Genomic DNA, 71,118 nt, shown 5'->3' with positions numbered 1-71,118 from the left:
AAAAAGCAAACGGGAAGTGGAGAATGTGTGTCGATTTCACAGATCTAAATCAAGCCTGCTCGAAGGACAGTTTTCCCTTGCCTAGAATTGATTAGCTGGTAGATTCTACCGCCGGACATAAACTTCTCACTTTCATGGACGCATTTTCTGGATATAACCAGATACAGATGGCCGAAGAAGATCAAGAAAAAACTGCTTTTGTCACTAGTCAAGGACTCTACTGCTACAAGGTCATGCCCTTTGGATTAAAGAATGCAAGGGCCACGTACCAAAGATTGGTAAACCAGATATTCAAAAAACAGATTGGGAGAAATGTGGAGGTATACGTTGATGATATGCTCGTCAAGAGCAAAAAGGAGGAGGATCACTTGGACGATCTCAAGGAGATGTTCAACACACTCAGGCAGTACAGTATGAAGTTAAACCCGTCCAAATGTGCTTTCGGGGTTTCCTCAGGAAAATTCCTTGGGTTTATGGTGTCACGAAGAGGAATTGAAGCAAATCCCAAAAAAGTGAGGGCTATCCTTGAGATGTCCTCACCAAAGACGATCAAAGAAGTACAATCCCTTACAAGAAGAGTGGCGGATCTCAACATGTTCTTTTTCCAAGGCAACAGACAAACGCCTTCCTTTCTTCAAGACCTTGAAGAAAGTGTTTGCTTGGACGGAGGAATACGAAACAGCGTTTGAATAGTTGAAGCACTACCTGAGCTACCCCCCACTCTTAAGTCCGTCCAAGGAAGGCGAAGACTTATTCTTGTACTTGGCGATATCTGTCACAGCAGTCAGTGCAGCTTTGATCAGAAAAGAAAACAAGGTACAACTCCTTGTGTACTATGTCAGCCAAGCTTTCCAGGGTGCTGAAGCGCGATATCCGCGCATAGAGAAGATCATCTTCACCCTAATAGTGGCTTCAAGAAAACTTCGTCCGTACTTCCAAGGTAACCCTATCATAGTAATGACGGACCAGCCCATCAAAAAAGTGATGAATAAACCTGAGGCCACAAGATGAATGGTATAATGGGCCATCGAGCTCAGCTAGTTTGATATATAATATCGTCCATGGACGGCCATAAAAGCTCAAGCATTGGCTGATTTCATAGCAGAATTCACCATCCCCGAGAAGGCAGGCGACCAAGAAGACCTTTGGTCGATAAACACTGATGAGTCATCCACTCAGAAAGGAGGCGAAGCAGATGTTGTTATCACCTCTCCTGAAGAGGATGTTCTCAAGTATGGGATCCAGCTTAAATTCCCTATAACTAATAACGAAGCGGAGTATAAGGCCTTGTTGACAGGGCTAAGAATAGCTCGGGCACTTGGAGTTAAAAATATCGTGCTTAAGAGCGACTTACAGCTTGTCATAGGGCAAGTCAGAGGAGATTTTGAAGCAAAATAGACAAGAATGCAGAAATACCTCAAATTGACGAATCAGTTGGTGAGTACCTTTCATCATGCAGAGTTTGTTCAGATCCCACGGGATCAAAATGCAGAAGCTGATAAGGTAACACGGAGTGCCTCAGCAGATGACAAAGACAAGATAAATGATCGGAGGTTGGAAGAATAAAACTCCCCTAGCATCAAAGAGCTTCAAACTTTCCCTGTGCACACCCGCGCAGGATGGATGAGTCTAATTTTTTCATTCCTTCGAGATGGACGATTACCACCAAACCCTGAAGAAGCCAAGAAGATCCAAAAGCGGGCTGCCCGGTTTACAGTACTAAATGACGAGCTTTACAAAAGAGGTTTCTCCTAGCCTTACTTGAGATGTATAGAAGAAGAAGAGGCCAGATATGTCCTGGAGAAAGTACACCCGGGGGGGGGGGGGTTTGCGGAGATCACATGGGGTCAAAATCCCTTATCAGGAAGATCATGAGGGCAGTTTACTTCTGGCCCACGATGCAACATGACGCAGCAGATTTCGTGAAGAGGTGTGACAATTGCCAAAGGTATGGGAATGTTCAACAAGTCGTAGGGGAAAAAATGTCGACCATTTCCTCGCCCTGGCCGTTCGCGCAGTGGGGGATCAACATTATGGGCCCCCTACCATAGGGAAAGAGAAAATGAAGTTCCTACTCGTCACAATCGACTATTTCACGAAGTGGGTTGAAGTGGAAGCTCTTACAACGATCACAGAGGCAAAGGTACAAAATTTTGTATGGAAAAATATTGTTTGCAGGTTCAGGATACTAAGGACGATCATTTCAGACAATGGTCGTCAGTTTGACAGTCATAGGTTCAGATCATTTTGCTCGAGCCTAGGCATCAAAAACAAGTACTCATCACCAGGACATCCTCAGGCTAATGGACAGATAGAAGTAACCCACCGAACCTTGCTCAGGATTATTAAGTCCCGGTTAGTGGGGATAAAAGGAGCATGGCCCGAGGAATTACCAAGTGTCCTGTGGGCTTACAGGATGACGGCACGAACACCAACATTAGAAACACCATACAACCTAACGTATGACACAGAAGCAGTCATCCTGGTCAAAGTGGGGCTCATTAGCATTAGGAGGGAGTTCTTTAACGAACAAAGCAATGACGATCAATTGAAGCAGAACCTGGATTGTCTGGACGAAGTCAGAGACCAAGCCTCCCAAAGAATGGCCAAGTACCAGCAGAAGATAGACGAATACTACAAACGGAGAGTGAAGCTGAAAAGATTCAGCATTGGAGATCTCGTCCTTTGGAAAGTGACTCCTGCAACAAAAGATCCAACACAAGGCAAATTAGGTCCAACTTGGGAAGGGCCCTATAGAGTCGTCCACTATTCATGCCAGGGAAGTTACCATCTAGAAGACTCAGAAGGAAGAAGGCTACCTCGTCCATGGAATATCGAACATTTAAGAGGTATTACAAAAAGGAATCATAGCTTGATTGTAGGCAGTTAACATAATTTGATTTCGTGCTTTTTTATGTACTAAGTGATTATTCAGAATTTCGTAAGTTATTATTCAGCATTTCACAAGTATGATCCAGCAATTCATGCGCTCTATAGACCAAAATGGTTGTCCAAACTAGAAAGACGATAAGATTCATTTAAAGGATGTACATCGTCCCGATCAAAAAGACGATAAAATTCCTTAAAAGGATGTACATTGTCCCGATCAAAAAGACGATAAAATTCCTTAAATGAATGTACATCGTCCAAATCGAAAAGACAATAAAATTCCTTAAATGGAAGTACATCGTCTAAATCGAAAAGACAATAAGATTCCTTAAAAGGATGTACATCATCCAAATGAAAAGACGATAAAATTCCTTGAATGGAGGTACATCGTCTAAGTGAAAGCCGATTAAATTTCTTAGCTACATAAACATTGCCCAAACGAAAGATTTTTTATACGAAGCGTCATCCTCTAACAAACCTTACATTCGGGCAAAAATTAAGCAAAATCTTGTAAGTCCATCAAAGGACGAGGATAAGCAAATATGCCAACAAAATTTTTCTAAGTCCCCAAAGGGAGAAGAAGAACATCCAGGAATAAATTCTAGCAAAATACAAGCAAGAGATATCAACCAACCAAGAAGGTAAAGGTAAATTCATAAACATATTATATAAAATTAAACTGTTCAAAAAGCCCCAAAAACAGGCAGGGCATTCGAATATAAGGTGTCCAGTAGCCCCAAAACATATAGGGCATAAAAAAATAAAAAATAAATAAAAAATGAAAAACTTTTGTAAGGGGCAACAGTTTCAAGTTTAAGGGGCATTGTCATCGTTCTTGTTAGCCTAGGAAGGTTCCACACCAGTAGACGCCGCGGTTTGGGCTGATGCCTAAGCTGCCTCGTCCTTCTCGATCTCTTTATCAACAGCTTCAAAATCCAACTCCTCGAGATTCGTGCCAGGACCATGCTTAATCAGGTATCTCCTCAAAAGTTCGAAGCCTTTGAAATACTACTGAAACAGTATAGTGTTATATTCGTCTGTGGTTTGGAAGGCTGTGACGGCCTTAGCTACAGCAACCTTCATCCTTTGAGCAGCTGATGCAAGGAGTTCATCCTTTTGCTTTACCAATTACTTCTCGGACTCCAGCTACTCAGTCAAAACCTTGATCTATTCCTTAAAAGTGTTGAGAGCATCCATAGCAGTGATCAAGTCTTTCCGCAACCCCGAAGCTTCAGCCTCCAACGCCTCCACCTTCGAATTGGCCACGATGGCCTTCTCCTCGTTTGCCAAATATTGGGTAGTGATATGCATTGTTTCTCCCAACACCTTACAATGAAAAGTTTCATCAAAGTCAGTAAAGGCAGTTAAACGCTTAAGGACGAAGCAAAAAAGGACGAGGATAAAAGGGATTACCTACATGAGCTTATGAACATGACGACTCACCATCTCGTGGGAGGGTACGCTTGAAATCTCTTTTATCTCCCTGGGAGTAAGGAGCTCATTGGCACGGTCCATGGCTGTCTCGGCATTGGACCAAACATTGGAGCCCATCTTTTCTTTTCCTTTGTTCCCTATCTTCTGCTTCTTCAAAGGACGAACAACCTCCTTAACAGAAACGCCAGGAGAAGCTGCCTGACCCTCCTTTAAATCCAGGGCAGGGGTGGACAAACCTCTCTCCACCGTTTTTTTTCTCTTTCTCTTTTTCCTTATCAGTAATCCTTAACCTTCTTTGGCCAATGTTGGAAAGGGGCTCGTTCTTCTTCTCCTTAATCTTCTTGTACATCTCCTTGTTAAAATTGGTCGTCATCTCTACACCAAAGAAGACAGAGAATTAAAACGAAGAAAAAGTGGAAAAGACGATCCCATATGCCAAGGCAACTCACGTTTTCTCTCTTCCCGGTCAAGCATACTGAGGACGTAAAGAGAAGGCTCTGGCCCTAAGCAATGACGAGCTAACGTGCGTGGATCAATTAACTCGTCAAAATCATCAATAGTTCTTGTGTACTTGATTGTTGCTTGAACCCGTTCCTCAAACTTACTTTTGAGCTCAAGATGCTCCTTTACTGCGAAATGCAAAACCAAGAAAAGATTAGAAGTAATGACCAATATGAACAAGAAGTTAAAAAAGGAAAAGCATCTCATGAAGGGCAAACACACCAAGTAGAGGGGTCTCCCATTGGCACAGCAACCTAGGGACGTCCCCCCAAAAATCATCAGGAATAGTCTCCCAACCGTCGCCCGACATGAAGAAATATCTAGATTTCCAGTAACGGAAAGGCGACGGAAGATCAACGATAAGACGCGACTTTCTATCCCAGGGTACAAACTCATAATACCCAAACTCCTTGGATTCTTTCAAACGATAGAGATGGACGAACTCATTCAGCGTGATCATGTCCCTGTTGGCAATGGTCGTCCAAATCACCATACAGCTTAAGACGACTCTCCATGAATTAGGCATAAGCTGCCCTGGTGCAAGGTTTAGGTAGTGAAGAAACTCCATGATAAATGGATGGATGGGGAATCTGAGGCCACACGAAAATGCAGCCTCGTAAAAACAAACTTCCCTGTGAGCAAAGGCACAAGCCTTCTCACCTTTTTTAGAAAGACGAGCCCTAGTCTCCTCGGGAAATTGGAACCTATCCCTGAACTTGCTAAAGACCTCTATTTTCAAAGAACATTTTTCCTTAAGGGCATGGAAAGAACGGGGAATGGCCGGAGCAGAAGGATGGGAAGACGAAGGCGCATGAGAAGGCGCAGAGGTGGCTGTGTCTACCCCAGCCCCTTCCCCGCCAACATTAGAAGACGAATCTCTCTCCAAGTCACCTGACCTCACCTCGAACCCTATATTTTCCCTCCTTAAGACCCCTTGAACAGATTTAAACCAAATCTGAGATTTATGCAATAGAGGGTATAAGTCACCCAACACCAAACCTAGGCCACTACCACCAAAAACAAAACTCCCAATCTGTGGGTATAAATCACTGGATCAAAACGCACCCAATGGGTCATTAGAAGATTCTACTAACGCCCCTAAGAGAGCAAAAAGAAAGGCGACGAAGGGAGAGGTGCGCTTAATTTCAGAGTAACTCACCATTAAAGGAAGCAACATAACTCGAAAAGGGGAAAGGTAAGCATAAAAAGAAAAAAGGAACTCAAAAGAAAGGAATACAAGTAAAATTCAAAAAGGAAAAGAGCGTAAATAAAGGGCGTACCTAGAAATTAGGGAGGAAACTAAGAAGACTAAGAGCAAAATGCACAACTAAGGAAGTCAGAAAAACCAATCGTAGAGAGAAGATGAAGAAGTGAGAAAAGGAAGGCAAAAATCAAAAGGTTTTGCCTTGAAAAGTGAGGGAAACCTGAAAAGGTTTTCATCGGAAACAAGACCCCTCGGCCAATCAAAGTCAGACACATGGCCATGAGGTGTGCCACGCCGCCACAAAACAATCAATGCGAGAGCAGAACCCCAAGCGCCACAACCGCCAAAAAAAAAAAAATCCTTTCGTATTCCTATAACCGTCCAAAGTCTGGACAACCTCAGAATAGAGGGGCAGTTGATAGACCCGATTGTACCACCGTCGTCCATAATCGTAGACAAGGATGAAGAGGATTCCCAAATTCGTCCAGCCAGTAATGGTCACCAAACAAGGACGAACTAATCCATCCTCGCTCATTAATGGACCGTTACAAAGTAATGATTAGCCTTTATACCGTTGGGAGGATATCCCACCATTAGCACCTTGCAGAGGCGTTACCAGGAGAGAATAAAGTCACCATAAAGGCTCCACCAATGGCTAGAAGGAGGCACCTGTGTACATGTATATATAGCCATGAAATCCAAAGGAGAGGTACATACACAAAGAAATACTCTAGCTCTTTCATACTAATTTCTTAACACTCTTTAGTCGATTTTTCTGACTTTGGCATCGGAGGCTTTGTGGCAAGCACCACATCGGTAACCCACATTCCTTCTTTTCACTATTAATCTTTCAGGGTCGGGTTGACTGAGGACGACTCCAATCTGGATGATCACTCTTGACTGACGATTCAGACGTCATCAATTGTGTTCTGCACCAACACTTAATTTCTGTTGTTTGTACAAAGTTAGGTTATCCAACGGCACGATTTGTGTAGTCCCTCATAGTCATTAATAGCCAGCTTATGAATTAAGATTAGGTCTTGCATGTCTGGGGTAATTACCCTAATAATTAGTTCATTCTGTTAACTCAACATGGTTGAACTTGAATACTCTAATGCCATTTTTTTTTCTTTTATATAGAATACAGTAGTGAACAAAATTAAGTCGCCTTAGCTTTTGGAGGAAAAAAAAAATAAAGAAAGAAAAAAAAATTAACATTTATGATCGAACTAAATCATTTGGCTTACAAAGTAAGAGTATTCACGCCACCATGCACTCTTGATGTGATGATCACTTCAAAAGTATAAATGCTTGTAGGGTGTGGGGGGTAGGGGCTGGGGTTCAAGTCTCTAGGAGAGAGTTTCACACACGTATACACTTAGATTAGGCTAGAGCAGAAATCCTATCTTGTATAAAAAGAAGAAGAAAAAGTAAGAGTATTCACATGGGAATTAATAGTGGATATTTTCTCTCTTTTAGAATAAGAACTTGCTTTTTATATTTTAGTCAACCACTTTAAAATGAAGCTCTTGGTATACTTAAATTGAATTAAGTCATGTTATATTAAATTATATATCACATAATAAAATGACTACACTCTTCTTTACCCAAGTGGTTACCTATGTAAATTATATATTTGTTCATTGGTAAAGTAATGATAATTGTCTCTTGGAGGAGGACTTGAGTTCAAGTCCTCTTATTCCCACTTGGTGCTAAAAATACATCAGATTCTCACCGTATGTTTCACCATGCTGATATGTTCACATTTTTATATAAAAGAATATAGCCCCAAAAAATATCATTCCTTTTTGTTGGTTAATGGAGGCTTTCAATATATAAGTTTGTAAAACTTACATTTCTTTTCGCAATTTATTGAGTTGGCAATTAACAAATTATTATAATTATTAATTAATTAATGTCACGTAAACTTATTATTAAAACCATTTTTCTTATCCATCAATCAACGATTCAACAACTCAATTAAAATGTGAAATAGCATTTTTTTAAGGACTAATATTAAAGTTATTATAAATTTTACTACAAAAGTATACAAAATGATAGAACAATGAACATGATTGATGTAATCTCAAAAAATAATAAATAAATATTTAAATTAAATTAATGTGATAAGTGACACATTAGTTTGTAAATCTTTATATAGTAGAAATTGTAATATTTATATCATCACTCAAATTCTAAAGAATAAGTTCGAAGCCATACAAAAAATAAATAAATAAATAACTCATTGCATTTATTTACAAAATTGCCTTTGCATTTGTATTATGTCTAATGTTGCGCGTTCTATTCCGTTTTGGTTAAAAAAAAAAAAAAAAAAAAAACCCATGGTTTCACCTTAGGTTAAATTTTTGTCTTCTATGTCATTCTGGGTCATTTCAGTCAAATTTCGATTTGCTCATTTGTTAAAAAGAAAAGAAAAAAAAAAAAAAAACACACTAAAACCATGTTGTTTTGATTTAATTCTTATTATTTCATTAATGACAAGTGATGATTCCTTGGAAATCAGTAGGCTGAAAGTCTTGGGCGCTGATGATCTTAGGGCTTGATCCTAAAAAAGCAAATACTAAGTTAGAGGAGACCGGCCAAAAGTCCTTCGATGATAAAGTCAGTGGATTTGTGATTCCAAGTAAAAAGGGAGTATTCTGTGAAAAGCATCTGAATAAATCTTTACCTTCTCATCAATGAATGCTTATATAGCATATGTGAAATGGTTATTTGTTTAATAATCGTTCCTATTGTCGAGGAGTTCGGAGGATTCGGAGGTAACTTCCATAACCGCCATGGAAGTTACCTTATTTAGACCTGTGTTCCATAATGGTTAATGGAGAACTTGGCTCATAGCAGTTCAACTCGTCCCTTACGCTCAGTGGAAATCAAAGTTATCCAAAGTCCAACACATTTAGAGTCCAATGAACTCATCCATCCTTTATTAAGGACGGACGAGGTTATTAGGGAGGACTTTTCTTCATGCATTCACTTTTTCCTAATTCTGTGTAGAGCTCGTCCGTCCAAACATTTCTAAGGACGGACAAGCTTCTCAAGGGACCTCGTCCATTTAAAGACGGACGAGGTCATTAAGGACACTTGGGACGATCACTACATGCGCTTGGTTCCCCCTAGTTGGTCTTTCATTGGACGAGCCATATGGACGAGCTCAGGAGTTGCTATTTTTTGTAACACCATCAACAAGTGTATATCAGTGTTACATATGTATTTATGTTTATATATATGGGTCAAGGAGGAAAGAAAAAACATCCCAATTATAATCCATATTGCATGTCAATCCCCTTACAAACATATTCAAATCCACACTCAATTTTTCAATATGCTCAGATATCAATTTGTGATTAATGAATTTACGTGCACCAATAACAAGGTGGATACTTAAACACGTTATGAATTTGGGTGTATCTCATTGCATCTCTTTATCTCTCCAAACTTCAGACACGAAAATCACACTTCTCTCATGTAGAAATGCCCTTCCCTAGCTCACCCAAAATACAAATAAAAAGAGTGAGTAGATTTTGGGACATCAAATTTCACAATATATTGAAACGGTTATCATTCATCATTTTTATTCACTATTCACTATAATCCATCTCAATAAGCTATGAAATTTAATGTAAAAATAATTGCGTCCGTAATATTGTTGGAATTGAGCAAGGGTGGTTGTAAATTTTCTTCATGTCCCTACTTCATAGTCCATATTTCAGGAAGGATATTACAATTGATGCAATAATTATGGACTGAAATTTAAAGTTGTTTCAACCATTAAAATAAAAAAAAATAAAAAAAAAAAAGATGAAAGTTTTTTTTTTGAGGGAAAAAAAAGTGAAAGTTTTTTTTTTGATAGAAAAAAAAAAAAAAAAAAAGTGAAAGTTGAAATATAAAAATAGTAAAAAAAATTTGTGAGGGATATGGGGTAATTCATAATTGCACTTGCACATAGTCCATATATTCCATACTCCATAGACTTACTTAATTGTGACTAGTCTGACAGTGTGAACGTGATGGTTGGTATCCAGAGCCGGTGGGAAAAATATGTGCCCGCAAGTCGTAACGGAACGTACGGTCATAAATCAAACCCTTATTTCTCTTTTTATCTCCGAATTATCCACACTAAACACGCGCTAAAATTCGCTTTATCATACATTACATTACAGTAGAGGACTAATATAGAAAAAGTTAGATTTACCTCTGTGACTCTGTCACCGTCAGCGGATGCAAGCCACTCTTTTTCAAGCTCGTTCTCTCTCTCTCTCTCTCTCTCTCTCTCTCACTGTGTGAATGTGTTCCAATTCCTTAGGAAAATATATACTCTCTCTCTATATATATATATATATATATATAAATAAAATAAAATAAACCTCCAGTCCTGATAACCGAACCGAACGGAACATACAGTAAGAGATACTTCCAAAGTCACCACACATACATAGATACATTCAAAATTCATGCCTTTTTCACTTTTTCTGCCAAAAAAGAGAAGTAGTAGACTAGAGAGAACAAACGCACTCGTCTCTTTCTTTCACTCTCTTTTATAAAAGAGAAACCGCACTCACTGTTTAAACGCACAAGTGAAACAAAACAAAACATGGCCATGAAACCTAAAACCCACAACGGAAATGGCAACTCCAGCGACAACAACAGCGGCGGAGGAAGCAGCAGCTCGCCGAGCCCGCCTCCGTCGCCGTCGCCGCCGCTTCGCTCCAGCGTATCCCAATGCCGGCGACGAGTGCGGTCCAAAGCACAGTCTCAGCTCTTAAAGGACAGCTTCGGCGGTGGCATTCTGTTCCGGCGAAACCTGCGGTACTTGGTGGTGCTTCCTCTGCTCTACTTGTCTGGGTTGCTCATGTGTGTTGGTGGGCCCTTCTCGGCTCTCGTCGGCTGGCCCACCACTCCTGGCGCCGTGTACCGTAGCCACGACATGTTTCGGAAATTCTGGCCTTGTATTCACTCTGATAATTCCTCTGTTCTTGAGGTTCGCTCTTTGTTTTGGGTTTTTCATTTGGTTGCAGAAGAAAATGCAGGAAAAGAAAAAGTAAACAATTGTTTCAATTTGTTTTGTTTTTGTTTTTGTTTTTTTGTGCAAGATATGGTTTTTGATCGCTACATTTGAGGTTCGGAAAGGAATGTTTCTGATCATGGAGTATACTAGAATTTTTCAGTGGGTTTTTTTTTTTTTAGAGTATAAGAATTACTGGTTTCTAAAGATGGGTAAAATATCAAATGGGTTTTACTTAATTAGGATAATTGTAGGGATGTTTAGAAATTTTGGACTTACTATCAGTTTTTTTTTTTTTTTGGTAATAATAATAATAATATTTTTTTCTTGTGGGTTTTCGTTTGCCTCCTCTATTATAGTAATTTAGTGTTGCTTTATGATTGCATTAACCACACAGAAAGTAATAGTAGATGGAAGTAGTATTATGGTGTTTTCTTTTAGTTGATTGATGACTGGAAAAGTTTCTTGAAATTTCAATTGGAAAAATTGTCTTGGAGATTCATATATACTTGTGAAATGGTATTCAAATAATGAATTTACATGGGAAATTTGTTGAAATTATTTTACATGGGAGAGTAGGCTGTTTGGTTTTTTCTTTGTTAACCCAGATAGGTTTGATCAGAACAGAGTAACCAATTAGAGTTGCCAAATAATTAGAGTTTGTGAGTGTTATTTTTTTTGGAAGTACTGCGTGGCCTATAATGTTAGTATTCAGCAAGTTACAAATCAAATAGTGCTACATTACGTAACGTGGTTAGTGCAAATGTGTTGACATTCTCTTAGTTTACTTGTTTTATTGCTATCTGTTATAGTTGTTATCTTGTTTATTTTCAAATTGAAATCTAATATAATATTCCAAAGTGATAATTTTGGTTTGTGGTCTTTAAGTGTGTGCATAACATATGAATTTGTTGTGATTAAATGCAAGGTTGTTCTTGTTGCAGTTGTCCTCTGTTTGGAAAAACAAAAGAAGGGTGAAAGAGCAAAAACCGTGTCCAAATTCAACAGCTAGTCCACGTTTTGGTATGTATGAAGTTAGAATAATGTGTCATTAAGATTGGCTTCTAAGGTTACTTCTTCAATTCTCAAATGTGTCTTGTGGGATTTGAGAATCACACATATAAATCCTCTTATCTTAAGAACACATGTTTATTTTTTTATTTATTCCACTGGTCAATAGTACTAGTTGGACTGTAGACATCAACAACCTTACACTCTCAAAAGGCTCTAGTCCTTTTTCATTGTTTTGCATGTTGATGCTTGACTAGGATGGAATTGAGTTGGTCTCCCTCCCCCCCCCCCCCCCAAAAAGAAACTGACATTTTCCCTTGAATTTCAGAGTCCTCTGGCCCCAGTGGTTACTTGATTGTTGAGGCTAATGGTGGTCTTAACCAACAACGCTCTGCGGTATGTAAAGTTTCAATATTCATGACCAGCTTTCTGCTCTAGTAATTCTATTATGTGATTTTCTTGTCTTTGTAGAAACTAAGAAGGGTGTTGACCAGAAAAAAGAAAAAAATGTGATAAATTGGTAACCTGTTATGTCTCTTTGGCAGATCTGTAATGCAGTGGCTGTAGCTGGGCTTTTGAATGCAATACTAGTTATCCCTCGCTTTGATTTCCATAATGTTTGGAGAGATCCAAGGTGAGAGAGACAAAATTACCTGTATTATAATATCTTACTAGAGAGGTGTGTTGAGTAATTTTTCACCCACATACCTTATCAATATTATCTTGGTTGTCTACTATAGATATATTTGGTGTAAAGACTTTCATTAAAGACTAGATGTTAGCTTATCATTTTTTTATAGGTAAGTTACACATGCACCCCGTGAGTCTTGCACCCACAAGCTCACACTCCATCCAGTTAATATGGGAGGAAGAAGTACCAACTGAGCTATAGCTTATTGGCATTAGCATGTAAAGCTAGGACTCGAAAAGGCTATTGAGGTTGTCCTAGTGGTAGAGTACACATCATGGGTGCTGTATGGATTCTATTCATGAAATTGACCCCAAAAATTAATGTTATGACTTGGACCAAATTATTTCATTCTGTATCTAGCTAATGTGTGTGCTCTTTCTGTTATCTTCAGTTGTCTTTTATAAGAAGTTCCTTCATAGTAATAGAATTTTCCTGTCAAGTTCCTGTATCGTAATAAAAATTTCCTGCCAAACTGTTTTCTCTCTGTGCCTTGCATTGAGGTCTTCTGTGCTCCATATGTTATTAGGCATATAATTCATGCGTTGACCAAATCAATATGGACCAAGCAGGTCCCCTGATCAAGCCTGGAGTGCCAATTCCTCAGGCATTCTGGATGGCTCTAGGTTTGACATGTTTCCCTTTTAATATTGTTGACAAATCTCGCCACTTAAATGTTTGGAAACTTAGAGTATATGTATGACCATACATAAAGTGCTAGCAATATGGTTGGAGCTGAAATTAAAATTTTTTCTGTTAATATATGGCCCAACATTGGCCTTGAATATATCTTAAAATGCTTGTAAGAAACGCACTATGTGAAGGTAGGGCTCACATAGTGCCCTCTTCATGGCCCTATGGTATATAAATTTTATTTTTTAAATGTACTTTTGTATGCATCTGGTGACCAAATTTTGACAATATAAATTTGTTTCGCAGTGAGTTTCGTGACATATATGATGAAGATCATTTCATAGCCACCCTTGAAGGCTATGTGAAAGTGGTTAAAGAGGTACCTGAAGAATTGATGCTAAAATATGAAAACAACATTACTAATGTTCCAAGCTTCCATGTCCAAGCTTGGGCTTCTGTCAGTTATTACTTGGGAGAAGTGTATCCTGTCTTGCAGCAGCAAGGGTACGCATCAAACCATTGTATCTTCTCATTATGTGCTCTACCAAATAAAACTGTAAAAATTCTCATCTTTGAGAGTCAATGGTATCCGCAAACTGAATTAAGGCAGACAAGTTTGTTAAATTTCCCTTGTAAAGACGACTAGAATCTGACCTTTAACCTGTTGAAACTTATCTCTAGGGTGTTTTTGCTTCATTTTTTGTTTGATACAGGATTATCCGCATAGCCCCCTTTGCTAATAGATTGGCGATGAATGTCCCACCTCATATTCAATTTCTAAGATGTCTGACTAATTATGAAGCATTGAGATTCTCTGCTCCCATTTCAACTCTTGCAAAGAAACTAGTAAACAGAATGATTGAGAAGAGTTCTAGGACTGGTAGAAAGTATGTTTCTGTCCATCTTCGTTTTGAGGAGGTACTTATGCTTATTTTCCATCATAATCTGAGCAAGTATTTAGCTCTTTTCTGTTTATATGGTTAAGAAAAATTAAGCTATATGTAATTGAGTGTCTTCTACCTTTAGGACATGGTGGCATTTTCATGCTGTGTGTATGATGGAGGAGAGGCAGAAAAAATTGAAATGGATTCAGTTCGTGAAAAAGGATGGAGAGGAAAGTTCAAACGAAAAGACCGTATCATCTTGCCTGGTCTCAATCGAATCAATGGAAAATGCCCACTATCTCCCTTGGAGGTACACCTCAAATATTAGCCAATGTTGTTGCTTTTTGGACCTTTGGAACTTCAAATTTGAACTATTCTATCTAGGACCAGTTCTATTCAATTTTTTTCCCAAGTGTCTATTTCTGTAGCTTCAACTCCACTTGTTTTGGACCTTCATCTACATTTAATAGTATTTGGTTAAAAGTTGAGCTGCTACAGGAAGGGACTAGTACTAAACTAAACTTGGGTTCAGGTTGCAGGAAGAATGTAATGGGGTAGTTTGAGGCCAAAAAAAAGCCTTTTGTCTAATGTTTAATTTCATATATGTTGTCATAACTCAATAAATTAGCTTGGACATGTCGTCTATGTCAGTTATTTGGTAATAACCTTTTTTTACTTGGATGTTGTTTTTTCTTGTCAGTGTAGGTTGGGATGATGCTGCGTGGTATGGGGTTTGCTAATGACACTTCAATATATCTTGCCTCAGGGAAGATATACCGGGCAGAAAGGCATTTAGTTCCTCTGCTAAAGATGTTTCCTCACCTCCATACGAAGGAATCTCTTGCAACCCCGGATGAGCTTGCTCCTTTTGTGGTAAACTCATGTACTCGCTCTCGTACAATGTTTAAAATAGTCTTTTGTAGTAGTGGTCCTGGTGACATGGAAATCAACTTCAATTTATCCGAACATTATACATCTGCAAAAAAGTCATATGATTGCCTCTGTTCACCAAGAGCCCAAGTATATCAACCAATGTGTGACTTCTTAGAAACTATCTTTGTAGTTCTGTCAGTGACCCTTTTTGGTCTGCCCTTGTTCCCTGTTTGCGATGTCAGTTTGCATTCTTTCTTCACCATCAGTGCCAACAAGATTCTTCACAAATAAAGTCATAAGTCACATAACAAGTTAATCTTAATGCCATGAAATTTGTACAAGAGAATGCATAAAAAATGCATCATCTGGATCAATGGTTGGACCATCAAATCAGGTATTAGATGAAAGTACTATAATCTGTGGCACATAATTGTGGCAATGCCTCACTATTCTTGAAATTCAAGCATATTTCTTCTTCAGTCTAACTAACTTGACTGAGTGAAAAGGTCTGATAGATGACAACAAATTAAATAGAGATCAGGTTCAACCAAATATTTATTGTGATGGTGTTTCCTTAGCTATCTATTGGGTGAGCACATAACCTTCAACAACCTTGCTTTAAAACCTTTTTTCTCTTTTGGTAGGGATACTCTTCAAGATTGGCAGCTTTGGACTACACTGTATGCTTGTTTAGTGAGGCTTTTGTGACAACTCAGGGTGGAAACTTTCCTCATTTTCTGATGGGCCACCGGAGATTCCTCTATGGTGGACATGCTAAGACCATTATTCCAGATAAACGAAGGCTTGTTGTTCTACTGCAGGACATGGGTCTCAGGTATTCTCCATCCCTTAATTTTCAGATTTTATTTTACTCCTTTGATGTATCTGACCACAGTTTTAGGCATGTATAGATGCATTAAAATATTTGTGAGTTTAAGTGATGCAAGGTTTATTAAAACCAAATTCATTTAAGATTTTGTTTCTAGATTTGAAATTATTTTTGAATTTGAATTTTGAATTTAGTTTTTAATGTTTAGGGTTTTAAGGGATTTGACCAGGCATTTTCCATATACATGTACTCCCTAAACCCTATTAAAATAGTGCTCATGTGAGCATGAAAGAGAGTTGAATTTGAATAAGAATTTTATGATAGAGTTCAAAATATGTCTTCTCCTTTGTTCTTTTTGTTTGGCGGTGATGCCAAATGACCCTAGGTGGTGATGCATACAGTTTGCAGCAATATTCTAGGTGGTGAAGCCTAGGGTTTGTACTGTTATTCCATTTGTCTCTGTTTATTTCCTATTTCCTACTATGTTCTCATCATTAAGCCAGCTCAGGTTGTATTTAGCAGATCTATCCTAATTGATAGTACAGGAATAATTAAACATAAAGATGATTGGCTACAATTGATTGATTAGAATTTGGAGTGTTTTCTTCTAGATTACAAGTTTCCAACTCATGTACCCGACCCATCCTACCCATGATTGTCTATAGATGCAAAGCTGAACATTCTAATCTCTTGCATGGGCTGCATCCAAGGTAGTCAACACTTGTCTGAACTTTCATGCGGAAGATTTGGAATTGATGTACAGAATTGATAAAGATCCAGAAGTCCATATATGGACTGGTATCTTTTTGCAAAAGCATTGATGTTCAGTTAATAGTTCAAGCATGTGGAATTGTGAAACAGTTATGTTTTAATGCTTTAGAAATTCAACATTGGAGTTGTATGTAAACCATGTTTTTATACTGGTTTTGCAGTTGGAAAGATTTCAAAGATCAGATGAAAGAAATGTTAAACGAGAGTGACCACAAGGGGATGATGGTACCCAGAGTGAGAAAATTCAACAGAAAAACTTCTGTTTACACACATCCTTTGCCAGAATGCGGATGTATCCAGAGACCCCCCAATACTCTAATCATCCCAAATTCTACATTCCTTAATTACCACCAAAAATCCATGAGATAACAAAGGGACCTTTCTCTTGAGCAGTTCCTCCCAGTTGTGCAGTTGCCAATTGTATGCTTTTTTTTGCAAATTCTTGGGCTTTGGTACCTTTCCTCTGTATTTTCTCTAAAAGTCCATTGCAGTTGTTCAGGCATGGTGCAGGTTTGCTAATTTTGATTGCACAAGGAATTCATCATTCCATGTTATTTCTTTTGCCTTTTACGTGGAAATACTGATCTATTCTGTGGTGTTGGATTTGTATGGAGCTGAAGCATGAGCTGATCAAGGCAAGTTGGGGAACATTGGTCGAGTTCATTGTGCATGATTGAAATATCAAAACTCTTCAGTATTCAGAAAGAAATATTGACTTTCCAGCCTTGATCAAATAGGCTAGGGGAGGACAGATCCTTTTGCAGTTTGATGATGTTCTTTCCATGATTATTAACGTAAAAGAGTACAGACATAAAATGTCAGTAATATTACACTTGTTGCATTACAGGTTTGCTTATTGTCATCTTGCTCACAATTTTGGTGTAAAGGGAGGATTTATAAGACTTAACTTTGATGCAAATATTTCATTTGTCATGGTCTTGTTTTGTTTCTCTCTCTCTTGAATTTCACTACATACTTTATCATACTAGCAAAATTTTACAGACTGAATTAGATGGAGAAATCATCCATTGAATTCAAGATTTGTTTGTTAGGAGATAAATCCTTTCTGGCTAGTTGCCATGACAACTTCTGGTTGTGCTAATAGTTTGTTGGGGTCTTATTTTTTGTGTTGCGTTTTGCATGGCGTTAAGTGTCAGTTGTGTAGCTTTCAATGAGTGAGAGATGTTCAGCAAGAATGATGGCAACAATAATGAAGGGCCTTTGGTAACAATGTCGTGAAGCATTTGGTAGCATTAACATAGATTGTAGAACACCCCGTCGGCAGTAGAGTTGACGAATGCCCAACAATGATATCATTAAGGCCAAAATCCAAAATTGACCCTCTAATTTTCAATTTTTGTTATTTCAATCCTTAAAGTTTTAAATTTTGTCAATTCAATCTTCTGTTACCCTTTAGTTAAGTCTTGCCATTAACTAAATCAAAACGACGTCGTTTTGGTGTTTTTTATTTTATTTATAAATATCTTAATTTTATTGAAATACATTAATTACAAAAAAAATAAAATAAAATAAAATAATAAAAAAACCAACAACAACAACTAGGGGGAACGACGTCGTTCCCTTGCTCCTAAAAATCAAAACTTCACCACAGAAGATTCTTACACTCTGGAGGAGTTCTTGCAGGTTGCGTTTGGGTATGTGGGTTTGAATTGGAAAGATCATGACATCATGTTGTGATTGACAAGAGGTGTTTTAGGCTAACTGAGGTTGATAACTTTAAGGGAGATGCAAGCAAAGCTAAGAAAGTTCTTGGTTGGAAGCCATGATCGGCTTGGGTCTTTCCAATTTTTGCTTCAGATCCGCAACAATGAGGTCTGGAAATGATTCTATTTAAGGGGTTCTTAGAGTTGATATAATTTTCAATTCAGTAATTTATATTGATGGTGTTTTAAGATGTTATTGTTATCATTTTATGTATTGTTTGAATATCTGTAATTCCATTAATCGATTCTAGCAAGCCTCATACCTGTTCTTCTTATTTTGCTTCTTGGAGTCATAATGTGGATGGGATGGACAAGATCATATTTTGTATTGGGAAGTGGTAAGTTTGAGATCTTGCAATTTTGAACACTGGAGTCTTCTTGGGGGTGTTGAATCTGATCACTTTCAATTAGGCTTGTCCACGGGTCGGTCCGGGTCGGGTTTGTGCCCAACCCGGAACCAACCCGATCACTTCGGGTCTCCTAAACCTAGACCCGTCGGAGGCAATGGTTCGGGTGGTTGGACATTGTCGTTTTCCAGTTGGTTTCTGGTCAGGCTCGAACTATGCAAATTGTCATCGGATTTTGCCAAAATCTGCTTATTTTTGCTGGATTGATCGGATTTCGAAGAGATCTTGGCGGATCTCAACGAGATGAGGCCAAATCTTGAAGAGATCTCAACTAGATCAAGCTCGATCTCGAAGAGATCTGGCGAGATCTCGACAAGATCTCGGTGGATCTCAAAGAGATCAAGCAAGATCTCAAAGAGACAGAGGCCAAGAACCTTGAATCAAACCAAAATACCTTCAATCAGACTAGCGACGATTCACAATCTTGTTGATTTTTCCCCTCTTTTGCTAAAGGTTCTTGGCCTCTAAGCGACAGATTAGACAAAATCAAATTGGCGAACTACTTCAATCGACAGAGAAAGCTATTTCCAGTGGGTTTTCCAGTTGGGTCGGTTGAAAATCGGTTTTCCATGCTCTAACTCCGCAACCAACCCGCTGGACTCGGGTTTTAGGAGTGAAGATCCACTGCCGACCTTCGTCAGCATCAGGTCGGTTGGTTCTCTGGCTGGGTCGGTTAGATTAGGTGGGTGGGTTGGTTGACGGGTTTGGTTGGACACCCCTACTTTCAATTTGCAAGAGCGTTTTTTATTTTCAGGGGCAGGGGAACGATGTCGTTCCCCTTTGTTTTTTTTTTTTTTTTTTTTTGTAATTAATGTATTTCAATAAAATTAAGAAATAAAAAATAAAAAATAAAAAACCAAAACCACGTTGTTTTGGTTTAGTTAACGGTAGGACTTAATTGAAAGGTAACGGAGGACTGAATTGACAAAATTTGAAACTTAGAAGACTGAAATGACAAAACTAAAACTTAGGTATGAAATGATAAAAATTGAAACTTAGAGGGTCAGTTTTGGATTTTGGCTAATTATTAATGCCTCTATCCTTGTTCAGCCATTGAATTTATAAAAAATGTCAAAAATTTTGTAATTCAATTGACACTAATAGAAGTTTCTAATATAGAAATTTATGATTTAAATTCTCATTTATAAAATTATCCACAAAAAAAAAAAAAAAAAAATTATAAGAGCTACTATGCTCCTTCAAATCCTACAATATGATTTCTAATAGGGTTGTCAACAGGTCCAGTTCAGGGCAGGTTTTTTTATGCCCAAACCCACCTCGCAAGCCTACCCTCGTTACCCAAACCTGGCCCATTTAATAAACGGGTTTTTTTAACCCCCAAACCTGCTCCATCGGCTCCCCAAGGGGCCCATCCAACCATGTCAGATTTGGACCCAATTTGTGGCCCAAAAAAAAAAAAAAAAATTAGGATTGAATTGAAGCCTATACTGCCCCCACCACCCCCCCCCCCCCCCCCCGCCAACAAAAAAAAAAAAAAATATATATATATATATATATATATATATTTGCCCAAATTCAAGCCCTATATCGTGGTCCAAATGCTAAATCAGTCCAAATCATAAGACCATTACAAACCTATTAATCATAAATTAATAAATCACCTGTTAATTATAAATCATAACTAAGATCATAAATCAATAAATCACCTAGCTTTTTTTTTTGGGGGGGGGGGGGAATAAATCACCTAATTTTTTTTTTTTTTTTTTTTTTTTTTTTTTTTTTTTTTTTTTTTTTTTTTTTTTTAAGGAAGAAACTCGAAACTCAAAACTTTTATTAAATGAGGCCGGTTAAATCAGCCTGAAATACAGAATAAAGACGTGATGGAACATCCTCCCCCTACACTAAAAAGTCTGGAATGTCAATAGCAAATCTTACTAGACCATGAGCAACAGAATTACATTCCCTCTTTGCATGAGAGTAAAGTAAATGAGTAAATCAAAAAGAGCTAAACTTAAGCATCTTCAATCAAGGGGCCAATTGGAGACAGCGGGTTACAGGCTTACAGCCTTTATGGTCACCAACGAGTCACCCTCCAAAATAGCTCTAGTAACGCCAATCTCAGAAGCGAAGGACAATGCTCTGGCAGCTGCCAAAGCCTCAATTTCATTGCTGCTATAAGCATGTTGCTGCACCTGAGAACACGAGGCTATAACAAGATCGTTTTTGTCTCTAATTACGACCCCAATACCTGACTTATTATCACCTGCAAAAATGGTTGTGTCAAAATTGATTTTTGCATAATTTTCTAGTGGAGCTTGCCACTTGCATTGGGGATGGATTTGCTATGAAGCACGGACGCGGCACCTAAGGTGCCGCACCTGCGTTGCCCGCGCGTCCGACCAAGTCCTGCCACGTCGCAGTTTCAAATTTTTAGCTGACTCGAGCCGACTCGCGCTGATGCGGCTCCGACTCGGGCCGATTCGGGCCGTATTGGCCGTATCAGCAGATATCGGCCGAAACGGCCGAAATTAGAAAAAAAAAAAAAAAAGAAAACACATAGAACGCACCATTTAAAGAAAAATACTAAACCCTACTCACTCGTCTCTCACTCTCATTAGCTCTCTGCCCCACTCTCATTAGTTCTCTCATCTCTGCCTCTCTCTCATTATGTCTCACTCTCTCTTGCTCTGATCTCTGCCTCTGTCTGTGCTTGGCTACTTGCTGTTACTCTATTCTTCAGCTCATTCTTTCTTCAACTCTCTCTCACGCATTCTTAACTCAAGTACCTTTCAATCTTAGTTTGATCTTTGATTTCAATGATTTGTGATTTGTGAATTTGTGAGACTGATTTGTGAATCTTAGACTCTTAGTTTTCAATATGAGTTTTATTTAGTTAATACTTAATAGTTAAGTTAGTACTTATTACTCATTGTGAATCTGTTTTGTGAATCTGAGAACTTGGGTTTGATTTATTATTAATTTATTTAGTTAATACTTAATACTTAATAGTTATTATTTGTAGGTTAAATTGAATCTATTGAATTTGCAATGGATGAAGTTACTAGCACAGAAACTTCATCTCAAGAAGTGTCAAATGCCGAATGTCCTCTTTGGCAGTATGTGACTAAGGTAGAAAAACCACCGAGTGCTACCGTTAAAAAAGGGGGAAACACATACTTTAAGTGCAATTATTGTGGTGTGGTTTATTTGGGATCCTATTCTAGGGTTAAGGCTCATTTATTAAAAATTGCTAATAAAGGTATTAAAGCATGTCCTATTGTGACACCGAGCCATAGGTTGGAAATGCAGCGAATGCATGATCAAGTTGAGAAGGATAAGTTAGAGAGTGAACAGAGAAGTCGAATTCCCTTACCCCCACCTATCCCAGGCCGTGGGCCTATACCTATTTCCCCATTTCGGAGACAGGAAGGGAGTGATAGTACAAATCCGGTTGATGGTAAGAGGAGGAAGGTGGCTGGGATTTCTCCTATTGAGAAAGCATTCCAGAATACTACTAGATATGAATTGGATAGTAGAATTGCTAGGATGTTTTACACTGGTGGGCTTCCATTTAACTTTGCAAGGAACCCACATTATCGTAATTCCTATGCATATGCTGCTACTCATAACATCCCAAGTTATGTTCCTCCTGGATACAATGCCTTGAGAACAACACTTTTGCAAAAAGAAAGAGCTCATGTTGAAAGACTCTTGAAACCAATTAAGGATTCTTGGCTTGAAAATGGTGTAAGCATAGTTTCTGATGGATGGTCAGATCCACAAAGAAGGCCTCTTATTAATATTATGGCTGTATCAGATGGGGGTCTGGTGTTTGTAAAGGCAATTGATGGGTCAAGTGAGTTCAAAGACAAACATTATATTGCTAGGGTGTTGAAGGATGCTATAAAAGAGATTGGACATGAAAAAGTTGTCCAAGTCATCACTGATAATGCTAATGTGATGAAATTTGCTAAAGCTCTTATTGAAGGTGAGTATCCTAAAATATTTTGGACACCTTGTGTTGTCCACACTCTCAATCTAGCTTTGAAGAATATTTGTGCAGCAAAAAACATTGAAAAGAATGAAGTTACATATGAGGAATGTAGTTAGATTACACGTATTGCTGATGATGCATCTTTCATACGTGTTTTTATTATAAACCATTCAATGAGGTTGGCAATGTTTAATGAATTTAGTCCATTAAAATTGCTCCAAGTTGCTGATACTAGATTTGCTTCAATTGTTGTAATGTTGAAAAGGTTGAAGTTGATAAAAAGATGCCTTCAAGCCATGGTTATTAGTGAGCAATGGGCTTCTTATAGGGAGGATGATGTTGGAAAAGCTGTAAAGGTAAAAGATATGATTCTAAGTGATCTTTGGTGGGATAAAGTTGACTATATCCTTGAATTCACAGCACCTATTTATGATATGCTACGAGTAGCCGACACAGATAAGCCTTGTCTTCATCTTGTGTATGAGATGTGGGATTCAATGATAGAGAAGGTGAAGACAGCAATATATCGGCACGAAGGCTTGGAAGATGATGAGTATAGCTCATCTTGGAGTGTGGTGTATGATATACTCATTGATCGATGGACTAAAAATTGTACACCACTACATTGCTTGGCTCATTCCTTAAATCCTAAGTAAGTACATTTATTTTCTATTTTCCTTAGTTCCCTCTTCTAGTAAAATATACGTTTCATCTATATTTGTTTTTTACTCTTTAACTAGGTATTACTCCATTGAATGGCTTTTAGAGAATCCAAAACGCATCTCACCACATCGGGATCATGAAATTTCTATGGAAAGGAGCAAGTGTTTGGATCGATACTTTGAAGATGAGAGTGAATTAAAGGCAGTGAAGTGTGAGTTTGCTTCATTTTCAGGAGGGAGGTTTCCTTCACTAGATGCCTTGACAGATAGGTGGGACTTACTACCTTTGGTTTGGTGGCAATACCATGGCTCCGCATTTCCAACTCTTCAATCCCTTGCCTTTAAACTTCTTGGACAACCTTGTTCATCCTCATGTGCTGAGAGGAATTGGAGCACATACAAATTCATTCATTCCTTAAAAAGAAACAAAATGGCTCCTGCACGCGCTGAAGATTTGGTCTATGTGCATTCTAATCTTCGACTCTTGTCAAGGCGCAATGAGGAGTATGTAAATACATCAACAAAGATGTGGGATATTGCAGGAGACTCTTGGAATGAGAGTGACATACATGGAGGAGCTGGCATTCTTGAGAATGCAACCCTTACACTTGATGAGCCAGAGTTGGAGGCTATGGTTATTGGAAATGCTAACACTAGTGTTACTACTAGTGAAAGTGAAGTTCGAAGTGAAGCTATTGATGTTGATGTTGATGATGATGCTAGTATTTGATTGTCTTGTTGATTATCTTTTATTTTGTTTTAGTTTCAAATTTGCAAGTTGTATTTTAATTTCCGAACATCATGAATGTTTTAGTTTCAATCTTGTGGGTTGTGTTTAATTTATGAACATCATGTTTTAGTTATTATCTACTATTGTCTATTGCTCTTAAATTTGGTATATGTTTGTATAATGTAAAAAAGTATGCTTAGCAATATATTAAAAATATAAATAAAAATATTTTTAATAATTTTTTAATTGCCGAGTCCCGCCGCACCCGCACCCACCTTTTTCAAAAATTGCCGAGTCCCGCACCCGCACCCGCACTCGAGTCTCGAAACGCACCCGTGCTACATAGTGGATTTGTCATTCCTGTATCGATGACTGGGCTGTCAAAAACTCGGAATACCTGTCCTTGGCCTGCTGAGAGATCAAATGAAGTGGAATGGCCGATTGCTGGAGAGGGACTTGGTTTCTTTGTGACCAAATCGACCAGGCCGTCCATGCGAAGAGCTCCGGACCTTGCTTTTGCAAAATTATCCAAGACAGTAATTCCTTAAAGTCCAGGAATTGAAGGCGCCGACGAAAACTCCAAGAACCTGAGCACGGCCAGACCGGACCAAGTTCTTTGCACAACCAAAGAGCGTGCAGCGGCGTTTCATGTTCTTGCCGACATCGACTACAGAGAGGATCATCAATGATTGTATGACGAACAAGGAAATCTTTTGTTGGCAATGCATTGCGACATGGGTGCCACAAAAAATTCTTTACTTTGTTTGGCACCCGAAGAGCCCAAATTCCTTTCAATAATTTTGTGTCAGGTTTGGTGTGCAAAGGAGATTGATCCAACTCAGCTTCCTCCTTGAGAAACCTGTAACCCGATTTGCAAATATAGCCCCCATCATGCGAATGGGGCCAAATTAGAACATCCTCTATTGCAATTCAGCCTTGTAAACACCACATTTTGTACTCATTAATAAATTTTGATCTCCAGCCCCAATGATGAGCTTGACATATGTCAATCAAGGGTAATTAAAAAGTTTACAATATTTTGGAAGTAATCATAACTCAAAAGTGCTCAAATCGTTTTAAAATCGATATTGAAAAATGATCTTTACTCACTGTTTTGACCATAACTTTTGATCCACAAAGATTTTTAAGTGGGGTTTATTTCATTGGAAAGTAGACATCCTGGGCTTTAATACAAATTTGCCTAGTTTGGGCTTATATTGAGTGAGTTATAACTGTTTAAAGTTGGGCCAATTGGGCAGTCCGATTTTCTAGGTTTTAAAACTTTATTTTAAGGGCCCAAAACATCATACTTTGATATGGGCTAGCTCTTTGGGCTGACTCATAGACCCTTGAGAACATCCAAAAATCATTAAAAAGTCTGAAAACCCTAATTTTAACTTATAAATACTCATCTTTTACCTCCAAACTAAGACCCTAGCTAGAGAGAGTGATTTTCTAGCCCCCATCTTCTCTAAAACATTTTTTTTCTCTTTTTAAAACTGGAGGGCAGCCCCTTAGCACGTTTTTTAATCATCAAAAAAGCTCTCTTTAGCTAGTTCTAAGGCAATTTTTTTTTTTAAATTTGTTTTCTAAAAATATTTTTAGAACCTTTTGTTCTTGAATTGTGATTACTAACAAATATTATGTTCTTTGATTATATTTGTCTTCTCCATTTAACCTTTGTGATTGTAAGCACTGAGGGGCTGGTTAAATAACATCAAATTTGTGATTATAAAGTAAGGTGATTCTCTTTACCATGATTTACCACCTTGCTTAATATGATTCACATGATTTTCTTGATATAGTTTCTCCATTTTTTATTGATGTGTTTGATGTTTTAATTATGCTTGATATGTTCTAATATGATTTTAGGTTGTTTATAATCTATTCTTGTTGTCCTTGGTTTGTTATTTTGGTACCATGTAAAGTATTACATGTATGTTTATTTTATGTAGTTTAGTTTAATTATTTGTTTTGTTTCATGTTTATTTGTTTATGTTAATGCTTTGTGTTTTTGTTTTATGTTAGTTTAGTTTTAGGGTTTCTAACATGCCCGTTTGATCTCACATATTATATATTTGTTTGATTAAATCTCTAAAAATGTAATTTTTCGAATCTGCATTAAGGGATGCGTGCACATCATCAAGTATGCATGCGCATGGTTCAACCATGTGTGCGCATAGTTGAGTATGCGCACACACCCCAAATCCAAATTAAGGTAAAATCTTGTTTTTATTTGTTTTTATCATTTTTCACATAATCTTTGATTCTGTTTGACTCTGTTTTAGATTAATTATTTAGGTTTAATTATTTTCCATGTTTGTTTTAGCATTTTTGCCATGTTTAGTCTATTTGATATTATTTCCTTGTATGTTTTATTTAATTGTCAACTTGCCATATTTAATTTATTTTGTTTGATTATGTCTTATTTATTTCCTTTTATATTGTAATCTTTAACATGCTATGTGTTATTTTCCTTAAGTGCATGATGTATGTTTAGGTTAAGGATTAGGGCTCTCTTAATAAACTATTTAATTCAATATGGTCTAGCAACGCATAATGGAGGCCGGCCCACAAGCCAGGCAGTCTTAGTTGCCTAACATCTTCCCAAGCCATACCTAAACTTCGGACCCATAATCTAGTACGTGGATTCATTTGTGTAAATGACTAGCCCAAAGGGCCCCATATGGTTCTTAGACCTAATTTAGGTGGCGACTCCATTAGTCCGCAAGCCTAAAGGGATTTTTTTTTTATCTCCACTTTCTCTTGAGCAAAAATTCCATCTATCAACCTCTCATTCCATTGCCTTGTTCCATCATCAATCAAAGTAGCCATTGTTGAATTTTCCATTAATTCTAATGGATGGGATATCACCTGTGGAGAATTTTTCCTTGGAAGCCAAAAATCCCACCAAATTTTTATTGAATTCCCATTCCCAACTCACCATCTAGCACCCCTTTTTGTATGACATCTCTACCTTGAGTATACTCTTCCACACATATGAACCTAACCTTGAATCCTTAGCTTCCATAATAGAGCAATTAGGGAAAAAAGGGGGCTTTGAAAACCTTATAAAATGGAGATGACCTATTGTGTAGTAGTCGCCATGCTTGCTTTGCCAAAAGGGAATCATTGTGAAGAGCCAAATCTCGAAATCCCATTCCACACGCCATCTTCGATTTGTTAGTTCATCCCATCTCACCCAATGGATCTTCCTACGGTCTCCACGTTGGCCACAAAAGAATTTCTTAATCAAAGCCTCAATGTCATGACACAAACCCAAACGAATCTTGAAACACCCCATGGTATAGGTGGGTATAGCCTAGATGATAGCCTTGATCAAAACTTCCCCACTAGCTTGTGAGAGTAGCTTTCCTTCCCAACTTTGGAGTTTTCGCCCCACCCTTTCTTTGATGTAGTTGAAATTTGCTTTCTTCCCATTCCCCACTAGAAATGGAAGACACAAGTACTTCTCATATTGCAAAATTTCCGGAACACCTAGGACAAGTTTGATGTTGGATTTGATGTCCTCAGCAGTGGACTTACTGAAAAATAAGGTTTTTTTACTCCTGTTCACCTTTTGGCCCGAGGCACCTTCATAGGCTTCCAAGATATTCAATACCTTACCACACTCCTCCACCGTTGCCCTGCAAAAGAGAAGACTATCATCTGCAAATAACAGATAAGTTAGTTTTGGTCCACTCCTATAGAGAGAGAAACCATAAATATCACCATTCAAATTTGCATGTTTGATCAAACCATCCAAGCCTTCAGTGCACAACAAGAAAAGAAAGGGAGAAAGGGGGTTCCCTTGTCTAATTCCTCTTAAGGGATGTATGAGATAATTCACCATTAACCAAAATGGAGTAGGTGATAGTTTTCACACAAATCATAGTAAGATTAATCCATCTCTCATTGAAACCCATTTTTCTTATTAAATCTTCTAAGAAGGCCCATTCAACCCTGTCATAGGTCTTGCTCATATCTAGCTTAAGAGCCATAAATCTCAGGGTACCGGAATTATGCTTATGCATACAGTGTAAGGTTTCAAGGGTGACTAAAATATTATCAGAGATCAACTTGTCTTTGGTAAAAGCTAACTGGTGCTCAGTGATAATTGTGGGGAGCAGAGTTTTCAAACAGTTGGCAAGGACTTTAGAGAAAATTTTGTACAACACATTACAAAGACTAATGAGACGATATTGGTGCACATATTTAGGATTATTAGTCTTTGGTATGAGAGTTATAAAGGTATGATTTATAGGGTGAGGTAAGATACCAAAGTTTAGCCAAGACAAGATAGAGGATGTTACATCCTTATCTACAGTACTCCAGAAGTGTTGGAAAAAAAGAGGGGGCATCTCATCTGAGCCTGGAACTTTGAGTGGGGCCATTTGTTGCAATGCAACTACAACCTCACTCTTCATGAATTCACTGGTAAGGGATGCATTCATCTTATCAGTTATAACTTGAGGAACATGGGCTAATACACCATTTGAGGAACTTGATCTAGACGAAGAGAAAAGATTTCGGTAGTACTCTGTCAATACCAATGAAATCTCCTCGGGTTGAACCTTCCAGCCATGTTGTTCATCTCTAATCCCCACAATTTGATTTTTCCTATCCCTCTTTGTAGCACAACTGTGGAAGTATTTTGAATTTTTGTTAGGGGTTTGCCCAAAGAATCCTAGACTTCTGATCCCACATCCAAGCCTCTCTATCCAGGAGCTCATTTATTTCAATTTTTAGCTCTCTAACACTAAAATTGTTACCACTAATGAGTACCTCATATTCAGCCCTTATCAGCATTTTTTTTTCCAAACCAAGTCTTGTCTAACACTACCAAAAATGTTCTTATTCCACCAAAGTAGGTCCTTGCCACACTTGTCCATCTTTGCTAAAATCTCTTTGTTTATCCCCACTCCAATCGAATGATTCCATGCTGCCTGCACGGTTTCCTTACAACTTGATTTTGACAACCACATTTCCTCTACCGAAATAGTTTCTTACGAGGTGGAATATCTAATGGAGCTAAAACAATTAGAATAGGGCAATGGTCTGAAAAATCACATTGTAAGTGATGGACCTTTGAACTAGGAAATTTTAAAAACCAACCATTTGTTGCCATACCCCTATCAAGTCTTTCCCAAATTGAGGTGCCATTCTCGAAGTGTCTACACCATGTGAAATTTGGCCCCACATAACCTAAATCCATGAATCCACATCCATCGATAATGTCATAGAATAATAGCATTTAATTATGAGGCTGGACTGCTCCCCCCACCTTCTCCTCTTGTCTAGTTATTTCATTGAAATCACCCATGCATAACCACAAGACTGTTGAGTTGGAGTTGAGATGTCTGAGTTTGTTCCATGCTTCACATCTTCTAGCTATTTCTGGTTCATTGTAAAAGCTAGTCAATCTTCGTTCATTCTCTGTATTTTTGTCTATGGAGGCATTAATGTAGTACCTATGTGAACCCTCAATATTAAACTAATTGTTGATTTCCAATAAACAACTAACCCCCCTCCTCTTCCTTCTCTTGGTACCACTCATCGATGGTCAAAATCCATGTTGCGTTGAACTAAGTCTAGCCTTACTTCATCTGTCAGAGTTTCAGCTAAAAAAAAGACAGAGGGATCTTTTGCCTATATAATTTCTACAAGCTCTCTCCCTGTACGTAGGTTTCCAAGCCCCTGACAATTCAATGCTAGGCAACTCATTGTTCTTGGTGGGGCTAATGATCAGCCTCCACCAATCCAAAAAATTCTCCATCATCATCGAGAAAAACCTGTTGTCACTTGGATGGTAATTTGGCTTGATCAAGAACTTTAATTGAAACCCATTTTTGACCTGGGACAAATTCGAAACCTTTGGAGTTCACAGGTCTATGTCTGCGGGTCCAAGTTGGTAGAACGCATAGCTATTTGGCAGGGGGAGAAACCCTAGCCGTTTCTTCACGTGATTCACTAAATTGGGCTAGAATTGGAGGTGTTGGGGAAGCACGTGACTCAGGACCAAAGAAAATTAAATGAGAGGGACCCGATGAGTCAAACTTGGATAGCTCATCATTAGTCTCCTTTATTTGCGCATCAAATCCTTTATGTTGCATATCTGAACCCATAGATTGAGTAAAGTCCCTATTAATCTCGTAGTTAAACTTGTTTTGATCAGCAGGTAACGTATCTTTGTTTGAATTAATGCTATTCCTGCCATTACTTTTCGTTGTGCAATGTTCCAACCCTATCGACTCGTCTCCTTCCTTTCCTTTCTGGAGAGCATTCCCCTCCGATTCACTGTGTCTCACCGTAGCCTAAACTAGGTCATCACCATCCATTGAAACCTTTTCACTCATGTTACCAGTTTTTTTCATGGCTTGGTAGAAACTTGGGACCATGATAACATTCTTTCTTGAGGGCACAAACACAGGTGCTCGAATTCTAGGTCCAAATTTTCGTTGATCGGGAGGAAGAGTTCCTTTGCTTTCGATCCATAACTCGCAATCCTTGTCGTTGTGTGTAAGACGACCACACCAATAGCACTAGTTTGGAAGCCTCTCATAGTTGAAGCTTACCCAAATTTGTTTCTTATTCTCTAAAGAAATCAGGCGGCCTCGACATAAAGGAAGAGATAAATCTATGGTGACCTTAACTCGTAGAAAGGTTTCACCATCCGCATACTTAGGCTCTATAGGCCAAGCCACATCTCCAATAATAGAGCTTATTTTTTCAGCCGCTTCTATTGTCATTTAGCGTAGTGGGATTCCCTGTAATTGAACCCAAAATGTGCTTTGTCGAAACAAAGGCTCTGTATAGGGCAATCTCTATCATATCGCTACATCACCACGAGGTGTTTATTGAAGTTCCATGGCTTGCTCAAAAGAATTCTGTCAACATCCTCTTTATTGTCAAAGGTGAAAATGATTTTGTGATCGCCGAGTAAAACCATTGCAAGCCCTCCACATGGTGTAAAGGTTCTTATGATGATGTCGACATTGAGAACTCTCTTGGTAAGGAACTTGGCAGCAATGGAAAATTCTAAGGAACTTTCATGTTTTGTAAGGCAACATTCGGGACCCTCCCTATCAGATAGGGTGAGACGGCTCCAATTTTCTGCTTGATCTTCTATGGAATGATATCCAACAACCAACTCTCCTGTTTCCTAATTCCCCGAAAGGAAACCCAAACTAGCCAAAGAATAACGTTGTTATTCCCTAGAGAATTGACAACACCTTCGAAGTGAAGGGACACACTATTCTACTTTGCAAAGAAAGTCAAAAAACTCAACTTCCAAAGCAACAGAGAAACTCTATTTAATCACCTAGATCACCATTTAATCATAAATCAATAAATCATAGCTAAGATCATTTGTTAAACATACAAATAAAAGTTTCAAAATAAACCCCACAAATCCAAATCTAAAACTATTACGACAAGTTCAAAAAGCTACAAAATAAATCCCACAAGTTTAGAATAATTACAAATCAACAAGTTATTTCAACAAGTTCAAGAAATTGAAAAACTACAAAATAAATCCCACAAGTTTAGGATAATTACAAACCAACAAGTCCAAGAAATTAAAAAGCTACTAAATTATTCCAACAAGTCTAATTCTCCACAACAAGTCTAATCCTCCACAGCTGTGACACAACTTCCATCCTCTTCATTAGGCTCCACATCATCAAGAATTGTTTGAATTGTACAATCTCCTAGCATAGTTGAAGAACCTACAACAACAATGAATTAAAAAATGGAAATAGTGTTCACAACAAACACAAACAAGATCATTCAAACCACATAAACCCTACATAGTGATCACTTCCTCTGAAAATTTGTAAGACAAATCCAAAAAATCAACTACAAACCAACTAGCCTTAAATATTACTCAAACACTGACTTGAAAGTGAGTGAGACATCAACAGCCCTAAACATTACAATGACCTACAAACCAACTACAAACACAAATTAAAAAAACATAAACGGCAAGATTACCCATTAAGACAGAATTTGTGTTTCTCAAAAATTAATTTATATATATATATATATATATATATATGTATGTATGTATGTATGTATGTATATTCAAAATCAAAACTTGTGTTCCAAACTTTCGATCTATTGAATTAAAGCCAACAGAAAATAAAATCCAAAGGCCAATTGATTTAAACCTAACCCATCAACAATGCAAATGCAATTTAAAACAATAAACATGTTCATCCAAAAACAAAACATAAATATTTCATCAATAAGTAACAATTTCATCAAAAAACAATAAACATGTTCAACAATTAACAATTAACGAACCCAAAGTTATTTTAAAAAAAAGTAACAGTGAGTGAGTCGTGAACAACGAACCTGTAACAAATCAGAGAGGTGGTGATAGAGCCAAAGGGCCGACAATGAGAGTGAGTGAGAATGGGTGAGGAGAGTGAGGGGTGATGGGCGGCTGAGTGAACTGAGGATTAGGAAATTAGGGTTAGAATAAGATTATATATATATATATATATATAGGTTTTTTGGTTATTTTGTTTTAAGTGGGTCGGGTCCGGGTCCGGGGTTTGGGGCGGGTATCACTAAATCCCGCACCCGACCCTACTGTTTCACAGGTTGGGTAAAACCCGACCCATTAAGGTTGGGTCGGGTCAAGTAAAAATTGTCATGCCTAATTTCTAAAGAAACAAAAAGATGAAATTATACTATTTGTCCCTGAAGTTTACCTTGTGAGCGCAATTGGTCACTTAAGTTTCAAGTGAGTGTTATTAGTCCATCAAGTTTAAAAAGAGAGCACATTTGGTCCTTCTCTTAACAACGTTAGCCTTAGTGCCTATGTGGCTAACAAAACAATGATGTAGCAAATTTTAGATGACATGGCAACAATTTTAATAATAAAAAAATTAAAACATGTTGCTCTCGTTAAAAATCTAATGACCCATATGAAAATTATTTAACCATTTTATGACCCGTTAACAAACAATTATTCCAAATTAAACTCAAGAATGCTACCCTAAATTTGAAAAAAAAAAAAAAAAAAAAAAAAAAAAAAAAAAAAAAAAAAGCCCAATATTTGATGGACCTCCAAGTCCATCCATATCAGAATCAAGCCAAGAAATCTCTTTTCAAGTCTTCGTTATCTTTTAGAGTTCAAATCGTGGTCAACTACTTCAATTATTACTAGTACCATTTTGCTCAATCGGAATGCAAATTTGAAAAAATCGATTATAGTTGTAGGCCTTAGTGTTAGGGGTTAATGGAAAAATGGAAAGTGGGCTAGCTAGCTATTGAGGGGAAGAACCTGTGGAACCTTTTGTGAATTTGTGTGGACCCAAAAATTCCTGGAGGAGGACAACGCTGATTGGGGATTTCGAGTCTCTCTCTTGTTTCTCATATTAAGGGTAGCATTCTTTTTTTTTTTGATTTGGGAATAGCCTTTTGTTAACTAGTTTCAAGATGGTTGAGTGATTGTTTTGATGGGTCATGGGATTTTTAATGAGAGAAATTGATGTCATGTTACCTAAAATTTGTCACATTATTATTCTATTAGCCACATAGGCATTAAGACTAACACCGTTAACAAAAGGACCAATTGCGCTCACTTTTTATTTAAACTTGAGGGACTAATAACACTCACTTGAAACTTGAAAGACTAATTACACTTACAAGGTAAACTTTAGGGACCAATAGTGTAGTTTCGGCAAACAAAAATACATGGGAATAGAATGAAAACTGAAAAACAATAAAATGAAAAGTCCAATCTATAGGAAAAGATATTAAGATAGGAAATACAACTAGATGGAGAGGCAAAAAATGACACGATCCTCCTCTCACTCAATGCTACAATGGCTTTTCACAAAGAAGGTATACGTTCAACAATAGCCTTATTGGAAAGTGTATGTAAGAGTGTAACAAGGAAAAAAAAAAAAAGACATGATTCTCCCCTTACTCAATGCAACAATGGCTTTTACAAAGGTGTATGTTCAACATTAATAGGTTTATTGGAAAGTGTATGTAAGAATGTAACATATAGTTTTGAGGGAACATTTCATGTACTTCTCCCGTAGGTTTAGCAAATGTAGAAGTTTCTCCTTAACTCCTTATGTACAAAAAAAATTAATCTTATGAAACAATTTTATGGAGCATTCCTCTCATAACATGTGGATCTCACAAGTGTGTTCGGTTCATTAAATGTGGGCCAAAATGGGCAAATGCCCTTTTTTTGGAAATTAAACATCCTTTTGCCCTCTTTCTCAAACTAAATAGAGAACTTCCCCTCTTTTGTAACTCGATAATATGAAAATCAAGTTATTTGAAATACTCGATATTCCTATGATCGAGTTAGCTATAGCTTTTTCCCACGCTGCCTTTCCAACGTGGCATTTTCTTTTTTGAATCTCTACATAACTCGATTTTCTATTAATCGAGTTATGTAACCGACCAATTAGATATCGAGTTATGCTCTTATTAAACCTGATTTCGTACTGTCTTTGTGTCAGGCGTAGTTTTTCAATATAACTCGATTCCTTTAATATCGAGTTATAAAGTATACTCGAACTCCGTAAAGTCGAGTTATTCTCGTATAATTTCTCCACACCTTCTCCCACTCAGAGTGTCTTGCTTTCTGCTGAACTGAGTTGGAACTTCTCCACAGATCAACAACTGCTTTCAAACTCAATTGAAATTTGTATCACCTCAGGTAAAAAACTCACACCACAATTTTAGGGCAATGGTATTTTCATTTGATATTGTACTAAATTTTTATTTTTTAGGTTGAATGAGTGTGAAGTAAGTACATTGGTATGATTTTGGTTATTTGTTGTAGTAAACGTTGGTCACAAGAGAATGAAATAATTTTTTTACTATAGCAACATTTTGTATTGCACATAATCATCATTAGTTATTGAACACAATGTGTAGACATTACCAACAATGTGTATTGTTTATGGTCAAATGTTAGTGTGAGTGTTAGTATTTCATTTTTAGCATGCAATAGTACACAATTTTATGAATGTCTTTGCAGTGTACCATTCTATACAGCATTACATTATTTACCAACAGTTGATGCACACTGTTAACTTGATCATTTAGTGTTATTGTATTCAGCGTCAATGTTTGGTTCTGGCAACCCACAACTCTATAGGCCTCATGATGTGTTCACTGCTATGGGTCATTGTTGGGTATTGGAAGATGAGTTCAGCTATCCAATCAATCCGAATTTGCGAAATAGTGCTTACGTTCACAATACCATGAGACAGGAGTGGGCTTGGTTATTTCATGAACAGCAAATGTTTTATGATGAGTTGGTTGGTTTTAAGTTGTTAGTGCTTCGGCGACTCGCATTGCAGATGCCCAGAGACACCATTGACGAACTTCGTAAAGCATTGAACCGCATATGAGAAGAAAATAATCGAATGAAGATACGTCTAAATCGATATCGGACCCAAGTCGAGATTCGAGAGTCAGTGCAGGAAGGGTGGTACGAGTATGCACAGTTCATGCAATCACTTCTTACTGATCCCATTTATCAGTTGGACATGGAGATGTCAAATGAAGAGTAATCGTGTCGTGTCGTGGTGTAATTAGATTTTGTTGAAGAACTATTTTGCTTAACTATGTGTTATATGTATGGTTGCATTTGTACTATGTAAACCTTATTATTGATTATGAGAAGCATGCACGTTATTCGTAATGTAGATTATTCTCACATAATGCATAAAAGTTAAATATTCTCACACATGATGTTTTTCAATAAGCACCTACGACATAACACAGAAAACATAAAATAACTTACACTAACATTATTAACTTAACCCTAGACATAACACACACACACCACATAGGTATTCATTCTGATAGGTAGTCCTCATAGCTGAGGACATTGTTACGTTCCGCAAGAGTGAGTTGCCTGTTCATTGCAGCGGCTAGCTCCTCCGCCAATTGTAGCATATGATACCTAGACCTACAAAATATCATAAGATTGTTCTATTTTTTTATTTTCGTCACTGCACGCTCATATTGGTGCATGTTTTGCCGTGGCAGTGTGAGCGAGCTACGGTCGACAAGAGGCGCTCCAAGTCGCAGGAGATCATCGTGCAGAGCGTTGGACTCGTTCACGCGAAAGTCCCACTCCCGCTGCAGTCTGGCATAGTATTCCCTCTCGTCAGAATCTCTTTCCCTTCTATAGTTATCTAGAAAACAAGGTAGCATCCAATTGTGCATTGACATTGGAAAATGTGACTTTAGATCGGTATGTGTAGAAGTTTTGCAAGGGTAGATGTAAATGGGACTTTGGTATGTGTAGATGTTTTGCAAGGGTAGATGTAAATGAGACTTTATAAAGGGGTTTTGCAAGGGCAAGTATTCAGGTGGATGTGACTATAAGTATTCACGTGAATAAAGATGATATAACTTGACAGTATATTGTTCAGTGGCGTCTGTTGGTGCATGTGATTCGTTGAGGTAGCTATTTGATATGGCTATAGCTTGTGCTACAACAGCGGGCTGGTGATGTGTACTGCAAAAGAGGTTGCATATTTATTCACGTGAAGACTATTCAACATTGATGTGCTTCATCTGACATGACTTGACGAGACAGTGCTGAGCTATGTTAAATATATCATAAACTTCTCAGGGATGCTTTGCATCCTTTAAAAACGATGCATTGCAAAAGGATGCATAGCTGTGTATTGACGTGCGTGTAGGTGATATGACTGCACAGGGTTCAACAGTGCGAAGCTGTTGAGCAGCACTGCGAACATCAATGTAGCAAGGGCGGACAGTTCACCCCCGAAATTGATGTATAAAATTTTCTGCGATGCTATGTGTATTGACGTGAGTGTGGATGGGTACTTCTGGTCAGGGTTCAATAGTGCTGAGCTATCCACCGTAGCTACAATCATTGCTCCCTATGGTGGCATTTGGCAAGTGGGATTGAAGAAAGCTGATAAGAACAATTGGTTTTGTAATGGTTGGCAGGATTTCGCTGAATACCATTCTATCTGTTATGGTTATTTTTTAGTCTTCAGATATGAAGGAAATTCAAGCTTCCATGTTCTTATATTTGATAAGACTGCCATTGAAATTCAATATCCACCCAGGAAGAATTGTAAATTGGAAAATCATCTGGTAAAAATAATAGACTTAGATGAAGATGATACAAACATTTCTTCCTCAATGTACAAACCCATAAAACATGAAGTTAGAGAAAAGTTTGTTCTAAAAAAATTACCAATTATGTCCAGAGGAAGAGAGAGAGCAATCCAAGCAGCCCAAAAGTTCAAGCCTAAAAATCCTTCTTTCATGGGTATCTCGCGGCCACATAATATGGTGAGCCTTTATACATAATGTGATCATGATGTTCTCTTAAATATGGCTTGGAAACATATATGGGAAGCAAGTATATTATTGGGAAGCAATTTGTCACACTTCAATGTCTTGTGCTATTACCCTCCATCAAAACATATTAAGCAATGAGATTCAGGAAAGGATGGGTTGCATTTTCGAAAGACAATAATTTAGAAGAAGGAGATGTTTGTGTCTTTGAGGTGATCAAAAGGAAGCCTGTTGTGCTTAGTGTCTCAGTATTTCACTTGGTTGACCATCAGAGTTTGGACTAGGATAACCTGTTTAAAATTTAAACTAGTGATGTTTATGCTTATATTTAATTAGGGACTTTGATCACTAGTATGGTTTATATCTGATGGATGTGGTTTTAAGACTTTTCTCTGACCAGTTTGGTATGTCTTGTTGAAGACTATTCAGCATTCCTGTGCTTCATCTGACATGACTTGACGAGACAGTGCTGAGCTATGTTAAATGTATCATAAACTTTTCAGCCATGCTTTGCATCCTTGAAAACGGTGCATTGCAAAAGAAGGCATATCTGTGTATTGACTAGACAGGGTTGAATAGTGCGAAGCTGTTGAGCAGCACATGTAGCACTACGAACATCAATGTTGCAACGATGGACAGCTCACCCCCAAAATTGATGCATAACTAATTCAGGGATGCTCTGCCTCTTCGAAAACGGTGCATTACAAAGAGTTGCACATCTATGTATTCACGTGAGTGGGGATGGGTACATGTGGTCAGGGTTCAATAGTGCCGAGATGTTGAGTATCACATGCAGAACTACATCAATCAAGTGTAGCAATGATGGACAGCTCACCCCCAAAATTTTGCTTACACTTTTGAGGGGTCCTTTGCATCCTTGAAAATAGTGCATTGCAAAATGTTGCATATCTGTTTATTCACGTAAGCATGGATGATATGACTGAACAGGGTTCAATAGTGCCAAGCTGTTGAGCAGCACATGCAGAACTACGAACATGACTTCGCTGAACAGTGCCGAGCTGTGTTAGCCTTCTCCAACCTCACTTGCCAAATGCTAGTATTACGAGCAGTGAGTATAGCAACAGTAGAGAGTTTTATCCCCATATTCCTTTACAAACTTTTCAGGGAGTCTTTGCAAGTACAAAATGTAGTTACATTTTCTCAACATCAATGTAAAATTACATGAAGAAAACTATGCTTCCAAGTTTTACATCAATGGCTTCCAATCATCACAATTGCAATATTAGGGAGCTTTCAAGCAATGCTACAACAAACCAATAACTTGAATGAAACATTTTAGAGGCTGATTAGGCTTTTAGGCCTTTACCCTATTTCTAAGCAAACCAAATATCGTTGTGAGAGTGTGTTGTGTGAGCCATATGGATTTTCAGTGAGTGAGTGGTTAGTTTGGTTTGGACGAGTCTTTATGTAATGTATCTATATAAAGTAGGACACTATTACAACTAAGATACACAGATACATGCATATAATATTGTGACTCAAACAACTCATATAAATGAATTATTCGTATTATTGAATCATATGCGCGGTTGGTCTATGTGGTTTGGATGAGTCTGTATGTATTGAATCTATGAAATTTTCCTACAAGTAATGTGCAATAAATATAATTTGGAGGCATTTCACTTCGTAAGGTTTTCCCTACATTACAAAGTAATGGACATTGTCCAACCAAAGCACATTACTTGAATGTAGCAACAAAGAACACATATGAAAAAAATGAGAAATTGATTTCACATAAACTTAGCCAAAAGTAATAAACAGTTAATCTTTAGAGTTGCAAAAGTTGAACGTACATAATCATCATTTGTCACACATTAACAAAAACATTATGTATTGCACATAATGTGTAGACATTAACAACATCGTCTAATGTTCGTAAGTAGAAATTTTTGGAAATCATCATTGCTTGAATCTGAGAAGTCTGAAATATTTGTTTCATCATCTAACGCAGTAATTTCATTAATAGACTTGATGGCTCGCTCTTGCGCTTTCCCCTTTAGATGCTTCCTAGCTTTTTGGATTGCGTGAAAACGGTCTAGTCGCCTTTGCATTTGATTGTTCTCTTGTTCAAGACGAGCAAGTATGTTGGCAGGTTCATCTTTAGGTAACTCGGCTGAGCGTGCCTTAGGAACTCGTAACCCATGCCATCGACAATACACCTCTAGCTCACACCTCTTCTCGTATAGGGTTGACCATGGTGGTTCTGCTGGTTCTGCTATAGTGAACTCTATTGTGGTGGTATATGTACTTAGTTTTGTAGGTTTGCCAACCATGATGTGTCCAACGCTTCTAGGACTCTCATACGTGTATATTGGCATATTAACGAAATCTCTCTTCTTTCCAACCCATTTTCCTCCATAGTGGTCTGTGTATGTATGTAGTTGTTGATCTATTGGAACTTGTGATGATGCATTTGTTGAAGTAGGTCCAAACTTGTTTCGCATTGTACGATTTGATGTTGAGGCATTGCAACTCATAGCTTAATCAATCTACGAAGTTAGCGGGGTAGAAAGTTAACATTATATCACTGGTGCATTTATAACCTCATTTCACGGTCCAAGCATTACAATTTCAGTTATTAGGGCTTGTCATGTCAAACCCTTTAGGAAAAACACTATATGAACAGGATTTTAAATGTTCCTAATGTCACATCAAAGGTGGGCAGTAGTTGCAACATTAGATGTAAATGAGACATCTGTGCATCCAATTTCACAATTGTGTATTCACGTGAGTGTGGGTGTGAAACAGTGTTGAGCTGTTGAGCAGCACGTGTAGAGCACCGAACATGACTTGGCTAGTAGCGTCTGTTGGCGCATGTGCTATGATTGAAGGAGTTTGATATGACTACAGTTGGTGCTACAGCAGCGGGCTGGTGACGTGTGTTCAGAGTTAGAACTTGGTCACCTTGAAACTTCGCTATATTAATTGTGTTTTGTCTTTCACACGGCAAGTTCACAATATTAATTTATTAATAATGTTTGGTCTTTCACAAAACAAATTTTGAAGATCACAGTGTTTATTATCTTTGGTCATTTTGAATGTCTGTAAACATCATGGTGTGTAAACATGATGATGTTCATTATCTTTGGTCATTAAACATTTAGAGGTTAAAAGCATCACTTTGGTCTCAGAACCATCACTCTTACAAATTACATAGCCCCACAGGCTGAAACACTAAAATTTCTCTTGTAATCGTAGCTAATTAATATGACACTGCATTTTTGGAATACCTACTTACTCGACTATTCGATCAAACATCGTGGTCAAAGACTTGTCGGTTTGAAGTGAGGCCCAATTGGAACTGAATACCACATCTGTTATACCTTAGATGTTGGTGGCTTGAGCTCATTGTTATATCTGTTTAATTATGCTTGTTCCTTTACAAAACCTTAAACATCAGGGTGTTTATTATCGTTGGTCATTTTCAAGGATGCTAGTCAAAACGCTCTTCCCATAATTCATGACTGTTGGTTAGAAGAGATTGCACACGGTAAAACCATGTTCAACCCTGAAACTAAGCTCTCAAACAAACGCGTGCCATAATCATTTACAGGTTGAAAGCACCACTTTGCTCTTAGAACTTTGATGTTGGTGGCTTGAGCTCACTATTATATCTGTTTAATTGTGTTTGGTCATTCGCAAAAACATTAAACATCAGGGTGTTCATTATCGTTGGTCATTTTCAAGGATGCTAGTCAAAACACTCTTCCCATAATCCGTGACTGTTGGTTAGAAGAGATTGCACATGGTAAAACTATCTTGAACACTGAAATTGAGCTCTCAAACAATCACGTCCCATAAACATTTACAGGTTGAAAGCACCACTTTACTCTCAGAACTTTGATGTTGGTGGCTCGAGCTCACTGTTTTATCTGTTTAATTGTGTTTGGTCCTTCACAACAACATTAAACTTCACGGTGTTTATTATCTTCAGCTCATTGTTATCTAATATATTATGTAAGGGGCTTCCCCTGTTTGGATTCCTCATATTTGATTAAAAAAAAAACCGTTAGACCTAATGCGGGAGTGAATGAGGTCATGCCAAGTGTCACTTTTATCTTTTTCGACGAGTCTGCACTGCAAGGTTTCATCAATAAATTTTGTAATGAAAATATGATGCATGAGGTATAGTCCAGGCGAGGACCAAATTCAGAATAATATAATTGCTGATTTAAGAGCGACAAAAATATCCAATTAGTGGAAAATACATGTAAGCTCAGCAAAACCTCCAATAAAAATAGTTGCCTGAAGTCAAGATATAGCTTCAGCCATTGTGCCAAGGAAAATCTCCTAGGTGGTTCATCGTTATTATCAAAACCTGTAAACCAATTGTGCTTTCACAAACCTTCCATTTGTATTAATAATTACTATAATCTAATAACACGTGAGCGTCGTACAGAATTATGAAATAAATGTTATTTACACACAGACTTGGATCTACTTGATATTATATAGAATCACATAATAACATAAAAAATTCTTACACCATTACCTCCATTTCAATAATACTAATGATAGTAACGATGGGCATGAAACTAACCATCATATTAATATATCAAATTACTTTCAACGGATACCATGTTCTTCAAACTGCCACTAAAATAACAAAATATAGAACTGTCATACAATTCTCCAAATATGCTATAGCAACTATGAACTGTAAATCGTCCCCCCCTTGGGTACAATGCCCAATGGCAATCATCAAGAGTCAGATGGTGGAGAAGGTGGAACAAGACGTCTATAGTGAGCTAAGTCTGCTCGCATAGCTCCAACCTCGGCAAGAAGACCATGTAGAAGCTGCCCATGGGCTGCCTGAGTCGTCATAATGGTCTCCATCATAGCATGAAGAGAGGGAGGAAGAGGGCATGTATGCGCTGCATCAACAGTGTCAACATCTACCTCATTATCACCATCCTCGGCAACAACAGATGTGGGATCCCCATGCATGTCCTCATCTGGAACATCTCCAGTAGTAGACCGTACTCATGGTCTGTTGGATGGACCAACACTGAGGTCGACAACCTTGTTTTGGGCAGTTCGCTGTTTCAGAATTTGGCTCCTATGGGGGCTTAGATGTGAACCAACTCTTGGGAAGGAAAGTTCTTTAATCCTAAATATTTGAGGACCCTATGGATGAGAACTGGAAAAAACAAAGCATGCCTCTTATACTTGCTCCTACGCACCTTGACAATGGTTTCGATGAAAAGGGAAGGAAAACAAATGGAACTATTGGTGGCGAGGGTGTAAAGCAAGAAACACCTATCTACAGGGATTGTATGGATATGAGAGATAGGGAAAATGTTGTGACAAGCTATCCTAAAGAAGATATAATTAAGCTCAGTCAACTCACTTGAGCTAATACTTCAGTCAGAATCCCGATTGTTTGATCGTCCACAAAGGACATCCATAACATCATCAATACGAGGAGACATAGAGTTTGGATAAGTAGGAGTACAAATTATAGGTACATCAAGAGCTTTAGATACGCGTTCCCAAGTTATTGTAAACGGTACACCACGTATGGACAATGCCACCTTGTGACCACCCATATCCTCATGCACCGATAGATTCGAATAGAATTCTCAAATCAAGTCAGCTGGAGGGGGTTGTATGTTTGTACACAGGGACAACCAATGCCTAGATTGTAGATTCTCACGAACAAAAGGATGCAGTTCATGTAGATTGATTTGCCTTTCTCCCTAAATACGCCAACGCTTAATCAAGGTTTCAAAGGTTTGCTCATTTTCGGGCGTGAGAAACCTTAATTGATCAAACACCACTTCAGGTTCGGATGCAGCTTTGCATTTTCCCCTCTTAGTCCTCTTCGGAGCCATAACTAATCGATGGTCAGTAGTGGAAACACGATCAGCTCACACAAAAACAGAACCAAAATGAAGTTTGAAGCAAAGAACAAAAATTGGAGACTAACCAGCTACCATGTGTAGAAAATCATCCATACAATATACTGTCTAGAGCAGTTTACAAAATGAAAAAACAATATTCTTATTCACGGGTTGTTTAGTTGGTGAAATAATTGTAATGCATTTTGGTCCGAGTCAATAATTTGAAGTTAGAGACCTAGAGTATATAACAGTAATAATATTATACAGGAAACATACAAGTGAATTTAGGACCTGACACATTTTCGAAATTCCTAGCTACATGTAGTAAGTTTCACCAGCTTGTACAAAAAACAGAAAATAAATTGCACAATGTACAGTTCAGACATACAAACAGCATAAGGACTACCACACACATATGGAGCCACTAGCAAGTTCATTTTGTGGAAGGAAGACAACCTATGAGATAGGCAACCTTACTAACAACAATGCATTTGACTAGCCAAACACCCAATTTCATCACAATCTTCATAGATAATGAAGTTTCAAGCATAAAAAAAATAAAAAAAAATAAATAAAAAAAAATAAAAAAATTTGAGAATAACACACCACCAATGTGTAATTTTAAAGACAGCAACCATTAAAAGAGTCTTACTATGTAAAATCTTCGAAGAATTTGCGTGGGAAATTGTCGATTCTAGCCGGATGAAGCGAGAGCAATCGAAGATGTAATTTCGGACAACTGCAAGTTTTGCAGAACTGGGGGAGAGTTTATAATGCCGGGTCACATTTCGTGATGTCCATATAACTCGATTATACATAAATCGAGTTACATGAAATCCAAATTTTGAGCACAAGGGCTTGCACATAACTCGTTACTCCAGAAAACAAGTTATGTTCAACTTACTCAATTATACATAAATCGAGTTTCGCTCACTGGGCTTCCACATAAACGAGTTAATTTCAAGTAACTCGATTTTATATAAGTAGAGTTATTCGGCTTGGGACTGGTCCAGATGCAGTCCAAGAGGAATCCAAGTGTCCAGGAAGGTCTTCCACATAAATCGATTCTACAGAAATCGAGTTATGTGCAGTGCAAATAACAAGAATCCAATTTATGGTGGAACGGCTTTCACATAACTTGATACTACAGAAAATGAGTTAATTTCAAATAACTCGATTATCTCTAACTCGAGTTATGTTGCTTGGGCCTCCACACCCAGCCCAGATATTTGGACTGGTCCAGATGCAGTCCAAGACGAATCCGAGTGTACAGGTAGGCTTGGCACATAACCCGATTCTATTGAAATCGAGTTATGTGCAGTGGAAAATCACAAGAATTCAATTTGTGTACAACGGCTTGCACATAAATTGATATTTTAGAAAGCGAGTTATGTTTAGTGTTACTCGATTTTAATGAACTCGAGTTAAGTTAACTCGGCTTACTCACCCAGCCCATATATTTGGACTGGTCCAGATGCAGTCCAAGAGGAATCCAAGTGTACAGGTAGGCCTCGCACATAACCCGACTCTGTTAAAATCGAGTTATGCGCAGTGGAAAATTTCAAGAATGCAATTTATGTGTACAACGGCTTGCACATAAATCGATACTTTGGAAAGCGAGTTATGTTCAGTGTTACTTGATTTTATAGAACTCGAGTTATGTTGACTCAGCTTACCCACCCAGCCCATATATTTGGACTGGTCCAGATGCAGTCCAAGAGGAATCCAAGTGTCCAGAATGGTATTCCACATAACTCGGTAAGTGAAAAATCAAGTTATGTTCAGTATAAATTACACATAACTTGGTTATTTGAAAAATGAGTTATTTGTATTTGCTCCAATTCCAAGAGAATTGCCACACGTGTGGCTGAAAATCCATACACTTCAAAAGCAAAATCTTATATAAGTTACTATTTAGTTTCCTTAATTTAATGTTTATTTTCGGACATACTCTTAGGTGTGTTACTATTCTTCTTTATCATATATTTTTATTTAATTGATATTACATATTATTATAATAAATTATTATTAATTTGACAAATGTTATGATTAGTTATTTATTTATATGCATTCTATCATTGTTTTCTGACCAATCTTTAAAGTATTAATAATATTTTTTTGACCTTTTTACAATATAGTTGTATTGTATACTATTTAGAATACTATGTTAGATTATTGTATGTAAAATGACAATTGTATATACAAAATAAAAAAAAAAAATTATCATTTTATTTTTTACTCCCCACAACAAAATCCTAGCTCAAGACACTGTTGACCCCCTTAAAATAAAATCCTGGAGTCGCCATTGAATGTAATATAATTGAATGAAACGCAAAAAGGCCAAAATCCAAACAAAGTTGGAGAAAAAAATACAACATCATTTTCATTTTAGAATACATATGAAAGTTCATCATAGTAATTAAAAAATTTTCCAAGAGTGAAACTCTAAACATCACAAAAGTACCCAATCAATAAAGTTGCAAACTGGGATGAACAAAATAGGGATGAATAGTAAAGTTGCAAAATAAACACTTTAAACATCACATAATACATTATCATCACTTTGCATCCACCCTAACCACTTAATCTTGGCATCTGAAAACGTGGACGTTTAACACAACACCGTCCCTCATAATCAGCTCAAATATGCAAACATCTCCTACTCACAAACTATTTTCCCTCACAAATGCAGACCAACCAGCTGATACGACACATGATGAACCCCCACTTCATTCATAAATGTATAGCTTCACAGGCCATAATCGGTCCACAATCTGGAGCTTGACATTGAGTATACTTGCTTTGGTGTAGTCCTTGGTAAACCCTTCTCTCGGTAAGTAGTTGATAATGTCTTGGGGTAAACTCTGTACAAGAAACAATAACAGATATTTAAAAAATAGTTGAACCTAAGATGATACTATTTGATATCCAAATGATACAGTTAAATATATATACATCTTTTCACCTAAAAACACAAATAAGCAAATCATTACCAACAAAATGTCTAGCAACAAGTATCTAGTGTGACAATCTTTCTAATCGATCTATGAAAAATCAAAGTTAATGGGAGTTGCATTTCTAAATTACAAAAATATGTGAAGCTAAAAGCTTACCGCACAATCCTTGCCATTAACGTAGGATGGACGAATGATAACAGTGAAAAGGGGATTTTTTGATTTAAAAGCATTGGCTATAACAAGATTTTCAGCTACACCACCGTCTTTCTTAAAATGGGCTGATCCTGAAACGACTTAAAAATATGAAGTCATGCACATAAAATTAATAGTAAACATGCTAAAAAAATCAACAAGTTCCTTACAAAAGTGTAACATTCAAACCTGAACCCTCTCCCCTATAAAAGTGTTTGATGATTTCAACAGAGCTGTCATCACTCTCATCGTCTTCCATCCTATGAACTTGGAGTTCGTAGTCTAAAGTATAATCTATTTCTGTTGTAGTGGCATCAAATATGAGTACATCAAAGTGTGAATTTCCTTCATATTTGAAAACTAGCAAGTGCCCCACGGTTAGACCATGACAGCTTGCAAATTCGGACCAACCATTTTGAAACCAAACCCCCCATCATGTTGTGTCAACTTGACTTTCCATTTTGTACCATTTGGAATAGTAAGAAAGGCCATATCTGACAAATCCACTCCATATTTCTGCATGAACTTATCTGGAATCCGCTGTAAAAAGAATCTCCATAACATAAATGCAGGCTTTGGAAATAAACACATGCAATCAATCAAGCTCTATGGAGTTGTGCAGCTACCATTGCAGGAAAAATGGATTTAGTGATTCTTAGGTCATAATACTTTCATAAGTGTTCAAGGAAGATACTTGTTGGATGAACAAAAGTTCAAAAAAGCAGACAAAATCCTTATAGACAATGCTAGAAAATAAAAGTTAAACACATGGCAGAATACTCCTTAGTTACAGCAACCCACCCCCACACAAAAAGAGAAGAAAATGGACTGATCCACAGATTTTTATGACCACATCCACGGATTTTTATCAATGGTCACTGCATTAAGTAAAATAAGGAAGAGGAAAGAGGGAGGAGTAAGAAAGGAGGGAACAAGAACAAATTTATGATCAAGTACAAATCAAACAAAATAAAATAACAGCCCATGCAACATTGAAGTTATATTTAATAGCTATAACCTCAATCTGTCTTATTAAGGGCTCGATATTTGACAGTAACAAATCTTATGAATTTTTATGCTTCTTATACAACCTAATCTTATAACCAAAATAACCATCAAATATATTCAACATCCAATATTTCTCTGTTGTTGTTGAAATGTAAAAATTTTTGGGGAAATGTTGTATTTTGAGTGTTTGTGTAATGTGTTTGTGATTTGGTTTTGGGGTGTTGGGGAAATATTGAAGATGACCCACTTTTTGTTTATGGGCAGGATTTGGATTTAAACGTACAAATTTTTGCCACTTAGCGACTTTATAGTTTGTGAACTCTAAAAAAAAATTATAAAAAGAGTGAAAGATATTGATAAAGGAAATGTTGTTATCATCACTGTGTTTATGTGTTTTTAATGTTTCTGACATGCTTGATGTTCAATATGTGGTTTTGGTGTCTTACAGTCTGAGGAAAACCTTGGAGCCAGGTGTTTTTTAGTGTCCTTGAAAGGTAGGAAGTGAAATTAGAGACCAAAAAAGAAAAAAAGATTTGTGTATCCTAGTTTGATCCCAGGACACAGTTTCACAGTTTAAATTGAGTTATAGATCTGTACTGACCCTATAAGCCCTATCACATTTTCAAAAAAATGCTATCTGCTCTTGCTCTGTATATTTGTTTTTTTTTTCCTCAGTTTCTACCATGCGCTTATCCTTGTTTCATTTTTCGTTCATATCAAGAAATTTGATGTAAAAGTACTCTGTTATGTGACTGTGTTCTTCTTAAAATGTAACCTACGTATTGCAAAATGAAAGTTTTTATGACTACATGTAACAAATGTAATTTTTTTCAAGAATCACAAATAAAGAAGATCAAGTGGGCAATGTGTATTAGCATATGATTTTCAGAGAGGAAAAAGATCATAAATTTAAGTATACTTACAAGCTTTCCTTCTTGAACAGCATTAGGCAGAATAATCTTGAAAAAGTGTGGGGACCGATCAGTAGGACCATCCTCGTTGTCTCACCGCCATTGAGAAGCCATTGTTCTGGTTCTCCAAAGTTCCGTGCTTTTCGCTGAGAAGTTGAACAGTTGATGCTTCATACGTTTGAGCACTAAATAGTGGCCAGAACGGCGTGTGGTCATACACATAACTCGATTATTAGGAAATTGAGTTATGTGCACTGTGACTCAAAGGAGTCCATGCTGTGCGCAGTGTAACTCAGAGGAATCCATGTTGTGTGTGATGGTTTGGACGTAACTCGATACCAACGATATCGAGTTACGAGTAGAAGTACTCGATAATATGTTGATCGAGTTATGTGCACAGCCTAGATATTTGCACTGATCCAGATGTAGTCCGAGAGGTATCCAACTGTCCATGTAACTCGACTTTTTGTAATTCGAGTAATATTTACTATAAATCAACGGAACCTAATGCTGTACTCGATTATATGTAAGCCAAGTTATGTTCTCTGGGCTTCACAACCTAGCCCAGATATTTGGACTGTTCCAGATATAGTCCAAGAGGAATCTAAGTGTGTAGAATGGTCTTCAACGTAACTCGGTACTACAGAAATCGAGTTACGTTGACTAGGCTTCCCCACCTAGCCCAGATATTTGGACTGGTCCAGATGTAGTCCAAGAGGAATCTAAGTGTGCAGAATGCTCTTCAATGTAACTCGGTACTATAGAAATCGAGTTACGTTGACTGGGCTTCCCTACCCAACCCAAATATTTGGACTGGTCCAGATGCAGTCCAAGAGGAATCTAAGTGTCCAGAATGGTCTTCAACGTAACTCGTTAAATGAAAAATCGAGTTATTTTTAGTATAAACTATCTACTTGAAGTTTTCCTTGTGACTTGCACTGTTCACACCCCATTCAGTATTGGCGTGCTTATTCATCGTAAAAGTGGACCTGTTCACAACCATACTGTGAATAACAACTCATCCATCTACTTCCAACCACATCCATTGTTAGGGTTTTTCTAATGAATTAAGCAGAAAATGATGTGGGTCACTTTAAGGGGACCTGACCTCCATGGAAGAGAAGAGAGAAAGAGAGAGAGATAGAGAAAGTAACTGAATGAGTATTATTCATCAATCCTATCTGTTACAAGTTTATGCCCCTTATACCCGTGGACCCTTCTAACTAACCCATGGTCCACTAACTACCTCCTTAACCACTCATCCCTTTATTAACCAATGTAACAATCATTAACCCATAGTAACTAACTATCTGTTACAACCAATACAAGCCCATCACACCCAATGATATAGACTCCTAACATTACCTCTCCCTTTTACAGCACCTTGCCCACAAGGTGAGGGAAAGAAAGTTGCAACTGATGTAGAGACTCCCAAGTTGCATCTTCAGGTGAGGCACCTAACCACTGCACCAACACTTCAGTTATAACTCTGGATCTCAAGGACTTACTCCTGGTCTACAGAATTGCAACAGGTTCCGTATACACTTGCCCTGAATCATCTGCTAGAGGCAAGGTAGGTAAGGGTGTGACATGTTGGCCCAATTTCAACTTCAAACACGACACATGGAACACAGGGTGGAGCTTTGATTCTGGGGGCAGTTCCAACTTGTAAGACACAGTCCCAATTCTCTTCAGCACCTTAAATGGTCCAAAGTATCTTGGAGACAACTTCCACTTTCCTTTGTAAGCCAATGACTGCTGGCTGTAGGGTTGCAACCTGAGGAAAACCCAATCCCCTACTGCAAAGGACCTCTCTTGCCTATGTTTATCTGCTTGTGTCTTCATCCTGCCTTGAGCAACAGCCAAATGATCTCTTAAGATGTGCAGAACATCCTGCCTTTGACTTAGCAAGGAATCTAGAGCAGACACTCTAGTCGTGCTAGGAACATAACTGTGAAGCTTAGGGGGAGGAAAACCATACAAAGCCTCAAAAGGAGTTAGCTTCAAACTGGTGTGGAAGGATGAGTTAAACCAGAATTCTGCCAAGGGTAACCAAGAAGCCCACTGATGAGGTCTATCACTGGTAAAAGCCCTCAAGTATTGTTCCAAGCATTTGTTCACTATCTCCGTCTGCCCATCTGTTTAAGGGTGATAAGCAGTGGACATTGCTAGAACAGTGCCTTGTAGTTTAAATAGCTCTGACCAAAACAAAGAAGTAAAAGTTGCATCTCTATCACTAACAATGGAAGAAGGATTCCATGTAGTTTGAAGACATGTTGCATGTAGAGAGAAGCAATTTTGGCTACACTATAGGGATGTGAGACAGGAACAAAATGTACATACTTAGTTAATCTGTCCACCACCACCAAGATAACTTCAAACCCCATAGAATTAGGAAGGCCCTCCACAAAATCTAGGCTCACATCAGTCCAACAGGTATTAGGAATAGACAATGGTTGAAGCAGACCAGCTGGAGAAGAGGTATCAGATTTGATCCTCTGACAAGTATCACACTCTCTAATAAATTTCTTAAGGTCAGTCTTCATCCCTTTCCAATAAAAATCACTCTTTGCCCTTTGATAAGACTTTAAGAACCCCGAATGACCTGCTAAGGGACTGCTATGGACATGATGCAGAAATTGAACATTAAGGGGGCAAGATGGACCAATGTAAAACCTTCCTTTGTAAAATAACAATCCATTCTAAAAAGTGAAACCCTTAGGTGGAGTCCCTGCCTGGACAGCAGCAATAAGCTGTTGGACAGATTCATCCAAAGAATAACTATCTTGCAACACCTTCAACCAAGTAGGATCAGGGACTGTCAAAAGCATTAGGCAACTTGCTTTGGAATCAGAAATAGAAGCAGAAAGAGAAGTAGACAGATCAGGAGCAGATCCAAAAGTTCGTGATAAGGCATCTGCCACCCTATTATCACACCCTTTTTTATATTCCACCACAAAGGCATATCCCAAGAGTTTGGCAAGCCACTTCTGTTGAGATGGTGTAGCAATCCTCTGTTCCAACAAGAACTTAAGGCTTTGATGATCAGTCTTCACCACAAAAGGCCTACCCAACAAGTAAGACCTCCATTTTTTAACTGCAGAAGCTAGAGCCATTAACTCGGTTTCATAAGTAGATAAATGAAGGTATTTATTTTTCAAGGCTTGACTGTGGAAAGCTATTGGTCTCTGATCCTGCATTAACACAGCTCCCAAACCCTTCCCTAAAGCGTCACACTCAATGATGAATGGCCTAGAAAAATCTGGGAGAGCTAGCACAGGGGGCTGAGTCACAGCCTCCTTTAGCTTTGTAAAAGCTTCCAAGGCCTTATCATTCCAATGGAAGGAATCTTTTTTTAGGAGATCAGTCAAAGGTTTGGCAATGGCCCTATACCCCTTAATGAATTTCCTATAGTATCCAGTCAGCCCTAAAAACCCTCTCAAAGCCTTGACAGAATCAGGTATAGGCCACTGAACCATAGCTGAAATCTTCTTGGAATCTGCCCTGACACCCTCCCCAGAGATGACATTGAAAGTTCAAAAACGTGTACAAAACACCTTTGAACGTTTAGACCCCCAAAATACAACTTAACCAATACAAGCAATATGTCAAACAACTAGTGTGCGGAAACTTAACACATGCTATAATATGAAATTGGTTAAAAACTATCTAAGCCATAATAAAATAAAACCACAGCAGATAATATAAAGGCAAAGATAGAGAGGAAGGAAGATGCAAACACAAAGACAACACGCGATGTGTTATCGAAGAGGAAACCGAAGTCCTCGGCGAAAAACCTCTCCGCCGCCCTCCAAGCGGTAATCAATCCACTAGAAAATACAGTTGGGATACAAGGACAGCAATAGACCCTCCAAGCCTAATCTACCCAGTGCACCTAAGCCCTCCAAGCTTCTTGCTCCAACGAGGTTGCGCCGAACCTTTTTCTTTTCTAGCTTCCCGGATTCCGCTACTAGACCGTAGCATCAACCAATGAAGATTGGTTCCTTCCTAACTGCTTCCCAGAAATCCAAACAACTGTCTCACAGAGATGATAATGGTGAGAACCAGGTTTGGTATAATGCCTCTCAAGGATTTGACAATGGAGAGGAAGAGAGTAGGGGAATTTGAAGAGACTCTAAGGTAGGGATTGTGGGTGAAACAATCTGGTTTTTCTTTAGGGTTTCTCTCTCAAAATTCTCTCTAGAAGCTCTCTTTCAATCGTGGATAAAAGGGGTATTTATACTAGAGTGGGAGAGGAATGTGAAACGTCAGGTTTTACAAAACAGGGGTGGCTCACGGCTTGACCTCGCGGCTTGACCAAGTCGCGAGATCCAGTCGCGAGTTAACCGTATGGCCAGTTGTCCTGTTTTGTCCTGTAGTGCTCCAGCTAGCATGACTGTTCATCTTCCAGCATGCTTGGCATGTGTGCTGCTTCTGGCGGCTTGCAGCCGCGAGTCCACCCGCGAGTCCCAGCCGCGAGTCTCTGTTTTCTTGCACACTCTTGAGCAAACTTCACTCTATCTCACTCACTACCCTTACAACAAACCCACCTAAATACAGGGTTACTAAATGCTGAATTACAAGCAAATTTGGCACGGAATAAAGCCAATTAGATGGTTGAATAAATTCAACCTTACAATCTTCCCCTTTGGCTATTCCGTGACAAAACCCTAAAACAGACTCTAGACTTAACATGTGAGTTGGGAACAGTTGAACAAAACTCACTCACACCTAACTCTAGAAGCTGTGAAGCACTTGAATCATATGAACATAATACTCCTGAAACACAACAATACACCATGATCATTGTAAGCAGAAAATTATAAATGCATATGAAACAGGCAATATGTGATCAAGCAAAGATGGAGTTAATAAACAAACCATGGCTTGATCAACCAAGTGAACACCACAATGTAGTGATCACAGTGCTCATTCACACTTGGAATGAACACAAGGACATACAAGTTAACAAGCACAAGGCAAGACACTTGTATGCTCAACACTCAACCAATGCATAACACACAAGGCATATGCATCTAGGAACAATCCTACAAGGGCACAAGAGTGACAGTACATAAACCAAAATGCTAAACATTTAGATTAAAGTACTGATTTCAACATAGCATAAAGGCTGCACTAAGCAAGGTACATACCATAAAGCCTACAAACTATGCATAAAACAATAACCCTAAAAGCTTACAAAAGCACATGGGTACAAACACAAAAACATCCTGAATAACAGTTTACAAAACACAATATATCAACTTAAAGAAAAAAATTGAAACTGAAGAAGAATGTAAAGACACTCCCCCTTAAGTAATATTCTCCCCCTTTGATCATGCCCATCACTCCCCCTTTTTGTCATGGAATAGGCTAGTCATCCTCTTCCAGCTTTCTCTGAATTTGATCCAATTGAGTTTGAAGAGAAGTAAACTTCATATCCCATCGAGTACTGTGATGGTGTAGAGAAGCTGTGAGTCCAGACATCTTGGTATTCAACTCGTGGACAGAGGATACAATGCGATCAAGTTTCTCATCTAGGGAGAGAGTGCTAAACTGAGAGTCACTGTGAGATGCAGAAGTTTCTGGTTTGGCTCTCTTCCGACTATGTCCAATGCTTGCATTGAATGTGCGCATGTTGATTGGACTTGGTTTGGAGAGAGGAGATTCATCAGCCGTTGGATAAATTCCCTTGAGCTTCAAGATCCGTGAAATGAGACTGTAGAAAGGAACGCATATCCGAGACTCATTTCAAAGAACCGTTTTGCGTAGAACATGAAAGATATGAGCACAGATGTCTATTTCCACATCAGAGATTAGATCATGAAGAAACAAAGCACGTCCGAGGTTCATATACCCAGTGCTTGATAAAGGGTACAAATTGTGAAACATCACAATTGTAAGAACTCTCAGTTTTGGAGAAAGGGAGGAAACACTGATGGATTTGCCATTGGGTGAGAACTCCAAGTCTTGACCAAGACTTTCTTTGAGAAGCTCCTCATCAGGACAGAGATCATCATAAACCGGTGAATGTCGGAAAATGGGTCTGTTGATGTGAAGAATTTCTGCCAGATATGTAGGAGAGACAGAAAAGCTCTTGTTCCGAACCCAGCACTTAAGTTCATCTCCTTCCACAATTGCGTTAGCATAAAATTCTTTTACCAACTCTTCATACACGTCATCCGGATCAGATAGAAGGTAATTCCAATCCTTGTGAGCAAACCATTTCGGAATGTCAGTGTCATGAAGTGAGGACTGATCCAAAGCTCTTTCTAGTAATGGTGTGGCATGTAGAAAGAAATTCTCATAAGACTGATAGGCTGCATATGATCTGAACTTGTTGGGATCGAATCTCCTTGATGAAGAGCGAGTCCCTTTTGGCTGAGGTGGGTAATCATCAACATCAATTACGGGTTCCTTCCCTTTGGAACTACCTCCTTTCACAGCAGCTTTCTTGAATGGTGACATGACCAGTCTGCATTATGAACAAGGGAAATGACAGAACACAATCCAACAGACTAAATTAGCAGTGGGTTAGTGGAATTTTAGGGACAATGAAGAAACCCTAATAGCTGGATGAGAATGGTCATAAAATAGCAATGAGGGACACAAATGGCCCAAATTGAACTACACAGTATAAGGAGACCAAATATAACCACATAATCAGCTGAAAAAGGACCCACATCCAACAACACATCAACATGATACCACACAGGATCATAGGGAAACACGACATCAACAGCAGATCAGACAAAAATAGCTAACCCTAGCTAAGCACATGATGAAGAACACAACCACCAACATAAACTAGCTCAAAAACAGAAACACAAGCATCCAAGCGAAGCATGGACAAAGAATAATAGTTGAGCTAAAAACCCATCACAAAATCACACTCAAATGTGAATAAACCAGAGGGAAAACCATAACAACAAGTAAAAATAGAGTGCAGGACAGAAAACCATACCTGTTAGTCGACGATTTTGAGCTGAAAAGAAGCAAGTATTGGAGATCGAAAATGGAGGCACGGTGACAATGTGTAAGAGCAGATGAGAAAGACAATGAACAGTCACAAAAAGATCGAGGGAAAAATAAAAAGTTTAAAAACTGCCCCTGTTTATCCAAAACACGCAATTTCCGCGACTGAAACGAGTCGCCAAAAAGTCACCAGATCAAGCCGCCAAAACACTCAAGGACAAAAAGTTGAAAAATTTTTCTAAGTGTTTTTCGCGACTGGAAGGTCTACCCGCGAGTGAGTCGCGAGCTGAGCTGCGAAAATCTCTGAGTGAACCTCGCGACTGGACCTTCCACTCGCGAACAAGTCGCCAAAAATGACCAGCGAAGATGCGAATGAGTCTCGCGACTTGACATACTCGCGACTGAGCCGCTAAAACAGGGCAAAACTGGATTTTTGAAATTTTTAGATTTTTAACAAAATACTTTCCAAAAACACCTAAAACACTCAAAAATCTTTTTGTGCTTGAATTAACAAAGATTGAGCATGTGAAAACATATTTCATGAAGTACAATCACACAAATGAATATGGCATTCATTGAACATAAACTTGTGTGTTGTGTGTGGATATCAACAATGAGATAGTCCTTCGTCTAATGTGAAGCTTCAATGATCAATTCAACCAAGGCATACACAATTAGCACTAGATCATGTGACCCATCTCAATTATAGAAATATGTATATATGACCTCCCACACAACTTGATAACATAACTTGAAGCTTATCATTTGACTCCACTTTCAATCATAACAATTGATCTTTTGAGGCAATCATCTCTCATTGTGAGAGTGATATATGACATTTCACTTTAAAGAACAGGCCTTTGGCCTTTTTGAATGAACATTCACTTTAATATAAGGTCGCTTACCCTTTTTCCTAGTCAAATACTAGAATGTGCGACAGGCTTTTGCAGCTCAATATCTCTTTTCATTTGGAGATTTACATTTGGTGAGCTCTTTTTAGCAAAACAAAAATAAAAAGTGGGAAGATATATAGACACAAGTCTATGCATGTCTCAAGATCAACATAACCATTCACTAATCATTCATGACAAGTTTGAAGATCTATTTACAACAATCACATAGATTTCAAGATTTTTCCCACAGTGATATAAGTGCATGAAAGCAAGCAATGCTCGAAAATGCACACAGCCATTAGCACAAAGGTACAAGGCAAAACAAGTTTTGAGACAATACTCAACAAAGTCAATCAAGCTTTTTGATTTTCTAATTTTTTATGTGATTTTTGGATTTTTGACACAAGAAACAAAAATGATTGAACAAACATAAAAAGAAGCAACAGTATTCACAAATGGACAAACAAACAAGACACATGTTGCACAAAAAGCTAATCAAAGAGGTGTGTGCCCCAACACAGACAAACTTATCATATTATAAAGATGTGAAGCACACAACACACAAGAGAGTCAAGGAATTGTACCAACACCAATGGTCTTACGGAGTGATTCAAACCGTGGACCATCGAGAGGCTTGGTGAAGATATCCGCCTTTTGATTGTCGGTGTGTATGAACTCAAGACACACAACTCTTTCCTCTACCAAATCCCGAATGAAATGGTAACGTATCTCTATGTGTTTGGATTTTGAATGCTGGACAGGATTCTTGGAAAGATTGATGGCACTGGTGTTGTCACAGAAGACACACATCGTGTCTTGAGGAATTCCATAGTCATGAAGTAATTTCTTCATCCAAAGAAGCTGAGTGCAGCAACTTCCAGCAGCGATATATTATGCTTCTGCAGTAGATAGAGACACTGAATTCTGCTTCTTGCTCATCCACGAGACAAGATTGTTACCAAGATAAAAACAGCCGCCTGAAGTGCTTTTCCGATCGTCTACACTGCCAGCCCAGTCAGCATCTGAATACCCAGCAAGACAAGCATTTGAGTCTTTTGAATACCACAGACCATAGTTTGCAGTACCATTCACATATCGAATGATACGCTTAGCAGCAGTCAGATGAGATTCCTTCGGATTAGCTTGATACCTGGCACAAACGCCTACACTGAAAGCAATGTCCGGTCTACTGGCTGTAAGGTAGAGCAAACTCCCTATGATGCTCCTATACAATGTAGGACTTACTTCAACTCCCGACGAATCCACATTCAGTTTAGTGGAAGAGCTCATAGGAGTGGAGGCATGTTTTTTGGAGTCTAGTCCAAACTTCTTGACAATGTTTCTGGCATACTTCTCTTGAGATACAAATATACACTCCTTCTGTTGTTTGACTTGAAGACCCAAAAAGAATGTGAGCTCCCCCACCATACTCATCTCAAACTCCTTCATCTCCTTAGAAAGTTCAGTAGCACGATCTTCGATAGTTGCCCCAAACACTATGTCATCAACATAGACTTGTGCCACAAGGAGATAATCTTCATCATTTTTGACAAACAGAGTTCGATCGGCGTACCCTCTCTTGAAACCTTTATCTAGAAGACAATGTGTAAGACGATCGTACCAGGCTCTAGGCGCTTGTTTTAAGCCATAAAGGGCTTTCTTCAATCTTAATACATGATCTGGAAAATGAGGATCCTCAAATCCTTTTGGTTGCTCAACAAATACTTCTTCATTTAGATATCCATTCAGAAATGCGCACTTAACATCCATTTGATAAAGTTTGAAATTCAAAGTGCACGCAATGGACATGAGGATTCGAATGGATTCGAGTCTTGCCACCGGAGCGAATGATTCATCAAAATCCACTCCTTCTACTTGAGTGTATCCTTGAGCTACTAACCGAGACTTGTTTCGAATTATCTCTCCATCTTCATCAGTTTTGTTTTTAAAAATCCACTTTGTGCCTATAACATGAACGTTCTCAGGCCGTGGAGCAAGTTCCCACACATCATTCCTCACAAACTGATTCAGCTCTTCATGCATTGACTCAACCCAATTCTCATCTTGAAGAGCCTCTTCAACCCTTTTTGGTTCAAACTGTGCAAGATAACAGTGATATGTTACATGATTGGCTAGCAGAATATTTCCTTTCCTGAGGCGAAGACCGTCATCAAGTGATCCTATGATATTACTTTCCGGATGATTCTTGATGACTCTTGAAGATGGCCTTTTTGAAGTGGAAACTTCATCACTACGAGAGATAGGAGGATGAACTTCTGGAGGAGTAAGAGGACTTGAAGTTCTAGACATTGATCTCGTTTCCATTCTTGGGTTGATGGGAGTCGATTCTACTTCTGGTATAGGTTCTTCACCTTCTATATCCAAAGCTTCTACCTCAACATCAGGCTCTTCGGTGCTCGGCCCTTCTACATCATCAATCATTTCCACCTTAGGTAAGGCATCATCAATCTTGACATTTATGGATTCCATCACAGCCTTTGTTCTCTTGTTAAACACTCTATACGCTCGACTTGTAGTAGAGTAGCCAAGAAAAATACCCTCATCACTTCTCGCATCAAACTTCCCAAGATTCTCTCTATCATTTAAGATATAGCATTTACTTCCAAATACCCGGAAATACTTCACTTTAGGCTTCTTCCCATTCCATATCTCATATGCAGTCTTCTTGGTACCAACTCGAAAGAAAATCCTGTTGCCAATGTGACACGAGGTGTTGACAGCTTCTCCCCAAAATTTTTGAGGTATTTGCTTGTTTAGCAACATGACTCTTGCCATCTCCTGAATCACACGATTTTTTCTCTCTACCACTCCATTTTGTTGTGGAGTTTTGGGAGCTGAAAACTCTCTTTTAATTCCATTCTTCTCACAGAAGGACTCGAATCTTGCATTCTCAAATTCCCTCCCATGATCACTTCTAACTTTGGCTATCGGAATCCCCTTTTCGTTTTGTAGTTTCTTGCACAGAATCTCCAACCTCTCACAAGCTTCTAATTTTTCTCTAAGGAATTCAACCCAAGTGTATCTTGAGTAGTCGTCCACAATGACCATAATGTATCTCTTCCCCCCTAGGCTTTCAGTTCTGGTGGGCCCCATTAGATCAACATGAAGTAACTCCAAGCACCGAGAGGTGGCTATCACATTTACCTTGTGATGACTTGCCTTAGTTTGCTTCCCCATTTGACATGCACCACAAACGGTCTTCTTCACTTTTCCAAACTTAGGAAGTCCCTCGACTGCTTCAAGTTTGGAGACTTTTGCTACTTGTTTGAAGTTGGCATGTCCAAATCTGTGATGCCACAGCTCCAACATATCCACCCGAGCACTTCTACACGATATTGGTGCCGTGGGAACTATTCCATAACAGTTATCTGTAGTCCGATTTCCTTCCAAAACCTGAATCCCCTCTTCATTGATGATCAAACATCCTTTCTTAGAGAATTGTACCAGGAAATCATCATCACAAATTTGAGTGATGCTCAGCAAATTCGCCTTCAGCCCTTTTATGAACAGCACATCTTTCAACAGAGGCAAACCAGGTATCTCAATGGTTCCTTTGCCTAGGACTTGAGCATGACTTCCATCACCAAAGGTCACATAGTCACCAACCTTTTCTTTGAGTGTCTTAAACAGTGACTTATCCCCTGTCATATGGCGAGAACACCCACTGTCAAGATACCACAAACACGCATTAAACACCTTCAATGAGGTATGCACAAATAGGTTCACATGTGTTAGACATTCTTGACCTTCAAACTCATCATCAGTTTTCATGCTTCTTTCAGATTGATTTTTTATTTTCAGATTCTCAATCATCTCACACAACATTCTATTCTTTCTTTTATATTTCTTAATCAATGATTTAGATTCAGATATGCTACTGTGTAAGACAAGATTCTGATTTTCAAGATATTCCAGCATGTGAACAATAACTCTAGCATGTTTCTTAGTTTTTAACAACTCTACAAGATCATCAGTAAGACACCTTTCAGACATATGCATAGAGTCATTTTCACAAACACTTAAGCTACAATTCAGCATGGTATAATCCAAAACAACAACCACAACTCAGGGGTCTGGGATCACACTTAGGTAATAAAACCACAATAAGTGTACCCGCTCTGATACCAATTGAAAGTTCAAAAACGTGTACAAAACACCTTTGAACGTTTAGACCCCCAAAATACAACTTAACCAATACAAGCAATATGTCAAACAACTAGTGTGCGGAAACTTAACACATGCTATAATATGAAATTGGTTAAAAACTATCTAAGCCATAATAAAATAAAACCACAGCAGATAATATAAAGGCAAAGATAGAGAGGAAGGAAGATGCAAACACAAAGACAACACGCGATGTGTTATCGAAGAGGAAACCGAAGTCCTCGGCGAAAAACGTCTCCGCCGCCCTCCAAGCGGTAATCGATCCACTAGAAAATACAGTTGGGATACAAGGACAGCAATAGACCCTCCAAGCCTAATCTACCCAGTGCACCTAAGCCCTCCAAGCTTCTTGCTCCAACGAGGTTGCGCCGAACCTTTTTCTTTTCTAGCTTCCCGGATTCCGCTACTAGACCGTAGCATCAACCAATGAAGATTGGTTCCTTCCTAACTGCTTCCCAGAAATCCAAACAACTGTCTCACAGAGATGATAATGGTGAGAACCAGGTTTGGTATAATGCCTCTCAAGGATTTGACAATGGAGAGGAAGAGAGTAGGGGAATTTGAAGAGACTCTAAGGTAGAGATTGTGGGTGAAACAATCTGGTTTTTCTTTAGGGTTTCTCTCTCAAAATTCTCTCTGGAAGCTCTCTTTCAATCGTGGGTAAAAGGGGTATTTATACTGGAGTGGGAGAGGAATGTGAAACGTCAGGTTTTACAAAACAGGGGTGGCTCGCGGCTTGACCTCGTGGCTTGACCAAGTCGCGAGATCCAGTCGCGAGTTAACCGTATGGCCAGTTGTCCTGTTTTGTCCTGTAGTGCTCCAGCTAGCATGACTGTTCATCTTCCAGCATGCTTGGCACGTGTACTGCTTCTGGCGGCTTGCAGCCGCGAGTCCACCCGCGAGTCCCAGCCACGAGTCTCTGTTTTCTTGCACACTCTTAAGCAAACTTCACTCTATCTCACTCACTACCCTTACAACAAACCCACCTAAATACAGGGTTACTAAATGCTGAATTACAAGCAAATTTGGCACGGAATAAAGCCAATTAGATGGTTGAATAAATTCAACCTTACAGACATGACCCAAATATTCAACTTCAGTACAGCCAAATACACACTTGGACTGCTTGGCATATAGCTGGTTAGACATCAACACCTCCAAAACAATTCTAAGATGAGACACATGAGCTTCCATGGACTGACTGTAGACTAAAATATCATCAAAAAACACTAGGACAAATTTCCTCAAATAGGATCTAAAGATAGAGTTCATTAAGGCCTGAAAAGTAGATGGTGCATTAGTCAATCCAAATGGCATAACCAAAAACTCATAATGCCCTTCATGAGTTCTAAAGGCAGTTTTAGGAACATCCTCACTCTTCATCCTAATCTGGTGATAACCTGACCGGAGATCTAGCTTAGAAAACACTAAAGCACCTGCCAATTCATCTAATAGCTCATCTACAATGGGAATTGGAAATTTGTCTTTAATAGTAGCCTTATTAAGAGCCCTATAGTCTATACACATACGCCAGCTTCCATCAGCTTTCCTCACAAGCAAAACAGGTGAAGAAAATGGGCTTTGGCTAGGCTGTATTGACCCTACTTCTAGCAACTCATTTACTATCTTTTCAATTTCAGATTTTTGAAAATGAGGATACCTGTATGGCCTTTCACACACAGGCAAGGTTCCTTCCTTGAGGTTGATGCTATGTTCATGACCTCTGATAGGTGGTAAGCCAGTAGGAACAGCAAAAACCTTGGAAAATTCATTCAGCAAATCTGCCAGCACAGGTGGAAAATGGGGTTGGTCAAAGGACACAGGGGGTGCAGTCGTAATTTGCAGCACTAAACCCTTCCTTGTTGACCCACTGAAAAGCTTGCTAGCATCAGAAATGATCGAGGAAGCAGGCTGCAATCCCTTGAGAAACACCCTTTTTCCCAAATGTAGAAACTCCATAGTCAACAACTTAAAGTTCCAACTGATTACCCCCAAAGTACTCAGCCATTGGGTACCCAAAATTACCTCACAACCCCCCAAATGTAAGACATTAAAATCCAACACAAACCTATGTCCTTGCAAAGTGATATTGACTCCATGGCAACTTCCCAAAATCTTAATAACTGTTCCATCAGCTACTTTAACCTCTAATATCTAAGAGGTATCCAAGTGCAATTGCAGCACAGGTAACACAGCAGCATCCAAAAAATTATGGGTGCTCCCAGAGTCAATGAGAGACACCACCTCATGATTCTGGATTCTCCCTTTTATCCTCATGGTATTGGCAGTAGGATTCCCCACCAAGGCATACAAGGTGATCTCAGCAGAATTAACTTCATTCCTTGAACTAACATTTGTATTGTCCATCAGAACTTCCTCCTCAGTAATCTCCACCAGTGGTATCCCAGAAGTTTTAGGTTCTATCTCATTTACCCCCTCCAACAAAAACAATTTAGCCCCTTTACACTTATGCCCAACTTGCCATTTTTCATCACAGTTGTAACATAACCCCTGTTTTCTTCTTTCCTCCATTTTGGCTCCAGTCAACCTTTGTAAAGGAAATTTGGTTCTGGATTCTATTCTTGGTTCTAACTTCGGTGACCCAAAAACTGAAACTTTACCATTCTCAATTGTATTCCTAATTCCCTTCCTACTATGGCTTAAGTATTCCTCTTGAATTTTTGCCAACCCAAAAGCCTCATTAAGAGTTTTAGGAACCAACATCCTAACAGGTAGTGAATTTCATCCTTTAACCCACTTAGAAAACAACTTAATTTGTGTGTCTCAGATAAACCCAAAATTCTATTTGACAAAATTTCGAAGTTACCTTTGTAAGCTATCACCGTGGAAGTCTGTTTGAGTCTAGTAAAAGCCTCCATAGGATCATCATACGCAGTGACACCAAAACGTGTCTACAAGGCTTTAATGAAGACCTCCTAGCTACTAAACCCACCCAATTGCTCTACATCCTGGAACCAAATAAGAGCTTCCTCCTCTAGATGATACGAAGCCATCATCACCTTCTGGTGCCCTGGGGTGTTGTGATATGAGAAAAATTGGTTGGCCTTGTAAACCCAGCAAGTGGGGTCTTCTCCATGGAATCTTGGAAAATCCAATCTTAGGTTCTTGATAGAATTGAGGGTTGAAGACTTTGAATTTCCCCCATTATTGTTGATAAGAAGAGCTCGGGAACCTGAATTTGGGATCTGTTGGCGTTTTTCCTCTGCTTCCGCAACTTTTTGCATGAACCCAGCGATGGTTTGCAATTGCTTCTGGATTTCTTGTAATGCATGTTCATGATTTTCAGAGATCCTTGCTAAAGTCGCCAATTTCTCTGAATTCTGCTTCTCTGAATTTTGTGAATTGGGATTTTGTGAAGTGGAACGTGTTTCTGTCATGGTGGTATGAAAGGATCAAAGGCTCTGATACCAAATGTTAGGGTTTTTCTAATGAATTAAGCAGAAAATGATGTGGGTCACTTCAAGGGGACCTGACCTTAATGGAAGAGAAGAGAGAAAGAGAGAGAGATAGAGAAAGTAACTGAATGAGTATTATTCATCAATCCTATCTGTTACAAGTTTATGCCCCTTATACCCGTGGACCCTTCTAACTAACCCATGGTCCACTAACTACCTCCTTAACCACTCATCCCTTTATTAACCAATGTAACAATCATTAACCCATAGTAACTAACTATTAACCCATAGTAACTAACTATCTGTTACAACCAATACAAGCCCATCACACCCAATGATATAGACTCCTAACATCCATCAATAAATCATTCCCCCATTTCCATCACGCAAATAAAAAAATCATCCATACAAGCTTATTTGTAAGTAAAGAGCCTTTATGCATTTAAATCAGTTGATGTACAAAAATAAAAAGTTCAATTTCTGCATTTTAAACATTCTTCACAATTGTTACTTGAAACTTGGACAGCATCCGCCAACAATGGTTTTAGGCAATCATGGAGTCTGCGCATTTGAGTTACACCTTTCTTTTGTTCTCTTCAGAAGTTGCCTCCTTTCTGAGGAGTAACCAACACAGAAATTAGTATACAACCCACATTAATTAATAAATTGAATTGACAAATACAAAAGAACCTTCAGGCTTGCCTGCTTAAATGACGAGCATCTACAGTTACACCTTGGCGACAATTACAAATCTGAAGCAAAACATATACAGTTAGGGAAATAGAAACCCCATGAATACTAGAATATGTACACCACAAACAATAAGATTGAAAGAACACCAAAACTGGGACAGAAGACTTGGAATGGTAATATCAAGGAGTTAAGACTAACTACAACTACTTGAAGAAGTAATCATAAGATTGCCCAAAGTGGAGCTAAATTTGATACTATCATGGTTCCAATCTAAAAATTACTCCAGGTATCTTAATTATAACTCATATAATGTAATATCTAAACATGTAAAGAAGAATAACTTATGATACCCCCTTGTTACTATGATTTGTAATTGTTACCTGCTACATAGCACCATGGCTTGTTCATGCCACATTTCAAGTCGGACATGTACGACGGTTATGACCCTCTTGGCGACACAACCCACATTTAACTTTGGTCCATTCTCAATCCACAATGAGGTTGGCAACTTCCTATCCTCGTCATCCATCTCATTGCGGATTCTCGTGGACTTTGGCCGACCTTTCTCACGGATCAACTGCTGGTTTGGCATCACGGTTCTCCTTTCTGCTGGCTCCGGCCATTCTAACCTATCTTTCAGTGGTTGGAATATCGGCTCATAGCTGTGATACCGTTCTTCAACGCGGTAGAAACAATCCATATACTCAGTGGCATCATGATTGTGTTTGGCACAAACTGCTATCAAGTGGGAACAGGGGATCTTGTTTGCTTCCCATTTGCCACACGTGCATGTCATGTCCATGAGGGAAACCCTATGGGTGTGATCTCCCCCACCAGTGTTCAACAGTGAAGACTGTGTCTCCACTGTATATAACTGTTGTTGCGCACTCATCCTTCTAACAATATGGGGCTTCGCCTTCTCTTGATTTGCCTCGAACTTGTCATAGGCATATTTGCACCACACTTGCCCCTCTTCCAACTGCTCTAGGGTTTTGTTTCAACGTTCGTCAAAGTATGAGTTCACCTTGTAAAATGTAAACTTCACCATTGTAGTTATGGGCAAGCTACGTGCGCCCTTAAGTACCCCATTGAAGCACTCTGACAGGTTGGTTGTCATTGCCCCATATCGGTGCCCATGGTCATGTACAAGTGTCCACTTTTCTTGATTTACCTCCTTAAGATAGTTGTACGCATCCGAGTTGACATTCTTGATGCAATCCATGGTGTTCTCAAACTTCCTAACTTGATTCACAGTTGCTGTGTTCCATACCAAGTTCTTCAACGGCACACTATTGAAGTTAGTGTTAACATTACTTACTAAATGGCAGAGGCAATACCGGTGGTGGGTTAAGGGCGGTTCCAAGTAGCCCCTAGTGGTGTCATCGAAGCATGATTGTATCCCATGATGCCTGTCGAATATTATACACAAATTGGTCCAATCTGTAACATAGGTCAACAGGCATGCCAAGAACCATCCCCATGTCTCCGTGCTCTCGCTTTCGACAACGGCAAATGCGAGTGGATAAACCTCGTTGTTACCATTTGTTGCCATTGCTATCAACAGCTTTCCTTCGTACTTGCCATAGAGGTGCGTTGCATCTATGCTTATCACCGGCTTGCAATGCCTGAACCCTCTAATACACGGACCGAAAGCCCAAAATGCGGAGTTGAATATACAAGTCCCCGGGACATGGGGGTCACACTTTAACGTGGTCATAGTGTCTGGATCTGCATCGGACAATGCAGTTAGAAATCGTGGCAATTCCGCGTACGACTCGTCAAAATCCCCGTAAATACACGCAACTGCCTTTTGTTTGGCTTCCCAAACCTTGTACATAGTTACATCATGCCCATGCCTTGCATGTAGCATACTACGTAAGTCCCTTACCTTTCGGGTTAGGTCCTTCCGTACATACTTCTCAAGTGCAATGGAGATGAACTTTGAATCCATTATCCGCCCATCAGTCGCTACTTGGAGGGATGAGCAACTATGGGGACCCTTACATGTACTGATAACCCACATCCCGTGCTTCTTGCTACAATTGGCCCGAATTGACCACAAACATGCCTCATGTATGCACTGCACTACCAGCCTATTGGTGTCAGACTTGATGACCTTGTATTGCTTATTATGCTCCACAGAGTAGAGGGTCAACACATATTGAACAGAGGCTTTATTCTTGAATAGCATCCCTGTTGCTGGGTGGTCACCTTTATGCCAACTTGTAAGATGTCCTGTACCCAATGCAGGTGATGGGTCATTAATATTGTCCCATGTGTTTGATGTGAACCATTCTGGGATAGGAACTGTTGTAAGGCAATCCTCCTCGTTGTTTTTGATCAGTGGTACATCTAAGACCTCCGCGTCATCCACCGGTCCATCAGTATCAATGAACTCTTCATACACATCTTGGCTGGCATCAATTTCAATTCCCTCGTCCATATCAGCTTGGACATGTTCATATGTGTGACTAGACCCTCCCACATCAAGTGTATGGGTGGTGCCCAACACTTCGGTGTTGTCCAAATGATCAACCGCACTACATGGTTGATTATTGTAGGGGAAAGGCGTGGCATTGGCAAAGGAAGGATGTACGTCAAGCAACGATCAGTGTGGCTCTTCCACCCCACTGCCATGCTGTGAACTTGCACTAGCATGGACCCTAACAGCCTCAACAATTACATACAAGTCGGACGCTATGAACTGGGGGGTCCGCTTAATCACTACCCACATCATGTCCACGTCAGCATCGCAACCCAATGGATTTGAGTTGTAGACAACCTGAGTACTCACAAGTATCTGGGGGGCACGTTACACGATGGATATCTTATGTGACTCCCTGTCCAACCGTAGGGCTTCCATTATCTTCCGGTGCATTTTTCTCTAGTGTGTTTCCCATTTCAACTCAATGAACTTCTGCTTCACTGACTCACCTCTATAGGACAGCCCATGCAACTCATGGAAATACTATTCCCCATCATAGTAAACGTAGAAGCAATGACAACCCATGCCAGACCTGGATAAGGACAATTAATTGTGGTTATCATGCAGAAGATAGGGGGTTATGTTAATGCAGCAGTAATTAATCTTTTACAGATGCACTATGATGCTATCCTAAATATTCTTAACAAACTTGATTCGTTTGGACACAAACATTGGCCTTTTAGGGGAGATGTGCCACAACAAAGAATCAGGGTCTTCCACATATCTCTTGGTGAGGATGCAATAGGGAGTAAGAAAATGCAAACATGGTCAGCAAAACTTGTTCACCTCGCAGGCTTTCTTTTTCAGAACCCACACAGTAAAGCCTTTCAGAACTGAAAGAGCCATACAATTTAAACCTCAGTATACATTACACATCATTGTTAATATGTATGAATGAATGCATATGTCATCATAGGAATTCACCGTACAATGTTTGTTTATATATATGTTTATTTAGAATGATTATATACATATTTCTCAAAAAAATTCTCAAAAAGAATGATTATATACATTACTATATCTATACATATAGAGGAACAATATGTATACAATGTCACTATCACACACACACACACAGATAGAGCCAGGCACGTGCATGGATTCTGAAATGTGGGGAGGGGGAGAACCATAACTCGATATCCAGGAAGTCGATTTTATTAAAAACTCGATTTCTGTGGTATCGAGTTACTGTGGACAAGACATATTGAAGTGACGGCAATTCAGAAACTCAATTATTAAGAAATCGAGTTACTTGTAACTCCGTATTATATTTAGGCACAGATATTGCTATAACTCAGTTTCTTTAGAATCGAGTTTTAGGTTCCATTTCCTCTACAAAAAGCCACTTCACATGTAAGAAGGTGCATCCACCAATCTGGTGCAAAGAATTCCCACCATTTCGTGTTTGTAGAGCAGGATAGGACGTACCTATGTTGTGTTTAACGGTCGTGTTCCAGGCATATATGACAGTTGGCTAGATGCGAGCAGACAAGTTCATAAATTCCCAAACACCAATCACAAATCATATAAAGATCGAAGGGAAGCAGAAGCCGCATACATGGAGTATTTGCATGGTAATGGTATGGATGTGCATGGCGGTGCGTCTGCATCGTGGGCAACTCCAAACATATCAACCTCAACTCCACCTAGCACTTCTCTAAGCGAAGAAACCAACTACGGTAGTGGAGACATTAGGAACACCTTGTTAAGGTATCAGTTGGAAGTTGCCATTGAGGAGCGTGACCACGCAAGGAGGATTGCAAGCTTGAGTGCAAACATGTTGAATGAAGTGGTGGCCCATGTTGTGGGGGATGATGAAGTTGATGCACCCACGAGACAACGTACAGGTGCATGAATGCAAAAGTACGACTTCTTGTTGTGGTATTTAGTAAGATATGTATACTTGCAAGTAACTACTTTCGTGTGTGTGGTTTAAGTAGAAGTGTCATCATTTTCCAGTTGTTTGACTGGCAGATATGTATATATGGAAAAATAACCTTATTATTTTTGTTTTTGGACTACTTTGGTCTTATTCGGTCCATTATATCTACTTTGGCCTTATTCGATCCACTGTGGTTTCTAGAAAAATCGGTCTAGTACATTCTATTTACTCTATTTGATCCTATTTAGTCAACTTTGGTCATATGAGATCTATTTGGTTCACTGCAGTCCATTATTGTGTAGTTACAAAATACAAGATTAGCCCATACACAATGAGCCACGATTAACAAATGTACATGACGTCAAAAACAACAATGAATTGCATAACCTCTACATGAATGATTTGGAAATCCACTGGGAGGATTCACTGCAATCCATACCAATCAAAGAAAATTCAAACTTTAAAAAAGATAGAATTGGAATTGTTCATACATGAAAAATTGTCCAAAATCAGAAAATGATCCAAATTCTTCAAGTCAATTCTGAAAAATTCAATACCCACAATATAGAAAGTCCATAACAAAATAACCATGAATAAAAATTGATGCCAACCAACTAAAAAAACAAATTACACAGCTATATAAAGGTTCTTGAATCCCAAACACAGTAAATAAAACCCCAAAATTATGATGTGACTTGTAATATTATTCTGAATTAGAAAAAAGAGTTAACACTTAAAATTTCAAAATTACTTAAAAAGTTAACATTACATGGATAAGTATATGATGCAAAATTGATGTTGGAAAAACTGATCCACAAGCGGTTAGTTTTTCTTGGTGACTCCCATTGGGAGAAACCAATGGAAGTTCCTTCTTTGCATGCTCTCCACTGTAGTTCCTAACAAATATTCAATCTATGAAGTGAATGGCAACCCAATTACAAAGCACATGCTGTTCTTAGTCTTCATGTGCAATGACTACAACTGGACAGTGGAATACTACAGGTTTCAACACATACATTACTATATCTTCCCTCTAGCTGGCTCCACTGGACGAAATAAAGCACCTATGAGAGTGGTCTTCCCACTGCCAGTTCTGCCAACAATACCTATTTTGTGCCCTTCCTCAAATGTGCAACTGATCCTCCTCAAAACAAGTGCATTAGGCCTATATTTGATCTGTTTTATCATTGGTATTCTTAGAATCTTAGCATAAGAACCTTCTTTAATTTTAACATTAAATCAAAAAAATAGTTACCTACAAACCATGTGTGTCAACTTTACCCACAGATGGCCAATTTGATGGAGGCCGGTTCCCTTCTAATGAGAACATTCTTCAAGAAGGTTTGGTGTAATACCCTTGTAAAAACCTCAAAGACCCTCGAACCTACAAGCCCCAACAAAATAAATTAGCGTTATAGATGAGAAAATGTCTCAAGTTTATAATGAAAGTAAGAATGTCTAAAAACCTAAATCAAGTTTGTGACTCAATGGGGTGAGCCAAAATCTCCCACCTTCACAACTTGAGATCATTAGCTATTTATTCTCTTATAGCATTTGCAAGAAAATGCACAGATTTAGTATTTTACTTATAGAAAATACCAATGTGTTTGCACTCTAGTTAGAGCTTTCCTTCTTTGGCTATGAAAATTAAATCTGGGCTAAATACTTACCGTGCAGTTTCCTTCACAAGGAATGAAAGGGTCACATTGTCAAACCTGCAATGGAGCTCTTACAACCTGGAAATCAAAGTCACCCAACCATATAAGAAGCAATGATTAACTAACAAATGAAATCAACAATTCATGGTCTAACACCACCCAAGACAAATGCTTAACTGGAATGGAAGAATAGCAGCAATTTTAGAGGATGCACCCAGAATAGCATAATCCTCTATATTCTGGGGAAAAAATGATGTACACTGTAAGAATTAATATACCATCAAACATTCATATCAGAGATACAAACACCACCCAATTAATAACATCACAAAGCAACCAATTATACTCCTGGAACTATGTGTAACTTATAGAGTTGTAAAAGCAGTGCAAAAGCCTACACTTAACTCCAATGAGTCTTTCTTAACTAAAAATATTCCTCGTATACAATACTCAGA

At 38.6% G+C, this 71,118-nt stretch overlaps 7 protein-coding genes and 1 long non-coding RNA gene across 10 annotated transcripts; 3 read left to right on the top strand and 5 right to left on the bottom strand.

The window, feature by feature from the left end:
* Positions 1-10,404: 10,404 nt before the first annotated feature.
* LOC126698290 (O-fucosyltransferase 10) lies at positions 10,405-17,673 on the top strand. 3 transcript variants are annotated; one of them, XM_050395415.1, is made up of 10 exons: positions 10,405-11,087; positions 11,996-12,074; positions 12,391-12,458; positions 12,608-12,696; positions 13,690-13,887; positions 14,097-14,301; positions 14,410-14,577; positions 14,973-15,140; positions 15,785-15,975; positions 16,581-16,763. In XM_050395415.1, exons 1-10 carry the CDS (start codon positions 10,641-10,643, stop codon positions 16,681-16,683), a joined length of 1,716 nt encoding a protein of 571 aa, XP_050251372.1. In that variant the 5' UTR covers positions 10,405-10,640; the 3' UTR covers positions 16,684-16,763. The 3 variants fall into 3 exon arrangements, with proteins under 3 accessions (XP_050251372.1, XP_050251370.1, XP_050251371.1); XM_050395413.1 differs by lacking the exon at positions 16,581-16,763 and adding an exon at positions 16,902-17,673 and having other exon boundaries at positions 10,406-11,087; XM_050395414.1 differs by lacking the exon at positions 16,581-16,763 and adding an exon at positions 16,902-17,673 and having other exon boundaries at positions 10,407-11,027.
* Positions 17,674-21,880: 4,207 nt separating this feature from the next.
* Positions 21,881-22,942, top strand: LOC126701024 (uncharacterized). Its single transcript, XM_050399171.1, has one exon. The coding sequence runs from the start codon at positions 21,881-21,883 to the stop codon at positions 22,940-22,942; it is 1,062 nt and encodes a 353-aa protein (XP_050255128.1).
* Positions 22,943-23,122: 180 nt separating this feature from the next.
* On the top strand, positions 23,123-24,293 carry LOC126701022 (uncharacterized). Its single transcript, XM_050399170.1, has 3 exons — positions 23,123-23,478; positions 23,567-24,194; positions 24,252-24,293. Exons 1-3 carry the CDS (start codon positions 23,123-23,125, stop codon positions 24,291-24,293), a joined length of 1,026 nt encoding a protein of 341 aa, XP_050255127.1.
* A 7,323-nt stretch (positions 24,294-31,616) lies between these two features.
* On the bottom strand, positions 31,617-32,686 carry LOC126699923 (uncharacterized). The gene is made up of 2 exons (XR_007646927.1): positions 32,574-32,686; positions 31,617-31,945 (listed from the first exon to the last, which is right to left on the bottom strand). It is a non-coding gene; the product is annotated as an uncharacterized LOC126699923 (long non-coding RNA).
* A 13,451-nt stretch (positions 32,687-46,137) lies between these two features.
* LOC126701021 (uncharacterized) lies at positions 46,138-49,522 on the bottom strand. The gene is made up of 5 exons (XM_050399169.1): positions 49,466-49,522; positions 47,025-47,097; positions 46,747-46,917; positions 46,522-46,649; positions 46,138-46,272 (listed from the first exon to the last, which is right to left on the bottom strand). The coding sequence occupies exons 1-5, from the start codon at positions 49,520-49,522 to the stop codon at positions 46,138-46,140; spliced, it is 564 nt and encodes a 187-aa protein (XP_050255126.1).
* A 469-nt stretch (positions 49,523-49,991) lies between these two features.
* LOC126701020 (uncharacterized) lies at positions 49,992-51,955 on the bottom strand. Its single transcript, XM_050399168.1, has 2 exons — positions 51,193-51,955; positions 49,992-50,614 (listed from the first exon to the last, which is right to left on the bottom strand). The coding sequence occupies exons 1-2, from the start codon at positions 51,953-51,955 to the stop codon at positions 49,992-49,994; spliced, it is 1,386 nt and encodes a 461-aa protein (XP_050255125.1).
* A 12,717-nt stretch (positions 51,956-64,672) lies between these two features.
* Positions 64,673-65,530, bottom strand: LOC126701019 (uncharacterized). Its single transcript, XM_050399167.1, has 2 exons — positions 65,019-65,530; positions 64,673-64,697 (listed from the first exon to the last, which is right to left on the bottom strand). Exons 1-2 carry the CDS (start codon positions 65,528-65,530, stop codon positions 64,673-64,675), a joined length of 537 nt encoding a protein of 178 aa, XP_050255124.1.
* Positions 65,531-65,635: 105 nt separating this feature from the next.
* On the bottom strand, positions 65,636-67,081 carry LOC126701018 (uncharacterized). The gene has a single exon (XM_050399166.1). The coding sequence runs from the start codon at positions 67,079-67,081 to the stop codon at positions 65,636-65,638; it is 1,446 nt and encodes a 481-aa protein (XP_050255123.1).
* Between the last annotated feature and the right edge of the window lie 4,037 nt (positions 67,082-71,118).

Source organism: Quercus robur, chromosome 9 (genome assembly GCF_932294415.1).
Source record: "Quercus robur chromosome 9, dhQueRobu3.1, whole genome shotgun sequence".
Taxonomy (NCBI): domain Eukaryota; kingdom Viridiplantae; phylum Streptophyta; class Magnoliopsida; order Fagales; family Fagaceae; genus Quercus; species Quercus robur.
Note: the sequence above shows the minus strand (reverse complement) of the source record. Positions and strands in the feature narration are given on the sequence as shown.

Bases quoted from the DNA above. Each gene is read 5' to 3' on its own strand.
- LOC126698290 (XM_050395413.1), top strand. From the start codon at position 10,641: ATGGCCATGAAACCTAAAACCCACAACGGAAATGGCAACTCCAGCGAC. The intron at 11,088-11,995 runs GTAAACAATTGT...TTCTTGTTGCAG, and splicing joins AAAATGCAGGAAAAGAAAAA to TTGTCCTCTGTTTGGAAAAA. The intron at 12,459-12,607 runs GTATGTAAAGTT...TCTCTTTGGCAG, and splicing joins TTAACCAACAACGCTCTGCG to ATCTGTAATGCAGTGGCTGT.
- LOC126701024 (XM_050399171.1), top strand. From the start codon at position 21,881: ATGGATGAAGTTACTAGCACAGAAACTTCATCTCAAGAAGTGTCAAAT.
- LOC126701022 (XM_050399170.1), top strand. From the start codon at position 23,123: ATGGTTATTAGTGAGCAATGGGCTTCTTATAGGGAGGATGATGTTGGA. The intron at 23,479-23,566 runs GTAAGTACATTT...CTCTTTAACTAG, and splicing joins GCTCATTCCTTAAATCCTAA to GTATTACTCCATTGAATGGC. The intron at 24,195-24,251 runs GTTGATGATGAT...ATTTTGTTTTAG, and splicing joins GTGAAGCTATTGATGTTGAT to TTTCAAATTTGCAAGTTGTA.
- LOC126701021 (XM_050399169.1), bottom strand. From the start codon at position 49,522: ATGGATGTGGTTGGAAGTAGATGGATGAGTTGTTATTCACAGTATGGT. The intron at 46,918-47,024 runs GTACAAAATGGA...GGCACTTGCTAG, and splicing joins CTTTCTTACTATTCCAAATG to TTTTCAAATATGAAGGAAAT. The intron at 46,650-46,746 runs GTTTGAATGTTA...AAGTCGTTTCAG, and splicing joins TTATAGGGGAGAGGGTTCAG to GATCAGCCCATTTTAAGAAA.
- LOC126701020 (XM_050399168.1), bottom strand. From the start codon at position 51,955: ATGGTTCAGTGGCCTATACCTGATTCTGTCAAGGCTTTGAGAGGGTTT. The intron at 50,615-51,192 runs GTTTCACTTTTT...ACCCTTAAACAG, and splicing joins GGCAGGGACTCCACCTAAGG to ATGGGCAGACGGAGATAGTG.
- LOC126701019 (XM_050399167.1), bottom strand. From the start codon at position 65,530: ATGAGTGCGCAACAACAGTTATATACAGTGGAGACACAGTCTTCACTG. The intron at 64,698-65,018 runs GTAACAATTACA...GTTTTGCTTCAG, and splicing joins GCCATGGTGCTATGTAGCAG to ATTTGTAATTGTCGCCAAGG.
- LOC126701018 (XM_050399166.1), bottom strand. From the start codon at position 67,081: ATGGACGAGGGAATTGAAATTGATGCCAGCCAAGATGTGTATGAAGAG.